We start from the raw sequence: 72,089 nt of genomic DNA, 5'->3' as shown, positions 1-72,089 counted from the left end.
TGACAAAGATTCACTTCCTTGAATCATTGTTTTGCTGCCTCTTATGCCAGATTTTTCTCTTCCATAATGCTGTATTAGGGTTTTAAGTCCAACATTCCCATAGTCTGCTTGTTTAGACATGGGTATCTTGAATAAATATAACCGGCATATTGTCCATCCAACACGTACATCGTACTCGCACTCAACATCAATTTTAGGCTCAAAGTCACACACTGGTATTTCCAGTGACATTTTTCCAATGTCCAACAGACCGATATACATGAAATTTTTTGTCATCATAGCTATCACCAGCCAGTATTTGCCGACGAAAACTTCGTCTGAAGACATAATATGTTGTGATTCAACCATTTTGGTTTCCTGTGTGGCCCTTATTGGAAACACGCATTTTTAAAACTTCCACGATGAAAGTAAGGCTAAAACTCCATAAAATGCTTGTTCCAGGGCCAAAGATCAAATCAAATTTAGTTTAACAGCCATTCATGTCGAACCGAAGTATCCAAATATATGTATGTCGCACTAAGCGATGCGAGACAGCTGCGGCAGCGCGAATTACGTCGCGAAATGCACTTTTAAAGTTAACTTTTAAAGTTTAATAAAAATTGCATACTGCGCAAAGCACATTTTTTTTTATATCCGCGGCGTTGACGTAATTTGCCGAACGCGTATCACTGCTTTAAAAGTACGTAAATTAGTACAAATTACGTGCACTCGCGTGTACTGGCATCATTTTCTGACCCAATGTTTTATTCACGTTAGACCGCTAGGAGAGGGTAGATGAGATTTTAAATATATATTCGTTTTTTTTATTATCTTCTTTCTGACAACCCCACCAGCGATTTCTCGTTTTGTTAGCACAACCCACAACATAAGTGATTTTCCTAACCAACCTTCCACTATCAGAATCAAAATAGTTCGAAACACATCCTCCTACAGAAGTTTTTTTGAAGTGCCGTCCCCGGGGGAGATATATGTTTTACTGGAACAGCCCTAACAAGAAACCAATATCTAATATCCCCGTAATGCCTAATTGTCTGAAAAATATTCACTCCCAGGTTGAATATGTCCTATATATTTGTGGACATATGAGCATGTACCGGTATGTGCTTATAATGAATTCAATTCTTCTTTCAGTTTTTCAACAAAATGTAATGCATAGCATTTGTTTAAAAATGAGATGTTTCTTAGTTGTTATAAATAGATTAATGCATATCATAATTCACACACTCAGTTATCGAATCAAGCCGGTAGTCGCTAAGATTGCATTTTATATATTGCACTACAAGACTGGCAATATAGAAATGTATCTATTATACCATCCCATTCTCTTTCTCTCTCTCTCTCTGGTGAATTCAAAGCACCCTAACATTGCCACCCTAGTATGTGTAGAGCAATAACAAATAGTACTAGACAACTATAATTTTTATTTACTTCTGTTTGAAAGCTGTATATGGATAGAATATTTTCACTGTATTTAGCTCTGTGAAGCCATTTTCTTGATATGAAACTTAAACACGTGAAATGGTTTTCTTTTCAAATTTATTGATATGTTTATTTTAATTGTATTAGCAATTCAGTCGGAAGCTAGTTTATAGGGTGTTGAAAAAAGTGCTGCTTCTCTTCAGTTCCTTATTGTTGACTGAGCTTATTTTCTTTTGAAATGCGTGCTTTTAAACGTTGCCTAAAAGTAGCTGAAGTAAATGAAATGTTTCCTCATATTGAAAATGTAACCAATTCAAATGGAATAAAGTTAAGATTTCGTTAGAAAACTTAAAAACTCCTCTCTATATATGTTAATTCCTCGGGTCTTTTCAGTAGCCATTGATTTTAGCATTCGTAGGATTTCATCTTTATAAGATTGGTCTCCTACCTGCCCAACATGTGTTTCTGAAAGGCGTTCAGGTTTTCCAAATTAATATTCTCCACTTGATCAAAAGTAAAAAGACAGTTTTCATTTCCACAAGAACATAATTCTGCTTCGTTGGCATTTCTTCTTCTTCTTCATGGTCCAAAGTTGACATTGCCGGGATGGGAGTGGGAGACAAGCGCCACACTTCTCCAGAAATGCCCCATACGGCTTGCGTCTCTGACCGCCTCTATCAACTAACGTCCAGCTCCTGGCCTTTGCGAGTGGCTTAGCGGACCATGTTTCCACTAACAGGAGCAGGGGTGAAGGCAGGCATCTTGCGCCTTAAAACCAGTTGTTTCGGGTAGATGGGACTCGTAAACCTTGGATGGTAGCTCATCTAGGAGAAGGACAACTCCAATTCCAAACCTATGCTGTCTTGCGGCTATACCCATTCACGGGAAAGGCTAAAGGAGTAAACCCCGACAGAAAATCCGGAGATGGAGTCCCTAAGGTGGTCTAACATTGACTTCAATGTCATTCTGGCAACTCCTGTGACGCCGTTGGTGCCAAGCTGTAGTAGCATTCATCGTTCCCTTGGATCCACCAGCTGCGTGGAGACGGGGGATCTACTGCCTGGGCAACAATTGATTCTCCATACCACCCTGGCCAGACTTCGTACCTCCACTGGAGAGGATACTCCAGCGTCGTCGTACAGCATCGGCACAACACGGGAAGTAGCAGTTTACCGGTTCTAAGTCAAAGCTCGATTGGCGTAGAGCTTGGTGCCAGGGGTTACATCTGGCGGTGGGAGAGATCACCATGTCTCACTGGACGGCTACCGCCCGCCTCAAGCTAGTCAGCCCTCAGTCAGTAAGGTGATGCCCGCCATGGCCTGCCTGCTTCACTGGGTGTGTGGATCTTAGAGAACCATCTCGACAAGTGGGCCACAAACTTCTCACCAGGAAAGACTCAAAGAAGAAATAAGAAATCTCCAGCTCTTCGTTTTTGCAAGCTGGAACATCAGGACCATGTGTCCTGGATTGACCACTGACCTACAGCAGATCGACTTCAATGCTAGAGTGGAAGCTGACCATGAGGCCTTGTCCACCTGTCTCGGCTCTCACGGAAGGGGATTATTTTGGCTTCGCTTCATAATACTGTAAGTTCCTTTCACATTTTCATTTATAACTTTCATTTTATAACTTTCATAATTAAATTATTTGTTAAGTTTTACAAAACTTGGTAGTTTTGCTTCTTTCTGTTACTTAGTTTGTGACCACAGAGTCCTAAAAACAGGTAGAATATTATAGTTTCGCTATTAATATTTAGCCCCAGAAGACACTAAAAATACACTTTTAATAAAGGTTACCTGTAGGAAAGGCCAGTTGACCGCCTATACAAGTAAAATGACCAAAGCATCGCTTATAGTAACTATGAAGTGTACACTATAACTAAACTATGCATATAAAACTTAGATGTACGTATCCGACTAATGCGACAAATATACAGCAATATAACTGAGTTTACTATAGGCTAATACACACAAACATTCACACTATTGATACTTACGAAGCTGACCCTACAACATCACTTGTAAGACAATGGTATCTGTAAGAAAGGCCAGATTATTGCCTATACAAGTAAAATCAGTAAAGTGTCACATATATTACTACGAAGCGGGCGCTAAAACTAGTTCAATATAGAAACTTTCCCGTATGTATCTGATCGTAGCATAAATTATACAGGAATATTATACGAGTTTTGTATATCACACACCGAGACTGCACATTTATAGGTTTCTGCATTTGTATGTCGGAATATGTCCTTGGTAGTGTAGCATATCCATCTGATAAAACGAGTTCATATTTTCCCATACGAATGCAGTAACCTTTTTATTATATGCTCATTTTCTTATTCTACCTAATGCTTAATTACATTAACAAAAATACACTATAAGAAACAAATTAACTGAATTTATGCTGTATTCCAAACTAAATACACAAGCGCAGATTCATCTGTACACAGCAACAACATTATTAATGAGCACATTACTCAGCCCAGATAAATTTGAACTTAGTCGCGTGCCTGACATCGCTTTCGAAAGAAAATGGCGTTTTGGTCTACTTAAAATTTAAATTTAGAGTCATATTGTGAATGAATGCGCACGCAACAACTTTTCCATTTGATCTGGAATGAATGGATTTTGGTAATTTTTTGTTTCCAGTAAATTTCGTGATTATGGACTGAATTTATCTGTGTCAGTTATATATGAATTACATCTGATTTCAGCAGCAAGGGAGCAGCGTGTTGACATCTGCAAGTATGTTTCTGTTCTGTCATTGAATGTTTAGAATCACAATGTAGAAAAAATATGAAGTCTTTTAATTGTAATTATCAAAAGGACGCTATGGAATATAATGTTCATTTCATTTTGAGTACAATAAGGACGATGCAATTGCATTTGGAATGTAGTCGAAATTACATTACAATTTCGAAATGTCTAATAAAGCTTTAGAACCCATGACATGTCTCATGTAATTAGGATTTGCAGAACCAAGAAAGTACGTTTTGAGGAAATTCAGGATATAACACTGTAAGTATATTTTTTGCCATTCTTATTACCAGCTACAGAAAACACGTTTATGCCTTGTCATTTGCCTGTTGTTTGTAAGGACCCAGCAATTGTATGACCTGTCTAGAGTCTATCACTAGCCTAAATCCGAAACATTGTATCAAAAAGTTAACGCGAATATTGCAAAGCAGCTGGTATGTGGCAGTCCACGAAACAACTGCTTTGTTTCATTCAAATATAAATTTAATCAACCAAAACGTAAAGCGTCTACTACATGAGTGTACGTGATTTGTTTACAAAGTAGTTCCTAATACACTATTGAGCACACGTGTCGTGCACGTGAATACAATATGAAGGTGTGCAATATCGTAACATATTGCATGATTCTGACAATGTAAACTTAACGGAGACAAAAATGAACATATAATAAATTTAATTACAGCTATAACCATGTAATGGACGCACTAGCGACATGTGCAGGTATGTACCAAGGACGCTTACGCGCATGAGGTTAGCAACGTGATGACAGTAACAAGCAAGAACATTCTCGTGGAAAAAAGAAGATAAGAAAGTTGGAAATGTATACATCGAGAATACTTCCCGTCGAAGAAACGTAGAGAATACTCCTCCACCTTGCTTTAAGGTAAAAAAAAAGCAACTTCCAAAATACTTTTATTTGGATTTCGATGCTTCTCTGTAGAGAGCGTGCTGCTCAGCATGGGCTAAAGTAGTAACCGAAGCATTTACGGGATTTGACAACAATCTCTGTATCAAGGGAGATAACCCCATTCGAACTCTAAGTATGTGGGCGGATGGCTTTTATCTTTGGTGCAAACTACGCGGGATGGATTTGCAAGGTGGAAGTTCTTCTAAGGTATTTAGAAGTAAAGCATCTGAAGAAGAAAATGGTTTATCCATATTATATCTTTCTTTGTAGGCTTGGAGATGTATAATAGGATATATAACGTGCCTACATCCATTTGAAAATGGCAACTAATGTAGGCATAACCATAGTGGTTTGTTTTCCATATTAATGACTATAAGGTCACTCTGAATCTTATCATTGTATCTTCCAAAAGCTACTGTCAATTATCCTTGGACATAACACATCACTCCACTACTCAGTAAATAATCTTCTAGTGTTGCTGTGCCATAAAGATACCAATGCAAACAATGCTAGAGACTAAACATTCATTTTTATTTTACTGGGGGGTGGGGGTGATAATGGAATTTTGAGATAAAAATGTCTGTCTCCCAAAGAGATTAGATACAAAATATGTTTTGCTCTGATTTGTAGAAAATAAGAATTATATTCATTATATTTTCTGGGAAAATATCTTGGGGTAAAAGCAAAAAATATACATGGTGGAAAGAATATCTCAGCCCCACATCCAATTAAATAATGGGTCTCTTATATCTCCAGCAGTCAGAAGTATTTTCAATTTCATCACTCTGTACAGGAGGCAATATCTCCGGAATTTTTATACACATTGTGGCAAAAAATAAATAACATAAGTCTCATTGACTTTTGGATTTAAACAGGAATGAAACATATCAGCATCACCTGTTTTTTTTTCTCTTCTCATTTGAATATTAATGAATTCTTTTTGGTTGTGGTCTCAGCTTGTATTGCTTTCAACTAAGGGAGATGATTGTCTGTGGCTTATGTTGTAGAAATAGTATATAACTGAGCAATTGTTAAAGCTACGCTATAAATCCAAATCAATCACACAATTAGTTCATGGCCAAATAAGTTAATAAAACTGACAGCTACATTATGAAAGATTCTTATTTTAAAATCTGTTAAATTACCTCTATGGTTAATCTATTATCATATTTCATGAAATATCTTAATATCGCTTGCAATAAATATTCATACAATAGTGTTATTTTTGCTAATAAAAAATTAAGAGCATATACACAAAACTGCTCTCAGTTCAGACAAGAAATAGGACGAACAATATTGATATTGATGTTCATAACCTTTCCTTTGCTCCAGACCAAACCACAAAGAAATATATTCATTTCATCCTCGAATTTTGGTTCAGTATCTCATTGTAGAGATGGAAGTGGTCACCACTGATAGAGTGGAGAAATTCTGAAGGACATATACTAATATCTGTACTTCTAAATACTTTCAAAGTCTGATTTAAAGAATATCTAAGGTATAAACAATTTATTGATATTTGGAGTTGTTGCTGTTGATGGTACTTTTTAATTTAAAATTGTAAACTCGTATACAGAAAATAGTCCGATATGACTCAATGCTGAAAAGAGATGATAAGACAAAGCAAGACACTGCTCTTTAAATCCAATACAAAATTGAAAGCAAAATCCGTATGTAGTAAAAGCCATATAGTAGAAAAAATATACACTTGTGACAAATGGCAGGTAAAATGTATGATAGGAGATATCTTTCCGAATCTGCTAAAAATACGTTATAGATATTTTATTGAAATGGCCTATGCTTTTTTAATTTGTCCAGTTCAATACTCTTTTAAACAAAGATGATGGATCGTGACAGATGCAATAATTAAAGGCATTCACGGTGGTCGGATAAAATTATGGACAAAATGTATCTCATTTAGTTTCATAATAAATTTGTTTTTATAATATATTTTTATTTTCCTTTATTTAGCTAATTTACGCATTCCTTTATTTTGTATTGATGTTTTTTTTGAGCGAATTGAGAGGAAGTTGTGTTCTATAAATATAATTAGATGTTGCTGACTCCAGGTTTGCATTCAAGGGCATCGTCTACAATTTCTTTTAACACTTTGGCCATAAACTTTTGACACCTATACTGCGTTCAAATGTGAAATATTCATCCACTCACTTACTATAAAGCTATCTTAATTATATTTTCCCTACATGTTGAAATCAGTATCTGACCACTAATTATTTTACATCCAGCAAATAAATGTATTCATTTTTTTAATTATTAATTTCACAAACTTCAATCTATATACTACGTATATGCTATAATTCACAAAATATTTACTTTAACTTTTATATCTTGTATTCAATTTCTTAGTAACAAATTGGCATATGGACTCAAGGGGAGACGGACAAGTCGGAGACAGACAACTTGGAGAATGGACAGTTTTGGAGAGGGGCTAAATCAAATACAAAAACACGATTAAATGAACTGATTTTTTTTGTAAACGTATATGACTTCAGTTACACGACAACATGTGTGTGTATGTGTGTGAGTGTTTAACTGTTACCAGTATTGTTACATTTTAAAATACTTTTCCTAATTCATAAACTATTCCTGAATAATAGTAATTGCCATGTAATGGCAACATAACCCACGTAATTAGGTGACGTCTTAACGTCTTCGCAACAAGACATAATCTTTTGATATTAAACAGCATTCTTTCATCAGGCACAAGTGAAATGCAGCAACACAGTAAAAACAGACTGTTATATACCAATATATTCGCACGCCTTCTTCACAATTACTAAACAAGACCATTCTTTTATGCACACACAATAGCTATTTTCTTAATTTAAAACTTATTCCTTAAGCATCGGCCGTCACTGGGTTTTATTACCACTTCACACGTGCTCAGTGAAACATTTTACTTTTATATATCCGAAATAGCTACCTGTCTTCGAGTTGTGAGTAGTTGATATGCAAATAAACTTCTTGATGGTTCTTTATTGTTCGTTACGTTGGTTTCTCAAAGAGACAATGCTTCAATTTTGTGATATTAAATCTTTATATCAAGGACAAAATATTCGACACGATGTCTCTTGATTTCCTTGAATCATAAAAGGGAAAAGAATGTTAGTTTTTGAAGGCTATCTTTACAATATAGACAAAATAACAGAAAGTTAAAGAAATATGGCGATGTAGTAGTAATCGTTGCTGTAAAGGCCGCTGCCACACTGTCAAAGGCGCCTTCTGATCACATGTATGCTGCATATTCGGAAGAGACTGACATATTCGCACATCAATCAAACGAGAGCGAAAGAATCGGAAGATTATTCTCAGGTTATAGTTCCGTCAGTACTTGGAAATTTGTCTCAGCTCGCACAGGCGACTTTAAGAAAAACTGAGGCTATTAAATGCAATCTCAGGAGATACGATCAGCTTCCTTCCATCTTTAACAATAACTTTCCCCCCGAACATCGTAATATTTTGACAGGTTAAATTGGCCGACGTGAAGAGGAAAATTTCATTCTATTCGCTGCACATAAGGATATTAATTTCTTAGCTGGAAGTCAAATTTGGTTTCCTGACGGTATATTCAGAGTAAGTCCTACCTCATATACCCAGCTTTACACACACACACACACACACACACACACACACACACACTGCGTCATGTAATCAACATACCATGCGTGCATGCTCTGTTGCTTAACAAATTAGAAGTTACCTAAACAACGCTGCTACTGAAAGTAAAGGAACTCTAATCAAGATTAAATCCTGAAGTAATTGTTAAGTACTTTGAAAAAGCAGCAATGACTGCTTTTAAGAATGCTCTCAACGTACAGATACATGGCTGCTATTTCCATTTTGGTAAATGCGTTTGGCGAATGGTCCAAGAGATTGGGTTTGCCGGCAACTACAACAGCAACGTGGATTTTGCAATGCATATTCGTATGCTCCCATCATTGGCTTATTTGCCGAACGAAGAGAAGGTAGTTATATAAGAGGAACTGATCGAGCTCCAATCATTTCCAGAAGGTGGCTTTTTGTTTAGTTACTTCGAAGACCTTCACTGGACACATGTGGCATCGAAAATAAGATGCTGTGCAATATTTCCAGAGGAGATACTGGATTGCTTTAAAGCGGTCAAAAATTTCACACCCCGCACGAATAATGTCATCGAAGGTTGTCACAACCTATGTGCAAGGTCCGTGCAAATAGCTAATCATTGGATGATTTAAAGGTAGTTGTGGGAAAATGGATCTTTTTGGAGTATTTCATGAAAGATAACAGTGAAAAAGCTAAGAATGATGGACAACATGCATGCATGCATAAAGCGCTAGTAGTATAGTGGGATACCCTTGAGACAATGTGACTTTATTGTTAAACTAGGGGTGTTGTACCCTAAGGACAATGGGAATTTAACATGGGAAATTTTGACATGGGTGGGACTATAGAGGAACAATGGATTGGGACTGTCTAGGGACAATGGGAATTTAACATGGGAAATTTTAACATGGATGGGACTATACAGGGACAAACAAGTATTGGGACTGTCTAGGGACAAGAGGAATGGAACAGGGAAGGCGACGTCACCGTACTGACGATGAGCAACAACGTAGCAAGGAGCTGACCTCAATCGGAGCAAACAGCGGGGGAAAAAACCTATAACGCTTGGCGGGAACGTAACTGGCGGGACAAAGGCAGACAACAGACAAGAGGCAAACACTGATACAACATACTAAACAAAAAATATTTTTGAGGGATGCATGAAAGTCATTTCTGTTCGAGGCATATGAATGGCCCTGAAAAGGGCCTTTGGGTTTATGTTAACATTATTCCATTAACATTGAGGGCATGGTATAGGTCTTCTTCTTTTCCTCAAACTTTGTCTGACTTCTGGTCCGTAAATCAAAACTCTCCTTAAACAGCCTTGTCACTCCACATAAATTCTTCTTCTCCAAACGATTGTATCCGTCATCCTGACAATGGTCCATGATGATCTGACATACATAGGTAAGTCCGTACGGAACAGCATTGACGATACGAGAGTAGAGGATTCTACGTTGGTCCACATGTTTGTGACGAGAACAGGTGAAGGAATGCAGCGAACTGCGGTTATTTATAGGGGAAGGGAGGATCGAAACAGATTGAGGTGGTTGACCAATCCAAACACGCATTACACAATTCAGTCACCACACGGAGTCATTCGTCCAATCCGAAGAGAGTAGTCTGTGACGTCACATTCCCTATTTAGAGGCGCTAGCATCTGTGAGCAGTCAGTCCATGCGACACCGTTTTCAATCATGACGGAAACTCAGAAGACGATGAATTGGGGTGTACCGGTCATGGAGACGAGAAGCGATGAAATAGCAGCGACTACCCAAGTTAACACGGACCTACTTCCAGAAGAGGCTAATTTTAATTGGGATTTTGTGGATTTTCTTACATCGTAAGAGTTTGTTCCGGTATCAGTACCTTTGCCAGTACCTTCTCCTTCTTTACCACTCGCTGATCATTTCAAACAGAGACAGAAAGAAGAATTTGAGAAATTTATACATCAGCAAAAAGAAGCAGAGCAATCTTTTCTTCTTCAACAACAGCGAGAAGAAGAGGTAAGAAGGACACGACAGGAAGAAGAAGCAGCGAAGGAACAAGGTGGTGAAAGTCAAACGGTCACGGCACTCTTAAACATTTTAGCAGAGTTAAGGAGTCTGAAACAAATGTATCAGACTTCTTTATTACGACCGAAGAGAATAGGACCTTCCCGAGCTAAACAACCCAACCTGTGACTAAGCCTGCCGTACCACCCCCAGTGATTTATACCCAATCATCATCGACAAGAGGCAAAGCAGAAGTAGGTCTTGGCCGTGGCAAAGGCTTAAGGCAGTTAAAGTTGATTTAAACAAGCAAATACCCAAATGCCCTTTTCAGGGCCACCAATTTCTCTCGAAAAGTGATAGTATTTCAATTGCCAACATCAATGAAAACTCAGAAACCATTTTTACCCCTATTGTATGTGTGAATGTATGAGTGCATGAGTGTATGTTCTTATTATAGAACCAAGACACACTTACGTTTTATGCCAGGTCTATTCTGATCCAATGAGAGTGAAATGAATAGTGGAAGGCAAGCCACACACCCTTTATATATATATATATATATATATATATATATATATATATATATATATATATATATATATATATATATATACACACACACACACACACACACGCTGGTCTCTCATGGATATAAAGTGACCCATGGTATTTAACATGTAGTCATTTGACTTTCTGCAGTCAAGATGAAACGATCGCATTAATTCGTGAAGAAAGGAGAAGAAAGTAAGAGGCAGAAACGTGATGTATCGCCTCGTACAGTAGCTGAAGTCTTGACACAAATTCAGTGATTTTGAAGATGACATGAGTGAACCAGAATCCAGACCCAGAGAGTCTTCACATAACAATAGTTCACCAGTAAACCCTGAAAAGTACTATCACATTCGAGAGACGGAAAAGCGCTCCTCTAGAAAATTTAGAACCACAGCTTACACCTACACGGTGAAGTTTAAAGATTTCAAGTCCGACGTAGCAGAAGGGTTCATCACCGAGATGTGGGATTCTTTGTGAACCACACTGAAACACCAATGTCAAGCCCAAGAAGACGATCGCTTGAGACTTTCCATTCATCACGACAGCCTGAAGTCCCCTGTTTGGATCGAGTTTAGCAGCCATGCATAATTGACACCTTCCAAAGTCATCGACAAGATCCAACACATGCAACAATCAAATGACCAGTTTCACATCACCGATGGAAAAGACACACTGTCCATGACGCGCGTCTCTCTCTCCCCCAAGGGACTAGACGCAAAAAGGTCTTATTGGTAGACGATCTTCTCATCACCAAAACAAGCTTCGTTCGAATTAACAACCCTCAAGACCAGATGTGTTTATCCAGGGCTATCGTGGTGAAACTAACCTATGCCGACAAGAACGGCATTGTAGAATGGAAAAGAGCCTTGCAGAATATTCGAAAATCGAACCGAGCCAAACAACGAAGTGAAGCAGAACTCCTATTACAACAAGCCAAAGACACACACTGTGGCATTCCTGAAATGCGAAAATTGCAAGATGTCCTAGCTCCACGCTACACCTTCAATGTTCATCCTCAAGAAGTGCGCGGGCCTCTGTTGTTTCGAGGCAAAGATTTTAAAGAAATGGCACAACGACCCTGTTTACCCAAGACGGAGTATTTGACAGAACCTTCCCGTTACTTCCAGATGATTCATGACAAAAACCAAATACATGAAACACGTGGACGTCGTTGGTGAGGATTTGATCTTAGTTAATTACGAAGACGATCTGGACTTTGTACAAGCCGACGAATTTGGAAATGTCATCATTGCGGCTTACGTGACAGCCCATGCTCGCTTAAAATTGTACGAAGCTTTAGAACTGTTAGGGAATCGCGTCCTGTACTTTGACACGGACAGTTGTATTTACATCGATCGCCCGGGCCAGCAACACCCTGACATCGAAGAAGACCATTTAGGAGAGTGGACAGACGAGCAACCCGACGACAAGATTCTACGTTTTGCTAGTGGCGGTCCTAAAAATTATGGCTACGAATACCGGGACCCACAAGGAGAAGTGCACACAGAGTGTAAAGTGAAAGGATTAACTCTGAATTATCGCACCAGTCGAGTGGTAAACTTTGGAATATTGAAAGAAGCCTTGCAGTCTGGAGAGTATGAAAACTTTAAAGTGACCACCTACCAACCGAACAAGATTGTACTTTTACCCACTCACCAAATCGTCAGTCGACGCTTGGAAAAAGTCTAACAAATCGTGTACCAGAAGTGAGTGAGAATTCCCAACCACTTCACTTTACCGTATGGACATGTGTAAAAATTGGTTGTAAGAGGATAGCCACCAACAAGAAGGATGACTTAGCCACAGCAAGAATCGAGTGAGAAACCCAATGAGAACTCCGTACCATTTTCCGGTCTTCTTGCCTGACTATTGTGATTGTGCCCGTCGATTGGAAACGTTTCAAAAATGGCCCACGGAGAGGGAAGGATTACCTACTTCGAATGTTTTAGCTAGAGTGGGATTTGTCTACTTGGGACCATCGACCGGATTGGGAAACGAAGTATAGTGTTTCAGTTGCGGCCTGAAGTTACGAATGGATCTATGTATCTATAAAGATTCAGCTATTCTGGAACATACTCGATGGACTCCACACTGTCCTTACCTTTCTATGGCCTTTCCACCCATTACACTACGGTACAATTATGACGGTACCTTAGAGAAGGTAGTACCGTTGTCCATGAAGAAAAAAAGGAAGACTTCCAAAACTAGACATAAAAAAGAACGATGTACAAGCTCGAAACTTCATTGCGACTAGTATAAAATGGGGCAATGTGCAAGACCGATAGTTCATTGTGACTACCAAGGCCAATCAAACAAGATGAATTATTTCAGAGAAGCACAAAACAAGTTCAAACAGGCACAATTCAAGTTAGGGGACTCTGAAGAGGAGTGCGATGCTGTGCCTTGCGATGTAAGCTATGCAGTAACGCATCATGGGAACGTTGTTCTCACTACTACTACTAACACTACACCTATCATGGAAAATGATGCTGTGCGTGTCAAACCTGACGGATGCGAAAGCTATGCCACTCGTGCTCGTGGACTCTCTACTGGTTGTCATTGTGGATGTCAACCTTCACGGCTACCACCCTACGGATGTCATCGAGCCCTGAGCAAAGTCCTGTCAATGTCACCCAACCCTCATCGAAACGAAAGGGGATAAAGTCAAATGCTTTAGTTGCGGTGTGTCACTTCACCAGTGGGAACAACAAGATTCAGCTTACCTGGAACATGCTCGATGGTCTCCGAATTGTCACTACCTACCTTTAGTGGGACCGAGTCATTGAAGTGACCTACCATGTCGCTTAAGAAACCAGATTTTTCGTGTTTATTTTTTAAAATCAATAAACGTGTCCTGAAAAAGTATATAAACTCTTGTTTTGTCTGTCTTCGTGCCACAAGTGACATTACTGACACTATGGCTACCTCTACTGTCTCTGCTCCCTCTGCCTCCACTTTCAAAGTCATCGATGAACACTTAGATCGTGCAAGTTAGCGTCATCCCTTTAACATGCTTATTGCTGGACCTATCGGTTCAGGCAAATCCGAATTTTGTATAACGTTTGATCGAACATAAACATCATTTGATCGATCGTCCACCTCAACGAATCGTATGGTGTTACAAAGAGTGGCAATCGGCGTACAGCCTCTTGCGAGAAAGTCAAGGCGATTCCATCGTGTCTGTGGAAGACATTCCTAACGAAGACGACGGAATCGTGTCTGACCCCTGTCTAACTCATCTGGTCATTTTCGACATGTTAGGAGAAGACGAAGAAGAAATTAAACTTTGGTTTACGCGCAAAGGGCATTATCGTAATGCCAGTGTCATTTACATCACTCAAAATTTGTTTCAACAAAGTAAAGCCCATCACACCATCAGTCTCAATGCTCATTACGTGGTCTTGTTTAAAAGCCCTCGAGATAAATCGCACGTGGATATCTTAGCCAAACAGTTAGGATCGCCTTGGCTAATTCATGCGTAGGATGATGCCACTCAAACTCCATACGCCTATTTACTCGTCGATTTGAAACCAACTCCCCCGATTATTTGCGATTTCGTACCCATTTGTTTCGCCACTGGTGTCCTGTACATGTTTCCGTCCTCGACTTAACCCAACAAATCTATAAAAACCTAGGACACTTTTCGTCTGTCTCACAGCGTCAACATGACGTCCTTTCAGTCTCATCTTCCCATCAAACTGATTAGTGCCTTGTATGGCAGCAGTTGCGAAAAAAATCCACAAATACGTGCTCGTGTCTTAGTAGCCAGTCTCAAGGAAATATTACGATGGTTCACGGTGACAGCACGTGAATTACTGCAAGGCATCATTAATATTCCTCATCAAACCAAACACTTTTTTGATAGAAACAATGTAGCTTTGATCCAACTGGCCGATCCCCGCATCGATACTCAAACTAAAAACAAATCATTATGAAACCTGGAGGGAGCGGTACTCTAGGAGGTGTCATCATTCGCTCCCTCTTAAAGTGGGATCCTAATGCTCCCAAAGTTCTCCCCAAGAAAACTGCCAGTCCCAAAAAAGCCAAACGAAACCCCAAGAAGAAAAACAGCAACGGTGTCAAGACCAGGTCACAACCCCAGAAAAAGAAAAGCCCCCAGAAAAAGAAACAGAGAAGCCCACAGAAAACAGCTTCTACTCGCAAGAGATGCACTTCAGCCGGACGCAACTTTACATTCGCAAACCACGACCTGCGACGACGATAACCGCGTCTCCGGTAGCCTCAGGTTCATCCACTTCTCCGTTGATGACACCATGGAAGCCCGTGTCTCCAAGAACTTCTCCTCCGGTGGTGACACCCTCCTCCTCTTTAGCTGCAGTGTCGGCTGGTCACAAAGTACCTGCTCCCAAATCAAAGTCCAAGACAGATCGATTTAGTCCGTTGCGAACCCCTTCACCACGCGTGATGCCTGTCATCAAGTTGATACGACGTAAAGACAATCAGTGGCGATGCGTTCCAGTATAAAAAAGGCCTGAGACAAAATATGGTTATCAGTGGGTTTTTTTTGTGCTCCTGACCTCCCAAAGATGTCACCTTAAAAAAGTACACACTGTCACTATCATCATTCTCCTGTCCAAAGAGGAAAGAGACAAGGACAGTCTCGTCATCCGACAAAACGCTTAGCCAAGCATCGACGTTACCCCAAGAAAAGACATCGTAGTCCAAAGAAAAAGAGGATTCACCAAAGGGGAGGATTCTTTGGCAATTTTGGAAAACACATTCTCACTTTTTTGACGAAGCGATAGTCAAAACAAAAGATAAAAGGGCGTGTGCTAAGTAATTGACGCCAGTGTATTTTTGGTGTGTGTCCCGGAACCAACAAGCAAAGATGTCACCCCAACCCCCAGAAAACATCCCTCTTCTAAACCCAAAGGAAAGAAAAGGAAAGGACTGCCTCCTCGTTTAGTCAAACATGGGGACATGTTGCCTGTCCTGTCAAAGCTTTTCCACCCTTGCGAAACAAACTCATTCAAACAGCCTCCAATGATGTCATCGATACCGTGTGCGAATGTTGTTTGAACGTGTTGAAAGGTACGATCCCTTTGTCGAAACACCAGAAACAATGCTTAGGCAAACATCGTTACTTTCTTCACCAAATGGTTCAAAAGAAAATCCCCATTCGTCAAAAGAAGAAGATGGTGGTCCAACGTGGCGGAATTTTGGTACTAGTGTTATGACCTTTGCTGAAAGGAGTATTGTCAACCATGTTGGGAGGACTCGTGGGAGCAAAATAAAAGGGACCTCTGGAGTCCCAAGATCTCAAAAGTGACCCTTGACATCGAATGGAAGGACGAAAACTAGCTTTAGTGTCTTACAAACGATGGATGGAATACCATCGTTGGCAAGAACAACGAACCCCGCATTTTCCTCCCAATCCTAATTTGACCGAGATGTCCCAGTTGCAACACGAATTGCAGTCGTTGATGGATCGCCACGATTTGTCCGAAACAGAAAAATCGCAAAAGTACGGTCAACTCTTGCAACGACTGTAACTCCTTCACCAGAAAGCTTTACACGAAACAGCTCTACCCACACTGAAATATTTTAAGACCTTGATGAAAAGTCCATCCCCCACACTACCACCACCACCACCAACAATACCATCCCCAGGGGTCATGAGAGACGCTACCCCGCGAAAGCCTGAGGAAGAAGAGATACGAGAAGTTTTTAAAACACCGTCAGCAGCTCCCATTTCTAGTACGATTGCAGCATCCTTTGTGACCCCTTCCCCCACACCCCAACGAAAAGAAATGAAAGCTTGGGTTAAAAAGATGATGTCCACTCCTCCTTCGAGATAAGTGAAAAAGAAAGAAGGGAAACCAGAAGTGAAAAAAAAGAATACCAAAGCCATTCCATTACCACCTCTACCACTAGTTTCGACTTCTATTCCCGTGGCCAATAGGACACGTAAATCTGTTTCCAAGCCATCCTTTCGCCCCATCCAAGGTAGCATCAGCGAAGAGTGGGTAACGTATTAACAAACAAAAAATTGGAGAAGGTGTTAGCCAGCATTTACTACGATCCATCCCATCCTGCAGGTTACGGAGGAGTTCAGAAATTGTATCGTGCTACAAAAACTCGACTGAAAAGTCTCCGTTTACCTCAAGTGCAACGATGGTTACATGAAGAAGCTACCTACACTTTACACAAACCCATTCGATGCAAGTTTTCCAGAAGTCGCACCCAAGTGGAAGGCATCGATCATCAATGGCAAGCCAATTAGCCGATGTCTCTCATTTGGCCACCTACAATCGTGGCTACAAATATTTGTTATGTGCCATCGACGTCTTTTCAAAATTTGACTGGGACGTGCCATTGACTTCCAAATCGATCAGCGAGTTAGTGCAAGCCCTGCAACTGGTGTTGAAACAAAGTGGTCGTCACCCTCTTCGATGGCAAACGGACAAAGGTACCGAATTTCTGAACCAAGCTTTCCAAAAAGAATTAAAGAAACCTGACATTCATTTTTTTTACCAGCAAGAATCCTGAAACCAAGGCCAGCATATTGGAACGTTTTCAAAGCACTTTGAAAAAACGCATGTGGAAATATTTTACGCATCAACACACTCTCAAGTACATCGACATCTTACTGGTGCAAGCGTACAACAAATCTTACCATCGAAGCATTGGACGTGCCCCGCAAGATGTGACTCCCGACAACGAAATTCTGGTTTCTGATCAGCTGTTTGGTACGTCCCCGACGGTGGCTATCCCCAAGAAAGGTGAAGTGTTGGTCGTAGGAAATTGGGTGCGCATTGGCAAAACCAAACCCTATTTTGACAAAGGTTACTTACCTAATTGGACAACCGAATTGTTTCGTGTCAATGGACGAGTGCATGGCCGTCACCCTGCGGTCTATAAATTGGAGGACATGAACGGAGAAGTGTTAAAAGGAACGTTTTACTTACCCGAGTTACAACGTGTCACCAAAAACGAAGACGACGTGTACGACATCAAAAACATTCTCGAACGCTGAACCCATAAAGTGGGCAAACGACGTGTCAAAGAAGTCAAAGTACGTTGGAAAGGATATCCACCCAGTTTTGATTCTTGGATCGACGTATCGCAAGTCATCGACTATAAAAAGAAGTGAACATCATACCCTTTCACACAGCTTCAGCTACTGCTACCACTGCAGCGACCACTCCTTCACCCAGTTCTTCTCTGCAAGATTTACAGAAACAACCCTTGTGGATGTGGTGTGGAGAACGTGCCTAAAACACAAATCGCCTTTTTTCTGCCAAATCTTTGTGGTATATTGTGTCATCGGTGCAGCCATTGCCAATTTGAGTTTTCAACAAGGAGACAAACAATTGTGGACCATCTTATTGAGCAGTTGTATCGGTTACCTTCATCCCAATCCATACCTGAAATTCTCAAACGGGAACAACGGGAATCTTGTGTCCAGTGCCATTCACCACTCCAACAACAACAACCCCATTTTGGGAGGAGACACTCCTCTGACTTCCAGAAGTCCCTCGGACAACCACAGAATTCTGGAATTATGAGCCACCATAACCAATTTTACTTAACTTTACCCAGTGACAGCTCCATGGAGGTGTTTCCCAACAACACTTTGTGCTGTTACACAGTCAAATTACCTCAGGCTGTCCAATTAGATCACGAAGTCTATTGGGAAATGGCTTTAGTGGAAATCATTCACCCTACCCAAATCAAATTTTTTTAGGGTCGACGTTCATGACGAGCAAATGCAAAAGTACTTGAATAATTTAAAATATGAGAATTAAACATATAATGAACAAACTCATAACTGGACCTACCACTTGATCATTCCCCCAGGCTATTATTTTAGTGGTCAACATGTGGTGAGTACCATTGCATCCAGGTTTAATGTAGTGTTTCTTAAAGCTTTGTAGAGTGTCAGAAAAAGTGTCACCTTTGAGTACCACAAAGTAGCTCGTCGCTTCCTGTTGAAATTTGAGGGGAGTCAATGTTTTCCTGAATTGTTTGACATCTTGAGCGGGGACATGGAGATGAGAAAGAAAGCAGACGAAAAAGGCGAATTAGCAGTCATTTCCGACAACGATTCTTTTACCAAGTTATTTCGTTCCCCAGTAGAAACGAACCAAGGACTGAATTTGATCTTTGTGTACTCCGATGTGGTGCAGTACAATGTGGTGGGACACACCTCCGTACCGTTACTGTCTGTCATTCCTTTCAAAGTAGATTCTGCCACGGTCACTGTCAAGGAAGGTGGAAACACCTATCACGTTCACCGCGAATTTGTACATCCTCATTATTTGCCCGTCAGTAAGTCGTATTTTGACACTGTCAACATTGCTATAAAAGGAGATCTTGGACAAAATATTTCATTCTCCAAAGGAAAAGTCACGGTGAAACTCCATTTTCGAAAACGGTACTCTAACGATTCGTAAGTTATGTATCCAGTATACCGAGGTGTTGCTCGACAGCGAGGACACAGTTTAGGAGATATGCTAAAATCAGCTTTTCGTTCAGTTGCTCCTGTGTTGAAACCGATGGTGACACGAGGATTGTACGCCCTGAAAGATGCCGCACTGACGCAAGGCAAAGAATTTCTCCAAAATGGCATCATTGACAAACAAAACCCTAAAGAGGCTTTCATAAGATCAGGCAAAAATGTCTTGTTGCAAATAGGCAAAGACATTTTGGGTCGACGAGAAACTCTAAATGCCCTGAACGATACTGAGTCAGACATTCCCGCTTCCCTGACTCCACAGCAAGGACATGGTAGAAAAGACGACGAAGAAAACACCCCTTCACAATACTTCATAAACCTAAAGGTAGAAAGACAAAGAAAAGAAGAACTGCTCGAGACTTTGTCGTTTTTGATTATTAAATTATTGAGAAACAGAAAAATGATGCACCGAGAGTCTTGCGCCTGTTCCAAGTCGGAACTGGATCTGTTTGCCATGCCACCCACAATGATGACGATGCAAGAATCCCAGTGGGTCGAATTTCATCCCGTCTCCGCTTTGACGGATTCAGCTCCCAGTAGATAAATGGTTTTGCAACCATTATGGTTATCTTATGTCTCTAGCTAGGAAACGTAGTGTACATCAATGGCCCAATGACTTCCAACAGTGGAAATCACAATTTAATTCATAACGTTGTCAACACTGTCCAAAATAGATGGCTATTGAAAACACATGTTTGTTAGTTGATTGAATTGTTAATTTTAATCATTTTGCTAATTGTTAGTTGTTATTTGAATACCAAATGTTGTGTATTGAGAGAATAAAATGCGTTTGTCTTTTGTTTCGCCATGGGTACCATGAACCATGCTCTTTGAATTTTCTCTATCCCTGACATCAAACTAATTTAGCATTCCGATACTCCACCGTGTAGGGATGTTTTCCTTCGCGTCCGCGCTTTTACCATAAAAGCGGGAAGTCTCCAGTCTGGCCATCCATTGTCGACTCATCTTCCTACGAAGATGTGCTCAAGATTAGCCAAGCTGAACGAAGCTTACATGAATTTGCATCGTGTCAGGCAAAGCCTGATACCGAAGCCTGAAGAAATAGAGAATGTGAGAATGTTAAAGGTCACTGAGGACCTGATAGAAGAGCTCTTCAGAGAGGAAATTAACAGAGAGACAGAAGAATGGACGGAGAAGTACAGACTTCATAAACAGCAGAGAGATCAGAGAGAGAGAGAGAGAGAGAGAGAGCAGCACCAACTGCAACAGCAGCAGCAACAGCAGCAGGAACCTGACAGAGGCTTTGTCGACTGCCGTGCCGACACCAAAGAGTTCTCCTTCTCTTTCCGTAGAAGCAGACCCTATCCTGTGGAAAGCTTGTCGCCAGACGAGGACGCAGTCTTAGATCATAAAAGATTGAGATATCTTCTCGTACACAAAAACAAACAGCCCTTTTCAGGGCTACCCAATACTCTAGAAAAGAAATACACATTCCATTGTCTATGCTATGTTAGAAAAAATTAGAAGTGCGTCTATAAGCACATGATTTCTTTATCTTGGTTAGAAAGTGCTTGTATAAGCCCTTTGTTTCCGTCGCTTGTCAAAAATGATGAATGAGTGATTGTGAGTATAAAAAAGTGAGTGAGTGCTTCTTTTAGGTCCGCGCGTTTTTTTTTTGTGATAATATGGGTAATGTAAGTTTGGGTATCAGGGGATGTTTTTCTTCATGTCCGTGCTTCAAGTTTTGATACGAAAACGCTCGTCAGTTTGGCTACCCATGTTGATTTGTCAAGAACGAGAAATGAGTAGCAGAATCGCTAAGCTAATGGAACTCCAGATGCACCTGAAATACGTCAGACGTCTCCTGAATGAGCTGGCAGCTGAGCCCATTGTAGAATAAGGTAGGATTAAAGAGGAGGAGGAGCAGAGAAGGAAGAAAGAAGAGGAGGAAAAGAAAAGACCTATCCTGTCTCACCCTATGATGAGACCAAAGTGTGAGGTGAAACCTGATGCAAGGACGCGTCCACAGGTAGCACGACAGCCACAGCCACAACAACAGCGTCAACAAGAACCACAACCAGTACAAAGGCTAGTGGTTCACGAGAGAGATAACTGGGAGGAGGAGCTAGAGAGAGAACGGGAACAAAGACAGGGACAGCATCCTAGACTACGGGATAGAAGAAGAAGACGACAGAGAGAAGTTTTCATTATCCCAGAAACTGAAGATTGGGGTGCTGAGGGTACTCATCAGGCCTCTGCACTCCCAGCCACAAGGATAAATTGGGAAGGGGATTGGAGCAGACGATGCGTGTGCGGTGCCAGACCTGGGAGATGCCAGCATTAGCCAGGTGCCTCTGAAGTTAAGAAAAACAGCCCTTTTCAGGGTTAACCAAAACTCTAGAAAAGAGACTATTCAAGTTGCCAATTTGTATGACTGTGAATATAAACACCTACTCCTTTCCTGGTGAGATTGTATGTGTTTATGTGTGATTGTGTTTGTAAGCGCTCACGTACGTTAGTGTGAATGGTAGATTATTGGGGTTTGTAAGTGCTCACGTATGTTTGTGTGGGTGGTAGATTATTGGGGTTTGTAAGCGCTCACGTACGTTTGTGTGGATAGTAGATTATTGGAGTTTGTAAGCGCTTACGTACGTTTGTGTGGATAGTAGAGTGTGAGGTTTTTTAACCTTTCCTTTAGTGTTGATGGTAGATTTTGTGTTTGACTTTGCTTCTTCACGTGTGTGGATAGTAGATTATGGTTGATTTTGCTTCTTCGCGTTTGTGGATAGTATAATTGTGGTTAGTTTATGCTTCTTCGCGTGTGTGGATAGTAGATTTTGGTTATGTTTTTGATTCTCCGCGTGTGTGGATAGTAAATTTTGGGTTTGATTTAGCTTCTTCGCGTGTTTGAATAGTAGATTATGGTTAGTTTTTAGCTTCTTCTCATATGTGGATAGTAGATTGTGATTATGATTTGGCTTCTTCGCGTGTGTGGATAGTATAATTTTGGGTTTGATTTGGCTTCTTCGCGTGTGTGGATAGTAGATTGTGGTTATGTCTTTGCTTCTCCGCGTGTGTGGATAGTATAGTGTGGGTTTGTTATGCTTCTCGGCGTGTGTTGAAAGTAAATTATTGGGGTTTGTAAGCGCTGACGTACGCTTGTGTGGATAGTAGAGTGTGTGGTTGTTTAACTTTCCTTCTGTGTGGATGGTACAATTGGGTTTTGTTTTTGCTTCTCTGCGTGTGTGGATAGTATAGTTTGGGTTTGATTTTGCTTCATCGCGTGTGTGGATAGTATATTATTTTGGGTTTGTAAGCACTCACGTACGTTTTTGTGGATAGTAGAGTGTGTGGTTGTTTAACTTTCCTTCTGTGTGGCTGGTATAATTGAGTTTATTTTTACTTCTCTGCGCGTGGGAATAGTATAATTAAGGTTAGTTTATGCTTCTTCACGTGTGTGGATAGTATATTTTGGGTTTGTTATGCTTCTCGGCGTGTGTGGATAGTATATTATTGGGGTTTGTAAGCACTCACATACGTTTATGTGGATTGTAGAGTGTGTGGTTGTTTAATTTCCTTCTGTGTGGATGGTATAATTGGGTTTTGTTTTTGCTTCTCTGCGTGTGTGGATAGTATAGTTTGGGTTTGATTTTGCTTCTTCGCGCGTGTGGATAGTATATTTTGTGGTTAGTTTCTTTACGAAATGGAGAAAGTAGAAGAAGCAGAAGTCAAAGTTCCGTTTCAGGGCCACTCATTGGCCTCAAAAGAAAAATGAATTTCATGCCTCCCTCAAAAATATTTTTTGTTTAGTATGTTGTATCAGTGTTTGCCTCTTGTCTGTTGTCTGTCTCTGTCCCGCCAGTTACGTTCCCGCCAAGCGTTCTAGGTTGTTTTGTTCCCCCCGCTGTTTGCTCCGATTGAGATCAGCCCCATGCTACGTTGTTGCTCATCGTCAGTACGGTGACGTCGCCTTCCCTGTTCCATTCCTCTTGTCCCTAGACAGTCCCAATACTTGTTTGTTCCTGTATAGTCCCATCCATGTTAAAATTCCCCATGTTAAATTCCCATTGTCCCTAGGGTACAACACCCCTAGTTTAACAATAAAGTCCCATTGTCCCAAGGGTATCCCATTATACTACTAGCGCTCTACAAAAACACCCCAAGCATAATCAAGCAGGACCAGACAATGAACAAGAAAAAGGAGGAAAAACCTGATGCTGTCCAAAATATCAATATCCAAGGATTTCTCTCCTAAATGAACTATTTAGCTTGGACGAATGGAAATCAGCACTTAGAAATAAGAAATCCACCTCCCCAGGAGAAAATAATCTAGGATATGGAATATATAAGAAAATACCACCCAACATGGAAGAAATCATATTAGATATGATTAATCAAGCATGGCAGACGTGATAAATTCCCCACAAATGGAAACTGGCTATAGTTATCCCGATCCCTAAAGCTGGCAAGGACCCCACAGAAATATCCTCTTACAGACCGATCTCCCTTACCGAAACCATATGCAAGGTGATGGAGACAATGATAAGCAACAGACTCAAACATCACCTTAAAAGTAACAATCTTCTCTCACAAAACCAAAAGTGGCTTCCGCAATAAAAGATGCACCCTAGATCAACTAATAAGGCTCGAGTCCCGTATCAAACTAGCTTCTAATGCTAAATGAAAATGCGAGACACCTCATAGCTATATTTTTATACCTTGAGAAAGCCTTCGACTTAGGACTGATGGTCTCATTGCCAAATTGAACCATTATGGAATCAATGGCAATATGCATAAATTGATTAATACCTTTTTAAAAGACAGACACATCAGAACCAGGATAGGGCCACAATATTCAGAAGAATATGTGCTAGACAATGTCACCCCACAAGGAAGTGTCCCGAGTCCGAACCTATCATGATAAACGATCTAGAACGCTCTGTTGACCTGAGCAAAATAGACATATGGCAATTTGCTGAAGACAGCGGCTTACGGAAAGCGGGCAACAAACACAGCCAACAACAAATGGGCCGACAAATGGGGGTTCAAATTATCAAAAGGAAAAACGACGGGAATACTATTCTCCCCCATAAAGGATCCAATATAGAGCACCAACCTTATATATCCAAGGCCAACCAATCAAATTTGAAAGAGTGGCAACATTTTTAGGCATGTACTACTACCAACATCTCACATGGAACAATCACATCACTGAATTAATACGGAAATGTAGCGGAGACTTTAACCTTCTGAAAATCAAAGGTTTACAATGGGGTGCACACCAAGATATATTGGTAACACTTTACATGGCCTTATTCACATCCAAACTGGATTATGGATGCCAGATCTATGCATCTGCCAAACCATCAATTCTCAAACACCTTGACATAATCCAAGCAAAAGCTCTTTGTATATATACAGGCACACTCAGAAATACCTCTAAAGAAGAACTACATATCCTAACAGGCGAAATATCTTTAACACTAAGGAGAGAAGAATTGACACTAAGATATTCAGCCAGAATTTCTTTACAAAATCCGAGCCATCCAACAAGGAACATCATTAACAAATGCAACATCCCATTTAGCCGGAGACTCGTCGTTTCCCAACTGGGAAAATGATCCACACATTATGTAAAGAATTACAACTCGACTGCCTTCGTGCAAAAATAATACAATATCCAGAGCCTACTCCATGGTCAAGGAAAAAACCAATTATCAACACCCTAGCAACAACCTTCGGATCCAAAGAAGAACATCCCTTAGAAATACGATGAAAGATCTTTACTATATTAGACAATTCTTACAAAGGTTTTGTCAAAATATACACAGACGGGTCTAAATCAAACAACCCAGACAGAACTGCTGCAGCACTCACTATCCCGGAAACGAATAACGAAATAGGAAGCCGACTCCAGGAAAAATGTTCAATATACACAGCAGAATTCTGGACCATATTTGAAGCAGTAAAGACAGCATATCAACAGAGAATTCAGAAAATACTAATAATAAGCGACGCACTTAGCGTGCTTAAAACACTGGAAACGGGCAACTCAAAGTGGCGTGAAAACCGCCTTAAAGAAACCTACTTGCTATTTAACAACATGGAAAAACAAGACCAAATTGTAGAATTCACGTGGGTTCCTTCGCATATAAACATCCCTGGTAACAAGAAGGCCGACCAAACAGCAAAGACCGCATTGAGCGAACTAGAACCAGCCCACATCGATTACAGCGTCCCAGAATTATCCAGCATGTTAACCCAAAAAATTGTCTCTAAATGGCAAACACAATGGGATTCATGCCTTAAAGGACATACGCTATACTCGATTCAAAAACAGTGAGTGGCAATACCAAAGCACCAAAAACCAATATCAAACTGCATCAACGGATCATTAAGCGAACCAATACGGGAAAAAACCTTACTTGCAAGCAGTATGGGGAAATATGTCCCGGCTAATTGTGGATTTGGAGCAAAATGCACCAATTGCATTGATGATGAAGACCTCCGGCATGTTTTCAATATATGCCCGAAATCTGACGAACAGAGGAAACAAATTATCACTACATTAAAGAAAATTGGTTCGTCATATACCTACCCCGAACTTCTATACCAAACCAATCCCAGCCCCAATCAAACAAATTATGCCATGTTAATCTTCCTTAAGGAAATTGACAAAATTAAAAACATATAAGCCAACCAATCCAAACAATATAATCGACCTGACACTTAGGGTGATTACATAAGCAATGTAGTTTAGTCACAGTTTTAGAAGTAGGGCTTAATCGATACATCGATACAACATTAGATTGTACATTACCAGACATCCCTCTTAGTGCGGCTGGGTGGGAAATTGGGGGCGGGAATAGCATACGGTTTACAGCCCCAGCAGGGGCAAGCACCGCCAGTGCGCTGGCTGAAGCTTCACTTGCACATACCACCCACTTCGGCGCCTTCAGCTGTCCAGATGTATAATCTATTAAGCAATGCAATAGGTGATCGGTAATTAAGTAACCACCATTCATACTAACATCTATCTGCTCTATCATTACTTAAGGCATGATGAATCGTCTTAAAATATACTAATTATGACTGACCAACAAAAATAAAATTTATAAGGTGGCTTAAATCCCAGCCATCAGGGTCCGCTGCACAATGCGGCAACAAATTGACTCATAAACTAATTAGAAATTAGAGTAACAACCCAAAATTAGATCTATAAGGTGGTTAAAACCCCAAAGCAATCAAGACCAGCCACAAAAGGTGGCACCAAATTATATAATTAGGAAATACGTCCTTAAAATATTGAGTTATAAGGTGACTAATTCATCTGGCGCCCCGCACAAGGCGGAACTATTTATTTTTAGAATAGAAACACCAAATATTACTCGATTAATTAACTTTCCCCTTCTTCTACAAACAGCACAAATGATCTTCCAAATTATAAATACAGCAAACGACTCAATTTACTATTCGGAACTTGAGACACAAACATCAATACCGGATATGGGGCGCATCCCTTCCGCTGAGTCCGACCCTCCTTTGTCACCTCCAGACATGTACCGTCTAGGAGTAGTAAATGGGGGCACCCTAGCGAAAATGGGAATTAGCATTACAAGACCCCTTGGACAACTCTAGCGACAATGGAAAATTAACATGGAGAAAAATCGTGGGACCACCTGGCGACAAGGGAAATTAACATGGAGAAAAATCGTGGGTCACTCTAGCGACAAGGGGAATTTAACATGGAACTATAGTGTGGGTCTGTCTAGCGACAAGGGGAAATTAACATGAGAATAGAGTTTGGGTCTGTCTAGGGACAAGGGGAATTGAACATATGGAAATTGAACATGGTGGGTCTGTATAGCGTCAAGGGGAATTGAACATGGTGGGATTGTCTAGGGACAATGATGGTAGAGGGTCAAACACAACAGAGACAGAAACATACATACACTAGTACAAGGGTGAGATTTATATATAAAGCATTACCAAGACCTGAAATCTTGCTGGGGTGTTCAAAAATTTGCATAATTGTAATGATGCTATAAATAGCTATAATCAAGGAAATGCTCAACGACAAAATGGATGTGACTAAAAGTAACGCTAAAATGACGAAATTGTCCCAGAATTTAAAGGAAAATAAACATATCCCTGAAAATGAAGTTACAATGGTTTAGACCAAAATGGATAAAATTAGTAACTACTTACAATATCAACTTCTGTGACGATCGTGAATAAATACCTATGTATCTATAATCAGCTGAAATTCCTATGAAATCCCACTATCTATTTATAGCTCCAACTTGTGGGTTTTTCCTTTGGAAAATCCCACTATCTTTTTATAGCCTCAGCTTGAGTGACGTTCCTGTTTATGAATTCTAGTATATATGTATAGCTACAAAATGTGGAAATCCCCAAGTCGATATTTATAGTCTCAAAATTTCCAGCGTCAGTGACGTCACTGTACTGAACACTAGGGGATAAATGTCAACAGTGTTGCAAGTGGCTGACCTGAATACACGCTACTGCAGGTAGGTAGGTAGAGTGTATCTGATAGGGATAAAGTGAGTTTTTATAGGGACAAACAGAGACCAATACACACACACACACACACACACACACACACACACACACAACGTACGCGCGCAGACATACGCACACACACACACACACACACACACACACACACAGAGGGAAGAGGAAAAAACAAACCCCAAATATACTATCAATACAGAAGGGAGATAACACAAACCCCAAATAAACTATCAACACAAACGTACGCGAACGCATACAAACCCCAAATATACTATTCACACAACGTCGCTAACGCATACAAACCCCAAATATGCTATCCACACTCGGGAGGAAGAAGAAAAAACAACCAAATATACGATCTACACAACGTACGCGAACACACACACACACACACACACACACACACACACACACACGCACACACAGAGGGAAGAGGAAAAAACAAACCCCAAATATACTATCAACACAGAAGGGAGATAATACAAACCCCAAATAAACTATCCACACAAACGTACGCGAACGCATACAAATCCCAAATATACTATCAACACAGAAGGGAGATAATACAAACCCCAAATAAACTATCCACACAAACGTACGCGAACGCATACAAACCCCAAATATGCTATCCACACTCGGGAGGAAGAAGAAAAAAACAACCAAATATACGATCTACACAACGTACGCGAACAAACACACACACACACATACACACACACACAGAGGGAAGAGTCAAAAACAAACCCCAAATATACTATCAACACAGAAGGGAGATAATACAAACCCCAAATAAACTATCCAAACAAACGTACGCGAACGCATACAAACCCCAAATATACTATTCACACAACGTCGCTAACGCATACAAACCCCAAATATGCTATCCACACTCGGGAGGAAGAAGAAAAAAAAAACAACCAAATATACGATCTACACAACGTATGCGAACAAACACACACACACACATACACACACACAGAGGGAAGAGGCAAAAGCAAACCCCAAATATACTATCAACACAGAAGGGAGATAATACAAACCCCAAATAAACTATCCACACAAACGTACGCGAACGCATACAAACCCCAAATATACTATCAACACAGAGTGAAGAAGAAAAAGTTTTTTGAAAGCACCTAAGCCCTCACCTGCAATGACCAACTCTGCCAAACACCTACACCCCACCCACCCCCACTCCCAACACTACAAAACCCATTTAACCCGTTATTTTATGGCATCAGTGTGTGATTTAGGAAACATCAAGACACAAAATGATGGATGAATAGACTGACTATTGTTTACCGACTTGCATGCCTAAAGAGCGTGCGTGAAGGAAAACATCCTTCCATTTCAATTCTAACTAAAACATGATACAGAGGGATAGAGAGAGGTGAAAGAGCACAATTTCATAAAGTGTGAGTAAAAACAAAACACGCCATCCTTATTATACAATGTCAAGACCAAGAGACACTTACGTTTTCTTTCTGGTCTATTCTCTTTTAGAAGGTAGTATGAAATTTCACATCAGGGCCAAGGCATCGGCTTACATTGTCAATTTTTCCATTTCCATGTCTTTACTGGCACAAGTTCTTCATCATCTTCAATTTCTTCTTCTTCTGAATCCCTCTTCTCTGTTTCGTCTTGTTTTTGTTTCTTCTCTTTTCTCGTAGGGCACTCTGAATTCCAGTGTCCTTTCTCCTGACAACGATATTAGGTATCTTGACTTTTGTCTCTCTTTCTTAGACGAAGCAGGTATTCTGGAGACAAATACCCATTTACCTTTGCAGATATAGCAAACTTCATTAGCACTTACACACTTTCGTATGACTCTCATCAAATCAACGATCAAAAGAGTAAGTTTTGTTGCCACTTTTGCATGTGAATTATGCCTTCGTATGACTTTTAGCAAATATTTGACCAGCAGGTCGATCTGTGCTGACTCTTCCATCTTCTTGATCGTTTGAGAGCGGAATGAATACTCTGACGCTAAGACACTCTCCTTATATACAGGGACCTGCTGCGTATGAAACCTAGTCAAATGTAATTTTGCAATAAGATGAAACGATTTCATTGAGGAAGTAAAAAGCAATGATGTACCGTATCGCCTCACACAAAACCTGAAGTGTTAGTTCAAATCCGTGTCAGCGATTTCGAAGACGACATAACTGAGCTTTAATCAATGCTCTCCAATTATGCCACAAAACCACGAGTCCTGATTCACGCCAAAAGAAATTTCGTTCGGTCCATAAAAAATAGTATCATATCTGAGAAACGCAAAAAGGAACTTCCAGAAAACTGAGAAAGACGGCTTACACCTACAACGTAAATGTATGAGTTCAAGTAGTGCGTAAAACTTAGTCAAATTAAATTTTTATAGTCAAGACGAAACGATCTCTTTTCGAACAAGAAAGCAGACACCAAGCGACAATGGCGATCCGTGTCACACAACACTTTTCAAAATGTATATTATCAGAGGTTTGTTCTAGCGATCTGCACGGTTAAATTAAATGTTGATGTATTTTGCAATAAGACGGACACAATTTCCATGGGATCGCCCATGGTACGAATGTTCGTGCATTAGTTTAATTTTTAAAAATATTTTTTTTATATAAATCGCCTATAGGATAGACCCAGTAAAGCATGGCCATTCTCGTCACTGTCTGAATAGCTACTCAAGTCAATTCGAAGCGAACGCGGTAAGAAAATAAGTATAGCCAATGAAATGGCTTACAACGGGTGATGCATTGTTTTGTTCTAGGACTGTGTGGCATAATAATCCCTATGTTCTTGCGTTGTTACCATTACAGTGCAGACAGACTGAAATGTGAACTTACAAGCCCTCTTTGTGTGTGTTGTACCATTTCCTCTTACCACATCAAAATACTGAGCGTCACAGTATTGGTTCGCGTTTTCAAACTGACCATTTTTTTTTATATCTCACTTAAACATTTCGACATAAACACTCACACTCACATCGGTAGAGTCAGAACAGACGTGTTACAGTATTGAGGGGCATGTTATCTTTTCGTTTTCAAACTAATAAATTTGGGGCTTGTATGAAGTAAAGAACCGAAAGTACAGTGAAACTCAAAGATGATGACCCAGTCTGTCTGTCTATTGATGCGTGTATTTACTTAAGAAGAAATATGACCTCTAAAACACAAAGAGATACGGCAAGCATGATTAGATCAAACACAACGATGTTTTCCTTCATGCCCGTGTAATTTAGAGTTTCAATCGTCTTTGAAGAAAAACTTGGTCTCCTTTTGTAGGGCTTGAAATAATAAAAGAAACTGAAAAATCTTAAGCACTTTGCTATAGATAATTTCATCAACAGACTAAACAACATAAATACCGTTACAACAATAGAAAGCCATAAATCTTCTATCAAAAAGAAATGCATGAAAAAAATTAAAGATTAACGATAACTAACCAATGAAACCGAATTTAACAAAGGCAATGACATGTGAAGAAATGCCTCTCACTTTGGAAAGGTAGACGAATGTACTCTGTCATGCACCATCAACTTGAAAAAAATTATAAACAGAGAGAAACCTGAATTCAAAATTCAGTTGTTTCTTTTTCTTCAAAATTGTTTCGTTTCTTTTTTCTTTTTTTTTGGAACAAATCTAAGCACTAATATAGAGTGGAAAAGGGAAAATGCACATACAAGCTTTGATATTTCTGAAAAAATGAGGCGATCGCTTCAAGTTCCCCAAAAAAATTTCAGGGCTACCCCATACTCTCGAAAAGAAATAACATTCCATTGCCTATGATATGTTAGTCAGTTAGAAGAAAAAATACAGAAGTGAGTCTATCAGCACATGATTTCTTTATCTTGGTTAGAAAGTGTGACTCTAAGTTTTTCGTTTCCGTCGCTTATCAAAATTTTAAAAATAGTAATGTTCTGTAAAAAGTGAGTGAGTGTTTCTTTTAGGTCTGTGCGTTTTTTTTTTTTGTTTTTTTTTTTTGTTGGTGATAATATGGATAATGTAAGTTCGGGTACAACGAAATTTAAAGAATTAGGCCCAGAACTCGGTGTGGAGGGAAGAAATATACGCAACAGCAGCGGGAGCAAGAAATGCAGACCTAGCCAGTTAGCACTGAGGGATTCTGCGTTTGACAATGCCTTTGATGTCGTACACGTCGTCTTTTTTGGTGACACGACTTGATTTGAAATAAGTACGGGCTAGCGTTCTGGTGAGTACTTAACATCCATGGCTGTCTTGCTGAGCACCTTTTTCCTCCTTTACCACGCTCGGACAGAAAAATGAGTGTGTGGTGAGACAATTCCCACTCATGTTTAAAGCCTTTCAGTCAGGTTGTTAAGGACTAGTTAGTCCTACACCTGATTGGCTAAATTTAAAAGTAGTCTGTGAGTACATAAAAGCCTGGGGGGATGAGGCTCTCTTTCCTTCCCCAGGAGTAATTAAAAATCACGCGGTGCGTTATAAACCAGTGATATATGCTCCATTAGAGCGAAAATCACTTTAATTCAAGTAAGCAAGCAAGCAAGTTCGGGTACCGTCTCTAGCACTCTTGATGACACCAACTGTCTGGGTTATTTTCTTTCTTGCAAGCCCCTATGTTCCACTTCTGTTTGTGATAATAACTTGTGATACTTCACATTTTCTAAAGTGGAAATCTTTACAAGCCGTACAAAATACAAAACTTATATGACTTTGGCTTTTGACACTTGCACAGACTCTTCACTTTATAAGTGTCACGAGAAAATTGTATATCCCATTTTTACCATTTTCAAAAACACGCACACACTTGCAGCTTGACCAGAAATATGTACATCTTGTTTTGTGGATAAGTCACAGACAAGTCCAAGCATATATAGGTGGTTATGAATGTTAGGAATATCCCCTCATTTTTTCAGAAATATCAAAGCTTGTATGTGCATTTTCCCTTTTCCACTCTATATTAGTGCTTAGATTTGTTCCAAAAAAAAAGAAAAAAGAAACGAAACAATTTTGAAGAAAAAGAAACAACTGAATTTTGAATTCAGGTTTCTCTCTGTTTATAATTTTTTTCAAGTTGATGGTGCATGACAGAGTACATTCGCCTACCTTTCCAAAGTGAGAGGCATTTCTTCACATGTCATTGCCTTTGTTAAATTCGGTTTCATTGGTTAGTTATCGTTAATCTTTAATTTTTTTCATGCATTTCTTTTTGATTGAAAATTTATGGCTTTCTATTGTTGTAACGGTATTTATGTTGTTTAGTCTGTTGATGAAATTATCTATAGCAAAGTGCTTAAGATTTTTCAGTTTCTTTTATTATTTCAAGCCCTACAAAAGGAGACCAAGTTTTTCTTCAAAGACGATTGAAACTCTAAATTACACGGGCATGAAGGAAAACATCGTTGTGTTTGATCTAATCATGCTTGCCGTATCTCTTTGTGTTTTAGAGGTCATATTTCTTCTTAAGTAAATACACGCATCAATAGACAGACAGACTGGGTCATCATCTTTGAGTTTCACGGTACTTTCGGTTCTTTACTTCATACAAGCCCCAAATTTATTAGTTTGAAAACGAAAAGATAACATGCCCCTCAATACTGTAACACGTCTGTTCTGACTCTACCGATGTGAGTGTGAGTGTTTATGTCGAAATGTTTAAGTGAGATATAAAAAAAAATGGTCAGTTTGAAAACGCGAACCAATACTGTGACGCTCAGTATTTTGATGTGGTAAGAGGAAATGGTACAACACACACAAAGAGGGCTTGTAAGTTCACATTTCAGTCTGTCTGCACTGTAATGGTAACAACGCAAGAACATAGGGATTATTATGCCACACAGTCCTAGAACAAAACAATGCATCACCCGTTGTAAGCCATTTCATTGGCTATACTTATTTTCTTACCGCGTTCGCTTCGAATTGACTTGAGTAGCTATTCAGACAGTGACGAGAATGGCCATGCTTTACTGGGTCTATCCTATAGGCGATTTATATAAAAAAAATATTTTTAAAAATTAAACTAATGCACGAACATTCGTACCATGGGCGATCCCATGGAAATTGTGTCCGTCTTATTGCAAAATACATCAACATTTAATTTAACCGTGCAGATCGCTAGAACAAACCTCTGATAATATACATTTTGAAAAGTGTTGTGTGACACGGATCGCCATTGTCGCTTGGTGTCTGCTTTCTTGTTCGAAAAGAGATCGTTTCGTCTTGACTATAAAAATTTAATTTGACTAAGTTTTACGCACTACTTGAACTCATACATTTACGTTGTAGGTGTAAGCCGTCTTTCTCAGTTTTCTGGAAGTTCCTTTTTGCGTTTCTCAGATATGATACTATTTTTTATGGACCGAACGAAATTTCTTTTGGCGTGAATCAGGACTCGTGGTTTTGTGGCATAATTGGAGAGCATTGATTAAAGCTCAGTTATGTCGTCTTCGAAATCGCTGACACGGATTTGAACTAACACTTCAGGTTTTGTGTGAGGCGATACGGTACATCATTGCTTTTTACTTCCTCAATGAAATCGTTTCATCTTATTGCAAAATTACATTTGACTAGGTTTCATACGCAGCAGGTCCCTGTATATAAGGAGAGTGTCTTAGCGTCAGAGTATTCATTCCGCTCTCAAACGATCAAGAAGATGGAAGAGTCAGCACAGATCGACCTGCTGGTCAAATATTTGCTAAAAGTCATACGAAGACATAATTCACATGCGAAAGTGGCAACAAAACTTACTCTTTTGATCGTTGATTTGATGAGAGTCATACGAAAGTGTGTAAGTGCTAATGAAGTTTGCTATATCTGCAAAGGTAAATGGGTATTTGTCTCCAGAATACCTGCTTCGTCTAAGAAAGAGAGACAAAAGTCAAGATACCTAATATCGTTGTCAGGAGAAAGGACACTGGAATTCAGAGTGCCCTACGAGAAAAGAGAAGAAACAAAAAACAAGACGAAACAGAGAAGAGGGATTCAGAAGAAGAAGAAATTGAAGATGATGAAGAACTTGTGCCAGTAAAGACATGGAAATGGAAAAATTGACAATGTAAGCCGATGCCTTGGCCCTGATGTGAAATTTCATACTACCTTCTAAAAGAGAATAGACCAGAAAGAAAACGTAAGTGTCTCTTGGTCTTGACATTGTACAATAAGGATGGCGTGTTTTGTTTTTACTCACACTTTATGAAATTGTGCTCTTTCACCTCTCTCTATCCCTCTGTATCATGTTTTAGTTAGAATTGAAATGGAAGGATGTTTTCCTTCACGCACGCTCTTTAGGCATGCAAGTCGGTAAACAATAGTCAGTCTATTCATCCATCATTTTGTGTCTTGATGTTTCCTAAATCACACACTGATGCCATAAAATAACGGGTTAAATGGGTTTTGTAGTGTTGGGAGTGGGGGTGGGGTGTAGGTGTTTGGCAGAGTTGGTCATTGCAGGTGAGGGCTTAGGTGCTTTCAAAAAGCTTTTTCTTCTTCACTCTGTGTTGATAGTATATTTGGGGTTTGTATGCGTTCGCGTACGTTTGTGTGGATAGTTTATTTGGGGTTTGTATTATCTCCCTTCTGTGTTGATAGTATATTTGGGGTTTGTTTTTGCCTCTTCCCTCTGTGTGTGTGTATGTGTGTGTGTGTGTTTGTTCGCATACGTTGTGTAGATCGTATATTTGGTTGTTTTTTTTTTTTCTTCTTCCTCCCGAGTGTGGATAGCATATTTGGGGTTTGTATGCGTTAGCGACGTTGTGTGAATAGTATATTTGGGGTTTGTATGCGTTCGCGTACGTTTGTTTGGATAGTTTATTTGGGGTTTGTATTATCTCCCTTCTGTGTTGATAGTATATTTGGGGTTTGTTTTTGACTCTTCCCTCTGTGTGTGTGTGTATGTGTGTGTGTGTGTTTGTTCGCGTACGTTGTGTAGATCGTATATTTGGTTGTTTTTTTCTTCTTCCTCCCGAGTGTGGATAGCATATTTGGGGTTTGTATGCGTTCGCGTACGTTTGTGTGGATAGTTTATTTGGGGTTTGTATTATCTCCCTTCTGTGTTGATAGTATATTTGGGGTTTGTATGCGTTCGCGTACGTTTGTGTGGATAGTTTATTTGGGGTTTGTATTATCTCCCTTCTGTGTTGATAGTATATTTGTGGTTTGTATGCGTTCGCGTACGTTTGTGTGGATAGTTTATTTGGGGTTTGTATTATCTCCCTTCTGTGTTGATAGTATATTTGGGGTTTGTTTTTTCCTCTTCCCTCTGTGTGTGCGTGTGTGTGTGTGTGTGTGTGTGTGTGTGTGTGTGTGTGTGTGTGTGTGTGTTCGCATACGTTGTGTAGATCGTATATTTGGTTGTTTTTTCTTCTTCCTCCCGAGTGTGGATAGCATATTTGGGGTTTGTATGCGTTAGCGACGTTGTGTGAATAGTATATTTGGGGTTTGTATGCGTTCGCGTTCGTTTGTGTTGATAGTTTATTTGGGGTTTGTGTTATCTCCCTTCTGTATTGATAGTATATTTGGGGTTTGTTTTTTCCTCTTCCCTCTGTGTGTGTGTGTGTGTGTGTGCGTATGTCTGCGCGCGTACGTTGTGTGTGTGTGTGTGTGTGTGTGTGTGTGTATTGGTCTCTGTTTGTCCCTATAAAAACTCACTTTATCCCTATCAGATACACTCTACCTACCTACCTGCAGTAGCGTGTATTCAGGTCAGCCACTTGCAACACTGTTGACATTTATCCCCTAGTGTTCAGTACAGTGACGTCACTGACGCTGGAAATTTTGAGACTATAAATATCGACTTGGGGATTTCCACATTTTGTAGCTATACATATATACTAGAATTCATAAACAGGAACGTCACTCAAGCTGAGGCTATAAAAAGATAGTGGGATTTTCCAAAGGAAAAACCCACAAGTTGGAGCTATAAATAGATAGTGGGATTTCATAGGAATTTCAGCTGATTATAGATACATAGGTATTTATTCACGATCGTCACAGAAGTTGATATTGTAAGTAGTTACTAATTTTATCCATTTTGGTCTAAACCATTGTAACTTCATTTTCAGGGATATGTTTATTTTCCTTTAAATTCTGGGACAATTTCGTCATTTTAGCGTTACTTTTAGTCACATCCATTTTGTCGTTGAGCATTTCCTTGATTATAGCTATTTATAGCATCATTACAATTATGCAAATTTTTGAACACCCCAGCAAGATTTCAGGTCTTGGTAATGCTTTATATATAAATCTCACCCTTGTACTAGTGTATGTATGTTTCTGTCTCTGTTGTGTTTGACCCTCTACCATCATTGTCCCTAGACAATCCCACCATGTTCAATTCCCCTTGACGCTATACAGACCCACCATGTTCAATTTCCATATGTTCAATTCCCCTTGTCCCTAGACAGACCCAAACTCTATTCTCATGTTAATTTCCCCTTGTCGCTAGACAGACCCACACTATAGTTCCATGTTAAATTCCCCTTGTCGCTAGAGTGACCCACGATTTTTCTCCATGTTAATTTCCCTTGTCGCCAGGTGGTCCCACGATTTTTCTCCATGTTAATTTTCCATTGTCGCTAGAGTTGCCCAAGGGGTCTTGTAATGCTAATTCCCATTTTCGCTAGGGTGCCCCCATTTACTACTTCTAGGTGAGTGCGTGTGGACCATTCCCACTCACCACTAGTCCAGTGAGCAATTAATGTCTCGAAATCGGACTAATCAAATAGCACTTCCTAAGTGCATTAATACGTTCGGAGAAGTGGCACAATTCCTTCCCTCTCGAAAACATCAATCATTCACAAATGGGAAATTAAACAGTCGTGCATGCCCGCAAGGGCGAACACGACTATAATTAAATGACTGACCAATCGTTCGCGCGTCATGCACGTTTGACTGAGCTAGACAGCACAACAGTGATGGAAACCAATATTGCGACACAAAACGTGCAAGACGTGGCTCCAAGATGGCTACCGGCTATCGCAGCAATACCTGCTTCAGCACTAAGGGCCATTAATGCTCTTGGTTAAAACCAAGCTTCAAATTGGAGTTTAAGAGCAGGAACAAGATGAACAACATTATTACTAGTCTGGGACTCTAACATTGAGGGTGCAGACCTTACTATCGGAGACGAAGACTACTGTATAGGGGGTTTCACGGTTGCAACGGAGTTACTGATCGTAGCACCTAAATTACCTCCCTTAGCTTCAATGCGCATGCCCAGAAAAAAATTTCCAGTTCCGGATAGTTCACCGTTCTGCATTTGGTTAGCGAAACAGTCAACAAAGGAAGGTATCTTAGCTGTACTACAGATCATTATGTTTAAACCAATGAATCAATTATATATGCCAAACATCTTTTGTTCATACCAGGAGAATAATTATAGACATTAAATCAGATAATTAGATTCAGTGTCCATACTTAGATTATATCAGATAATTAAATAATATTTACTTTCCGTACTTAAATGATATCAAATAATTAAATTAAATACACTGTCCATACCTGATAATATAAATTCATTATCCATAATTTCAGATACATTTGTAGGAACATTTCACTCTGCTCTCCGATTTTAAACATTTATTGCACATTTTTGGTTATATAACTTTAACAAAATCTCAACAATTTGCATTTTTCATATGTTGATATATCCTTTTTTCAGTTATTTTCGCAAGGCTAATAGTTCGCTTATAGCACGTGTTAAGAAAGTTATAACATAAGTTCGATAAGAAAATTATAACACGAATTCGATACGTCTTCTGATTTGTAATGCTGAATATTTTAAACCAGAAAAGTCTTTTTTTTTTAAATGGAGCACAGTATTTTAATGTATTCAGAGGCACTTAACAAAGCAATAATTACATTAGCTATCATAACGATTAATGAGTGTAATTAATGCAGACGGAATGTGTATTCATATTTGGGTGTAAATATCGTACAATATTCAGATTAAATAATATGCCCAATTACTTTTTTTGTTGTTTCTTTTTCTTTTTGACTTTTGAAACATCAAATATTGGACGGTACATGCAATAACTTTCAGCATGATTTTCTTTGCTTACGCTGACACGTAATAACTCTCAAATTTTCTGGGGTCTTTAGACAACGTTTCTGATTTCCACCAGCAAATTCATCTAGAACAGCCTTCATAAAATTAGTTTAATTCTGTTTAACTTTCCTTGCATCAAATATGTAAGTTTTAAAGAACCAATTATTTCACAGATTCCGTCATATTACTTTGGTTCGTCTTTTAAATCAATATTGATCCACGTGACCGGATGTAAAATTGCAAACAGTATGATTTTAAAGAGAGACTGCTTGTAAGAACATACTGTACAAGTCAATAATAAATGGATACTCACAAACATTCATATTTGTTGTCTTTATCTATCAGTCACTCTTTCTAACTTAGCATCATTTTATACTCGTTTTTAACCAGAAGTATGTCTATGTAATATACGTATGCGAACACACATTCATTCGATGATATACATACCCATGCACCAGATGAAAGAAGACAGACATACAGACAGACAGGTGAGAGCCACAAATGTCCTATACATGCATAGTGTGTCTAACATCGATATTTCTCCAAATTGTCTACTCTAAAATTTCCAACTGTTCAAGGAAATAAAATTAAAATAATCATCAAAGAGACTCGTACGTGCGCCTGTCTGTTCAAGCGTGGGTGACATGTGTGCATTTTGAAAAATATAATGAACATTAACAGAAAAGCAAGTCTAATTCAATAATAAAAAAGCCATAAGAAGTTAGAATTTTTTTCTCGTTGTCGTTCAACCTCCATTAAGTGCTATGATTGAATCTGTACAAAATAAACATATTTTCATTATTCTTCAAGTGAGATTAATTGCAATAACTTTTTACGCAGCGATATGCTTTCGCACAGTCAAATAATACAAACTAGAGCATAAGGTAGTAATGGAAAGATAATGAAGTTCTGAAATGGACAGATAATAGTTATTTAAAAGCTGGGTGCAGCGCAAGTTAGTGAGAAGAAAAAATATAAAAGATGTAAAAAAAATTGATCAAATATTGATAGAATTTCTTTCTAAGATGGTGAGATATCGATCCTGCTTGCATAATGTGAGCGGTCTGTCACATTTTATTGATCTACATCTGCCATCTTAGGGCCACGAGTGGCCGAGTGGTCTAAAGCGCTCTCCGTTACGGATCACAGCCATCTCACCTCTGTCTGCGTAGGTTCGAGTCTCTGATTCGGCCAATGTGGATATGTGAGAAAGCTTGCCAGTTGCTTCTCGAGGGTCGGTGGTTCTTTCCGGGGATTTTCCGGGTTCTTCCTCCACCATTAATACTGGCCGCCATGTATAGCCTATCTTGTGCTGAAAAATGGCGTTAAGCCCTACAACAACAACAACAATACTGTCTGCGTAGGTTCGAGTCTCCGATTCGGCCAATGTGGGTATGTGAGAAAGCTTGCCAGTTGCTTCTCGAGGGTCGGTGGTTCTTTCCGGGGTTTTCCCGGGTTCTTCCTCCACCATTAATACTGGCCGCCATGTATAGCCTATCCTGTGCTGAAAAATGGCGTTAAACCCTACAACAACAACAATCTGCCATCTTAATTCGATTGAACTATCCGGAAGTGAGTTGCACCGATATGCCCTCTGGTGTTTTCCAGGGGAGATACTAACCGTGAAACACCCTATAGCCAAAGGGAAGAAAAGCAGCTGGAAAAGTAACCAGAGAAGGAAACATGCCCACAACGAGGCGGCTAGTCACTCCGTTACTCCGGCTACTAGCTTAGGCAGCATACAAGGTATGTAATGGGCATAATTAGTGAAGCGGTGGCTTGTCCGAAAGTTGAAATTTTACATACATGTTTATTGTAAGGTTTGGGATTATGCGTGGTATTTCCATGTTACTATATTTAGCACCATTGTAAAGCAGAGAGAATGACCTACATTTTGATATCTTTACTGTGTAACTCGGTTTTGTTTTTGCCTAAAATTTTACACTTTGAAAACTTCAGAATTAAAATTTTTCAGGTAAATCTCAATTTTGAAATTAAAATTCGATATCATTTTAAAGCTTGTTCATTATACTTTATTTTCTATATGAACATCTGAATTTTCCGTGACGTCACGCGAGATCACCGCGCTTTTTAAGTATGCTGAGAATAAGCCATATGCAATGGTTAGCCTAACACTTTTGTCAAACGACTCGATGTAAATCCCTTGTGATCAGAAAAGAAAGCTTTCCTTGTCACTCCCTGAATCAGAAGACAACAGTGATGTTCAACTCGAAAGTGATACTTTAAATTCAGACGCCAAGGAGTATGGGTAGCTGTGTACTACGATGACCAATATTACATTGGACAAGTATTGAAAGTACACCAACCTGATCTGGCACTCGTACAGTTTTTATGCCAGATTAAAACCAAAACCGATCTTTTCAAATGGCCATCCAGTGATGACATAGCTGACGTTAAGTCGCGTTTTGTGTTTGACTGGAACTTTATTGTCCAACTAGTTTCAAGCGATGGCCGAACTTGGGAAGTTGAAAATATTGGCCACATTGACCAGCAATACAGCAGAATAAAAAGCTCAAGTTAAAACTTTGCTTTATCATAATTATATCATTATATTAGAATGTATGCATTAAGGCTGTAAATATGCTCCATTTTGGTGAAAAAACTATCAAAATCACTAATTGATGAAGTTGTACATTTTTGAAAATTGTTGTTTTTGCCATTTTTGACTATTTTTATTTTTTGCTTCCTAAATGATTCCTATTACTTGATAGTAGGTGCAGAGCAATACTGGCTTTATAAATAGCTTTTGTTTCAAATATGAAACTATATTTCTGACATGAAGCTTGTTTTCATCTATTCACAACAACATATCTGGTGAACAAAACATCGCTTAGTGCACACAGGAAAACATGCTGATGTGTGGGAAATGGCCTCTTATCATTTTGACCTGTCATGTGGCACACTTATTTGTTTTGTTTGATTGATGTGAATAGGGATGCACTGCATCTTATTTCTGTGAGAGTCAGCAAGAAAAGAAATGCAATTTTGAAATTTAAAACATTTAAAACTTGTCTTATAGCCCATGAGAGATGAAAATACAATGCGCCATGTAATTTGATACCCTGTGATGTCATACTTGCTGATGTCAGCATGCTTGTGTTTCTTCTGTGTAGCATGCCTGCCATAGAAAGATAACATGAATATACAAAGGCAGAAAACAATTATTTTAATAACAAGAATAAGCCACTAATAAGTACAATACAACACAGCAACATGTAATGCAGATTCAATTTAGCTATAGACATTGGTATCACATAAAATGCTATTGCACTATTATCCATGCACAAGCATAGCCAATTCTTTCTTACAATTATGCTCCAATATCAATGACTAAAATACATCTTTTTCTAAAAAAATTAAATCTGGTTATATGACATGGTGCTAATTATACGAAAGAACTGTGAATCAGTCAAGAAATGGGTGAAGAAATAATAGAGTATTTACGGGTTTTGTGGTTAATAATGAAAATTAAAATTTTAGTAAAAATATCTTTTGAGAGCTTATCCTATATGTAATTTAAAAAAAATATAGACAAATTTCTACCGATGCAATTTTAGCATTCTTACAGGCTTGACTCAGGAGTACTCAATAATGAAAGTAGTACCCGATTCATTTGGTGCAGAATCAATAACGTGTTTCATGCACATGTATGAAAAAGAAAGTGCCATGGGTCATATGGTGTTCTCCACACATTAGCTTGCACCAAGGTTAGATGTGCATGGAGAATTATTGTTGTTGTTGTTGTAGGGTTTAATGCCATTTTTCAGCACACGATAGGCTATACATGGCGGCCAGTATTAATGGTGGAGGAAGAACACGGGAAAACACTGGAAAGAACCACCGACCCTCGAGAAGCTACTGGCAAGCTTTCTCACATACCCACATTGGCTGAATCCGAGACTCGAACCTACGCAGACAGAGGTGAGATGGCAGTGATCCTTAATGGAGAGCGCTTTAGACCACTCGGGGGCCCCCATGGAGAATTATAGGTCTCATCATCAGCAACCAGAAATTTTAAGTTATTGAATTTTGAATATGATGGCGTTTCCATGTGTTTACTATTGGAGTTGAATTTGTACCGTGTGTCCTATAGCAAGGTTGCAAAGTCATGGAAAAGCGCAATTTCTGGCTTTTCCAGTAAGGCCATCCTTTGTAATTTTACTGTTTTAGAGTGCACCTAATAAAAGGGATTTTTTGTGTATGATTGTAGTGCTTGCATTTCTTGAAAAACAAGGAACCTGTCTAGCTTTGCAGTAAATGACATTGTTATATAGCTTCAATTTTAACTTTTTTACTCATCCAAAGTTGATGGTAACTGCATTTTCATTGGGGATCGCAAATATCCTAAGTCCCTCAAAAACTTTGAAAGGTCATGTTTAAAAGTATTTGACCGATTTACATGATTTTTTCAACATTTTATTTTCATATTAAGGTCTTAAGGATGGTAACAACAGCTTAGTGTATTAATTGTAGTTGCTGATATCCTAAAAGTGCTTGGAATACCTACATAAAATCATAATTAAATCATACAATAATAATACCTATATTCTCTTTATGGGGGTCTCACCAGTTATTATGTACCTTTGAAAGAGTGACGTATATAAGGTGAAGTTGTTTGCATTTAAAACATGCACGCTGGAGAGAATGGTGGCATACCTGTATGTTACATTAATGTAATGTGGATGATATTTCTTTGGACATTGTACTTTTGGAAATTGTACATGGTTTAAACACACTGCGAACTAAAATGACTGCTCCCTTGCGCTAAAAAATCAGCCTGAATTAGTCTAAAGTACACTATCCATAGCAGCTATTAAAATAGGGAAAATGAATTTTGCCAGACTAGACAATACCAGCTACTGAAAGTGCAATGAAATGAATTACCAGAGATATAAAATGTTAAAAAAAGTTATCGGCTCATTTTTATACAGTTTATCTCTGAAGTTCAGGAAGTGAAAATGACCAAGTGGAGCTAGCACTTTTTTGAAAGGTACACATCTGGAGTAAGGCCAAGCTGTATACTCTATAACCCACATTACATTCATCAATCATATACCAAAATAAAGGTAATTAAAGGTTCTTTGAAGTATATCTAAGATATACAAGGTCTTTTTTAAATAACCAGTATAACCAGTGAGGAAAGCTGGGGAAATTCTTTTTCTTTAAAATCCTAACCCAATCACTCAGCTCTAACACATGTTGCACAATTCTCTGTTTTTGTTTAAGAAAGGAGAGTACAACAGTAATAAGGGAAATAACTCATACAACCTTATTGTGAACTGGACTATACATGTATGTATGCATTACGTTACAACTCCCTTCTTAAAATAGATTTTCTCCATTAACTTGCTAGCTGGCACATAATGTTAATATACAATTCCTTTGTTATACTTTGCACACTTTCTTTCAGGAGTCCTAAATTTACTACAAATAAAATCTGACTAGAATTCTCAGCTTTATGCATGCAGAATCAAAAATGAGACAAATGAAATTATTCTTTAATATAGGAACAGTGACAGCTTTCCTAGGTATCGCTAGGAAATGATTTACTAAAATGAATTATTTAAAGTTCTGTCTGTCTTAAATCAATTTTTTATCTACTCTTATTTTAACTCTGTGTCACTGTCCTAGGAATTAAGATATATTCATATTTAGGTGACATAGTCTTTCAAATACACATGTTTCTTAACACTTCTCCCTCTAGATGTCTGATAGTTGTCTGGAGATCCGCCACTATTATTCATCAGTCGTTATCTGCTCATCTTTGGTCTAGTCTTGCTCTGAGATGAAATCTTTGCACCACTATTGATGTTTTTGAAATCTTGTGGTACATGAACATCTGTTTCTGTTTTACATGTTTCAGACGGCACGAGTCTATCTGGTGTTTGAGATTCTGCGGGTGTTGGGTGTAGATCCTGAATATCAGGGTCTATGAAATTTTCATTTGTAGCTCGTATATGCTTTCTGTTTCTGAGATACACACTACCATATTCTGTCCGAATCTTGTAAAAGCGAAGGTCAACTTTCCCCTCTACATATGCCTTGCGCCATATACCATGTTGGACACTGAGTTTAACCCTAACAACATCTCCAGTGTGTAATGGTTGTAACTCCTTTGCACTCCAATAACTTAGATCAGGTACTTTCCTGTGACTGTGACTTTGGCATTAGGAGTCTTTTTGACACTGGTTTGTACACCTATTGAACATGCGCTGTTCGGTGACGAATGCAATCCTTCCGTTGGTGTATTCCGGAAAACCAGTAGCTTGAGGTAGGGATCTAATCTAGAATGTACTGCTTTACTCATTAATCTCCTCACTGTTTTCACCGTATTGTCCACTCTTCCATTTGACTGAGGGCATCCTGGTGAGCTAGTTTTGTGTTTGAACTCGTAAGTACGTGCAAATTCTGAAAAATCTTTTCCTGAGAATGGTGGTCCATTGTCTGATACAAGTTCATCCGGTATTCCATATCTGGCCATGTGAACTTTCACTTTTATGATGACTTATTTGGCAGTCTTATTATAAAGTCTATCAACTTCAACAAAATTTGAATAATAATCGACTGTGACCTGATATGCTTTGTTGTCAAAATCACCTATCTTCTCCCATGGTCTTGTAGGCACTACTTCTGCTGCTGAGAAGAATATGTATTGCATGTTTCACACTTCGCAATAGTTTTCTATTTTGCGATTCATGTTTGGCCAATATATAGCTTCTCTGGCTCTTCGCAGACAGCTTTGTATTCCTATATGACTTGAGTACCGCCTTTCCACTATCGAACCTTTCAGTGTGGCCAGGATAACTACACGGTCACTTTTGAAAATCAGGCCATTCTGAAATGTCAGTTCCTCTCGGAAAGAAAAGTAATACTGTAGTTCGTGTGGAAGTACCTTTTTTCTTCTGGCCATCCTCCCTGAATGACTTTTTTCAACTGTCTTAACTGAAAATCTGTTTCAGTTTCTCTCTGAATTTCAATGATGCGTTCCATAGAAACTGGTACATACTCAACCATGCTCACACTTTCTATTGCTTTCTCTGTGAATGAGCAGGTATCAACCTCAAACACTCTATCGATATCCCATACTTTCTTTGTACAGGGCAAATATGCACGACTCAATGTATCAGCCATGTACCTTGCTTGTAGACTACCATGAAGTCAAATTTCTGCAGTTTTAATAGCATTCTTTGCAGCCGCTTTGGTGCACTAACTGAAGTTTTCTTGCAGATTATTTCAAGTGGTTTGTGGTCACTTTCTATGACTACTCGTCTCCCGTAAACGAAGTTCTCAAACCTGTCCATTCCAAAAACTATTGCTAGTAGCTCTTTCTCGATTTGTGCATAATTTACCTCCGTCGCTGTGAGTGCACGTGAGGCATAGGCAACTGGGTGCCCCTCTTGCAGCAAACAAGCCCCTAGCCCCGTTTCCAATTCATCACATGGTCAAAGTACCTTAGCACTGGTGCTGATGTCAATATCTCTCTAATTTCAGGAAGACATTTGTCATCAATTTGATCACAATAAAACTCTATATCCTTCTTGATCAACTGTCTCATGGCTCTGTCAATTCCGATATCCTTGGAGCAAACTTCTGCACATAGTTCACCATACCTAACAGTTGCTGGACTGCCTGTTTATCTGTCAGTGTAGGCATTTCTCTTATTGCCTCTACATTAGCACTGTCGACTTTCAACCCTTCTGCAAATATCACATGTCCCATGAATGTGACTTCCTTCTGCCTCAATTTCATCTTATCTTTGTTCAATTTAACATCCTCTTTGCGACATCTCTCAAAAAGTTCTTGAAGTTTCTGTCGTGATCCTTTGTGGCCTTAGTATCATCTTCACCACTTCCCCAGACTAGAATATTATCATGAATTGCTTTCACACCTTGAATCCCTTCCAAAGTTTCATCAATTCTATTCTGAAATTCATCTGGCGCTGGTGCTATACCAAATGGCATTCTCCTCCGTCTGTACTGTCCCCATGCCATTCCAAATGTGGTGAGTTTGCTAGATTCCTCATCTAACTTAACATGCCAAAACCCATCTTTTTGCATCCACAACAGTGAAAATTCTCGCCCTGCTCAGGTCTGACAGAACATCTATTGTTGGAATTGGGTAATGGTTTCTTTTCAAGACTTTATTTAAAGGTTGTGGGTCAATGCACATCCATATTTTCTTGTTGTTCGTCATAACCACCACCATGCTAGAAATCCAATCTGTTGGTTCTTTCTCTTTAGTCAATATTCCAAATTTCACCAGTCGTTGAATTTCTGCCCTCAACCTCGGCTTAACAGCTAATGGAATTTTCCTCGCTGGCAGTTTTACTGGTTTGGCTTGTTCTGTCAGTTCAAGGTGGAGTTCTCCTTCCAAGAGACTTTCTCCGCTGAATATGTCTTCATATTCCTGTACGAGGTTTTGTGTTGTCTCTACTGCCATGATATGTTGTTTATTTACAGTAATAACTTTCATTTTCTGCACTGCTTGGACTCCAAGATGGGGTCTTGCCTTCCCTTGTACAATTAAAAACTCTAACATGTAAACTTTCTTATTCTTTGGATTTTAATGTGTAATTTTCTTTTACCCAAGGCTCTTGCTTCACTGTTGTTATACATAACAAGTGTCACATTGTTCTTTTCCAGGTGTATATTGTCTTATAATTTCAGAGATTATGTTAACTGTTGAGCCACAGTCTAGCTAGAAATTTATCTCACTCTCACCTGAAGTCAGTTTGGCAAACAATTTCTTTGGGTATGTTTCTATCTCATTCACTTCTTCAACCGTCAACACAAATTGATCACTATCTCTATCAAGATTTGAATCATCATCTATAACTTTTACCCCTTCTTTCTGCTTGTATTTCTTTTTGTGTGCTTTCTACTTTGGAGTTTTAAGCTTACACTTTACTGCAAAATGGTTCTTTAACCCACAATTTGCACACATTTTCCCCACGGCCGAGTAAGCCTCTTTCTTTGCTTTTTTGACTTTTCACAGGGGCCCCAAGTGGCCGAGTGGTCTAAAGCGCTCTTCGTTACGGATCACTGCCATCTCACCTCTGTCTGCGGCGGTTCAAGTCTAGGATTCAGCCAATGTGGGTATGTGAGAAAGCTTGCCAGTAGCTTCTCGTGGGTCGGTGGTTCCTTCCGGTGTTTTCCCGGGTTCTTCCTCCACCATTAATACTGGCCGCCATGTATAGCCTATCCTGTGCTGAAAAATGGCGTTAAACCCCACAGCAACAACGACTTTTCACTCTTCTTTTGAGCTAATGCTGACACTTCTTCCTGATTCATAGTTTTCATCTGTTCTTAAGTTTTTTCGTTTGCTCGACAAATATCTATGCAAGTTCTTAATATTAACTTCTTGTCTTGCAACAGTTTTCTCCTGGTGCTGTTGTCTCTTATTCCAATTACCATTCTGTCTCGCAACAGACTCTCCTCCAAATCTCCATAATTACACATTTGCACTAGTGACCTTAGCGCAGCGACGTAGGCATCAATGCTCTCGCCTGCTTCCTGTTGTCGACAAATGATATTGTACTGTTCATAGGTTTCGTTTGTTTCTCCTATACAGTACTTTTAAAATTTTTCAAGCACTTTGTCAGGTTTATCTTTGTCTCCATCATTCTCAAATGTGAAGGTATCGAACAGTCCTATGGCGTCTGGCCCTAAACACGTAAGAAGAGTGGCTATTCTCAGTTTTGGGACTTTTTTGGCCAACCCCGTAGCTGCTTGAGTACTTCATAGTTCACCCAGGCTCTTTTCAATTTTTTCCAGTTCGCAGACAAATTTCCCCGAAGCTCCAGTTTCGGCGGAAAAGGTATTGATGATGTAGGCGCAGTTGCCATTCTTCTGACACCACGTAACGTCTTTCTGTGACAAATTCAGTACATAAGACTGGGCTGTACTCAACACCCATAATCATTCAGCTCTAGCACATGTTGCACCATTCTATGTTTTTTAAGAAAGGAGAGTACAACAGTAATAAGGGAAATAACTCGTACAACCTTACTGTGAACTGGACTAATACATGTACGTATCAATTACGTTACATGCTTGTTGTGCTTGTACACGACTCTGTACATGATCTGCCTGTCGAGCAATTATACTAAGAAATCACATTATTATTAGTAAAAGAAGTACGAACATGTTATATATGCGAGAAAAAAATTGAAGCGGAACAAAAGTACCGTGTGGTTGTAATTGTTGTTTAAGGTGGCAGGGTCGAGTTTCGTAAATTGGCCCCTGGTAAATTTCTCAACTTAAGGCTATGGTGTGACTTTTTCAGCTATCATTGTTTACTATTTGAAGATATGGATATATGTGTGAACTAGGTGTTTCGGGCTTGTGTTGTTCTTGAAATTGGTGTCAGGCATGTACACCTTCCATAACTACTCTGCAGTATGTTGATAGTGAAATACCAATAGTCAGCTAGGAAGAAGAGCTAGCCTCCCATAACAGTAAACACATGGATTTGGGTCAGGTAGAATATCTCAAAAACGGCTTGGATGACAACATTTTCAGTTGCATCAGCCTCTTTAGTACACACTGTTTTGCAGAATTGTCATCTAGGAAAAGGGTTTGTGTTTGCACTGTGAGAATCACATGTTGTCAAAAATGACCTTCGGACATGAAAATTGCCGGTAGAAATTCGGGATTGGGGTGCATAAACTTCTTCGGCTATGAACTGCCATTGACTTCTCTGGTCAAGTGGATAATATTCTTATGCTTTGTTTTAATATAGGTATCAAACAATATAGACCTTTTTGACATCACTTGTGTATTTGATTTTTTATATTTTTTATACTAGGTCGCTGATTGCGGCATTAAATTTGTACATAAAAACTGGCCCTGCCCACTTAATTAGTCGCCGCGAGAGCGACCATTAGCCTTTGTGTGGCGGGAATGAAGACTACGACAAGTTACGCCAATCGGAATTCTTGCTGGAGCCATGTCAATAGTAACCTGTGTGACTGGTGGAGTTTGTAATATAATTTCGATACGATTACATTTACGAATAGGTGTTTATTTAGAACTTCTGGAATTTGATTATAAGCCAGTTAACGCTGAATGTGCCAACGCATTTGGTATGTGGCAGTCCACGAAACATCTGCTTTAGTTCATTCAGAAACAAATTTAATCAACCAAAATGTAAAAGCGTCTACTACGAGAGTGTACATGATTTATTTACAAAGTAATTCCTAATACACTATTGGACACACGTGCGTTCAGTATGAAGTTGCACGTGAGTTTGATATCGTAAAACATTGCACGATTCTGACAATGTAAAGTTAACAGAGAAAAAATGAGCATATAATAATTTCAATTGTTATATGCTCATTTATTTTCAGTGAACTTTACATTGTCAGAATCGTAAAGTATTTTACGGTACTAAACTCGCGTTCAATTCATATTGAACTCACGTGAAGAAAGGAACTACTTTCTATTGAAACAAACAATGGACGCAGACGCCAGCACTTTTGAGTTATTTTATTTGTCTTTGGATGAACTAAGGCAGATGTTTCGTGGACCGCCACACACGAGCTGATTTGCCTCATTCCACGTTAACTTTTTTGATACAATGTTTCGGAAATAGGCTAGCTGTAGACGCCAGACAGGGTCCTTACAAATAACATGCAAACGACAAGGTATAAACTGTCTTCTTTAGCTGGTAATAAGAATGGCAAAAAATATACTTATACATTTGAAAGTAGAAATGCCAACGTTTACAATGTGGATGAATTTATAGACTTTAAAAAAACAACTGTCAACGAAGTAGCCGACTGAACTTGATATCAGAAATGTTCAGCGATTGCTGTATGATAACTAGTTTGTAAACAAATAATGTACACCCACGTAGTAGGCGCTTTACGTTTTAGTTGATTAAATTTGTTTCTGAATGAACTAAAGCAGATGTTTCGTGGACTGCCTCATAACAGTTGCTTTGCCACATTTAGCTTTATCTTTTTCGATACAATGTTTCGGGTTTACGTGGGCGATAGACGGCAGAGTTTATAAAATTGCTGGGTTCCTACAAATGACATGTGAGTGACAAGACATAAACTCTCTTCTTTAGCTGGCAATAAGAATGGCAAATAATATACTTACTGCATTCCATCCTGAATTTCCGCAAAATGTATTTTCTTAGTTCTGCAAATCCAAATTACATGAGCCATGTCATGGGTTCTTATGCTTGATTACACATTTCGAAATTGTATTGTAATTTCTACTATATTCCAAGTGCAATTACATCCTCCTTACTGCACTCAAAATGAAATATACATTATATTCCATGGCGTCTTTTTGATAATTGCAATTGAAAGACTTCATATTTTTCCCACATTATGTTTTCAAACATTCAATGACAGAACAGAAACACACATGCAAATATCTGCTCCGTCACCGCTGAAATCCGATGTACTTCGTGTAAAATTGGTATAGATAAAACCAGTCCATAATCACAAAATTTCAAAAATACCAAAATCTATTCATTCCAGATCAAATGGAAAAGTTCTAACAATGTGCATTCATTCACAATATGACTACAAATTTCAATTTTAAGTAGACCATAACGCCATTTTCTTTCAAAAGTTATGTTTAGCGCGCGACTAAATTCAAATTTATCTGGGCGGAGATATGTGCGCAATAATAATGTTGTTGTGTAATGATGAATCTGCGCTTGTGTATTTAGTTTGGAATAAGGCATACATTCATTTACTTTGTTTCATGTAGTGTATTTTTGTTTATATAATTAAGCCTTGTGTATAATAAGAAAATGAGCATATATTATCAAGGTTACTGCATTTGTATGAAAAATATGAACTCGCTTTGTCGGATGGATATACTGCACTCTCAAGGTCGTACAATATTTCCATCTGAAAAGCTCGTTCATATTGTTCCCATACAAATGTAGTAACCTATAATTAGCAACGATAAGGTAAGTTAACGACGAATTAGTCTAGTTTTCATTTATGCCACCCGTGAGATAAGTGTTTAGTCAGGAATTCCCCGATGTTCCCAGTTTGCAAGTGACTGCACTGGAATGTAATTTGTTATTGGAATGATAGAATGCACCTTACATTCATTATTGCAATGATTGAATGATTTTGTTTTTATTTGTCACTGTATAGCTTCATTTGCTTTATCTGCACAAACAATGGTGCTACAGAAATATATGGTGAGCTACAACACGTTGAAAACGTGAAGACGTTTTGAGCGCGATAATAATAAAAAGAAAACAAGGAAAGAATAATTTACTGGTAAGTGTAGATTATGATCTATGCATCACCCTGATTCCATTTACAAGCAAACTCAACACTACTTGCCTACCTCTAGGCATTTTTCATCAAACTAGGAAGGTCAATAATGCTCTGAGTGATACCTTCTTCAGGTTGTTTAATGTACACATGTGCAGGTCTCAGTACAAAGTAATTTACGTGTATTGGAATTTCATTGAGGTTTTCATTGCAACAGCGCTTTCAGGTGTTTCAAAAGGTTCAAGACTCGATGAGGAAACACCTTGCTGATATCGTCAAAGGCAGCTTGTATTTGAACTCCTCGATAGAATCAACTTTTTTCTGAATATTATGGTCTTTAATTTTTTTTAGGAATAAACAATATTTTTAATTTTATAAAGCCGTTGGTTTTCGTTCTTTCTTGCTACTTATTTCAACACCATAGATTCTTAAAAGTTGCAGTTGATGATAGAATTAACTTTAAAAAGATAATTTTGCTTAAGTGTTACTTCTCGTTATCATCCAATCAAGGATCATCTGTACGCGTGTGTCACCAATTTTATGATCACACATTACTAAATGTGCTCTAAACTTATGATACATAGTACTGAGATTAATATGTCCACCCTTTATTGTTTGTTATGAAATGAACGAGGAAAATATTAATGGGTCATTTATATATTTATGTATAGTTTAGAAAATATGATTTAAATGCAAGAACGTACTTAAAATGTAACAACAAAATATTAAGTTTCAAGACATTCCCAGAATGAAATAAAGATGACACTAAATTAATGAGGATCGTCCGAGTTTAGCATTTTGTTATGGGATCCAGTAATCAAATATGAAAGACAATGTTTCAAAACGTAGGTAATAAATATGAAAGTGATGATAATAAGTATTGTAGAAATGGTACACGTTCTCCATTTCAAACATTTAGTTGCTCGGCTATTAGTCAAAATATAAAACACTCCATTCGACATAGTCAAGTCCACACCAATTCGTACTCTACTATCCCAACCCCCTTCATACTAAATTCATACTCTACCATTCGTGGCAACATTTATCATAACTGAAAGTATGTTTTATTTTCTGCTAAAAATCGTTTAGAAGTAGGAAAATGTATTCATTTTGCTTGTTATCCACAAATGAAATCAAATTATTGCATAGAAATTGTAAATCTACATTGAGAACCACTGTAATACTGCTCTACTCCATAGGGTTCTTTCTTTTATGGGCAATGTTTTACCTCTAGTCAGTCGTTGATTTTTAATTGTGTTGTGATTTTAGCTTTAATGGGGTTGTTGTACTCTATAGAGTTCTACTTTTGCAATATTTTACCTCTAGTCAGTCATTGACTTTTAAAGGTACTTAACTTGAATTTAAAGCTGTTCGGTTAAGCATAGTCTGAGTTAGACTACAGTTTGTAGTAGCTGTGTCCTTGGAACTTATTCGATAAGACTGTAAGGTAAAATATAGCATGAGCCATTGCAAGTGTTTAATATATATTTGTAATCCAAGTTATTTTTGTGAATCAGTAGAAGATTACAAATTTATAAAACATTTTACGGCAACGTTCATAAAAATAGTAAGGATCAGAGCAAAATGTTCTACGTTGATAACTACTCTTTTTTACGACTTCCTGGAGAAATATAAAAATACAGAGACATTGGTTTGCTTGACATAGAATTAACTGGAGGCACAGTGTTGTTAGTGCTAAGCTAATGTGGGGTTCTTATCACTGATATAAAGTTGGGAAAAAATACTTGGTTATGTATGGTGGAAGGAATCTAGTGCCAGACATGGACACAAACTTTACTTATGTTCAAATCTCCAAAGAGTATATTAGCGCTTTGAATGTAATTGAAATAAACCATTTGACGACCTTTGGCAATATTAAAATTATTGAGACATGACTTGGAGGCAGTGGACATACTTAAAAATGAGCTAGATTTGATATTTTAGAAAGATATATATTACAATAAAAGTTTAATAAATATCCAAATATACACGATATAAAACGGAAATATAATAGATCATTATTTAATTACTGATGGATTTTGCATTTATAAAGACATGAAGGAGTTTGGAAAGTCAGTGACTTGTTCTTCACATTTTTTTATCAATGTTGCAAATAGAACTATATGGGATATATTTCAACAGCTCTGTTAAATTCTATTCAAGACGTAACTATGGAATATTCCCAAATTTTAGAACAGAATTTCACTACCTTTTGAAGCATTACTTCTCTGGAAATAAGGTAACAAAGTGATGATGAATATGTATTTACAGACCATTATGAACAAAATAGCAAATTGCAAAATGATTTGGACTGAACGAAGAGGATTATGATCAGATCCAAAGCGGGGAGGGGGGAGGGCAAATAACGACAGCGTTCCAAATCTTTTACTAATTTACGAAAAGAACATTCTAAATAAATTCATTTGTACGTTAGCCAAGGGCGATGAAGAAATGCTATTCATTGGCATTCGTCCGTCTGCGAGAGACGAAGAGTAAGTTGTTGTTTCTCCTTCTTTCTAGCTCTCTTTACAACTTGCTTTATGTTTCTGTCTTTCTCGGCTTTTTGAACGCCCTATCTGACAGCTAGGCGCCACGTGGAACGGTCGTTAGCACAGCTCTCCCAGCCGTTGACATTGATGTTGGCCCTCTTCATGTCCTTCTTGCAAACATCTTTGTAGCGCAGACGTGGTCATCCAGGCGGTCGTGCGCCTTCTGCTAACTCCCCCGTATAACAGGTCCTTGGGAATGCGACCTGGGTCCATTCTCTTGACATGGCCGAGCCATCGAAAGCGCCTATTGCTGAGAATGGAGAAAATACTGTCCATGTTGGCGCGTTCCAGAACCTCTATCTTGGGTACGTTGTCCTCCCACTGGATGTGCAGAATGCTCAGCAGGCATCTCAGGTGGAAGCTGTTGAGTTTCCTCTTGTGTCTTGCATAGGTGGTCCATTTTTCGCTGCTGTAGAGGATTGAGTTGAGCACGCAGGCCCGGTAGACACACATTTTGGTCTTTTCAATGAAGATGGGGCTGTTCTAGACCCTCTGGTTACGTCTGCCCATCACTGCTGATGACTTGGCAATCCTGCCGTTCACCTCAGAATCAGTGGAGAGTGAGCTGGAGATGGTGGCCCCGAGGTATGTGAAGTTCTCAACAACTTCCAAGTTGTACCCATCGATGGTGACGGATGTAGGGGAGTCTGCGTCCTGCGCCATGATGTTCGTTTTCTTCAAACTGATGGTCAGTCCAAACTCCTTACAGGTGTGGGAGAAACGGCATACTAGCTGTACTGCTGAAGTCCATCTTTCGTGTGTGTTGTCAAGGCTGCATCGTCGGCGAAAAGCAGTTCACGGATGAGGACCTCTGTGACTTTAGTCTTTGCACGGAGACGGGCGATGTTGAACAGCTTGCCGTCAGCCCTGGTATGGATGTACACTACATCGCTGAAGTCCTTGAAGGCGTGCTGGAGAAGAAGATGGTGAAGAGAGTTGGCGTAAGGACACAGCCTTGTTTGACTCCGCTGATGACTGGAAGGCCTCCGATGCTGCGCCATTGAAGCACATTGTGCTGTGCATGTTCTCGTGGAACGACGTCATGACACCTAGCAGTCGAAGGGAGGCGGGGCAGCCGATCTTCTGCAGGAGTCTGAAGAGTCAACTCCGATTGACCAGGTCAAATGCCTTCGTCAGGTCTATGAAGGTGATGTAGGGGGCATCTACTGCTCGCGACACTTCTCCAACTTCCGTAGTGAGAAGATCGTGTCTACTGTTGACCTGCCGGTTCGAAAGCCACACTGGGGCTCTGGGTAGACACGGGAGGCTATGATCTGCAAGGGCACCAAAGCAACATGAGCGAAAGCCTTTCCGACGATGCTGAGGAGGGAGATGCCCTGTAGTTGTTGCAGTCGCTATGGTCTCCTTTGCTCTTGAATAAAGTGACGATGTTGGCGTCACCCATGTCCTGGAGGATGTGTACATGTTCTCATCAGAGGCAGATAAGTATGTGTATGGGGCTGAAGCAGTGCTGATTTTCAGCACTTGAGGACTTCAGGCGGAATGTCGTCACTTCCAAGAGCCTTCCCACAGGCAAAGCAATCGATGGTTTTTCCGAGCTCTTCCAGGGTGGGCGGTGTGTGTAGTTCCTCCATGACTGGCAGGTCTGAGATGGCGTCCATGGCTTTGTCGGTGATGGTATTTTGGGTTGTATACAGTTGAAGATAGTGCTTGACCCATCGCTGCATTTGTTTCCCATGGTCTGTGATGACTTCGCCCGTCTTGGACTGGGGGGGGGGCGTGGAGGGGGCTGTCGTCTTCTTGATAACCTCATACATTTCTCTCGCATCCCCGGTGTCGGCAGCTGTTTGTATATTGGTGCAAAGGTTCAACCAGTAGGTGTTGAAACAGCGGCGGGCGGTCTGCTGGGCGTTCCTGGCAGTCCTGAGGGCTTGTGGTGTACTGGGACTAGGTGCAGCCTTGTATGCCAGGAGTGCTTTCCTCTTTGCCTCAGTCACGGGCTCCATCTCCTCCCAGTTGGCCTCATACCAGTCGACATTTTTGCGCTCCTTCTTCCCGTAAGCAGTGATGGCTGAATTATGCACAGAGTCACGGAGGTGGGACCAATTGGAGTCGATGGTGTCATCAGGTGTCACTTAGGTGAGAGATTCCTGTAGTTTGCTGATGAACCGCTGTGTTTTCTCTGGGTTGCTTGCACAGCAGGTGTTGATGCGTAGGAGACCCTTCTTCTTGGCGTGGTGCAGCTTCTTGGGTATTATTCGCACCCTGCTGGCCACGAGGGAATGGTCCGTGTTACACTCGATACTGTGGTAGCTGCGAGGGAGGAGGACACTGGCCAGTTCCGCACGCCTGGTGATGACGAGGTCTAGCTGGTGCCAGTGGCGTGAACATGGGTGTCTCCATGACACCTGGTGGATCTCCTTGCATTTGAAGAAAGTGTTGGTCACACATAGGCTGTGGGAGCAGCACATCTCCAGCAGTCGCTGACCATTCTCATTGATCTTGACGCTTCCGTGAGAGCCGACACAGGTTTACCAGGCCTCATGGTCAGCTCCCACTCTAGTATTGAAGTCACCCAGTAAGTAGAGGCCTTCAGTGTTGGGGATAATGGATGTTGCTTGATCCAGAGCCTCATAGAAGTTGTCTTTCTCCTCTTGGGTGGAGCAGAGGGTTGGGGCGTACACGCTGTAGATGTTGACCAGGCCTGATGTGTTCAGCAGGAGGGCAAGGATTCTTTCAGTACCTGATGACGGAGGTTAAATGAAGGCAAATAGCGTATTCTTTACCGCAAAGCCTACACCATGCTGCCTAGGTTCATCCGAGGACTTCCCTTGCCAAAAGGTATAGTTGGTTTCTCTGTTGGTACCGATGTCAGCCAGTCGGGTCTCTGGTGGCAGGCAATGTCGATGTTCAGTCAGGAGAGTTATCTGTTAATGACGACAGTCTTCCGTGCATCGTCGATCTGCTGTAGGTCAGTGGTCAATACAGGACACATGATCCTGATGTTCCAGCTTGCAAAACGAAGAGCTGGAGTCTTCTTATTTGTTCTTTGAGTCTTTCCTGGTGAGAAATTTGTGGCCCACTTGTCGAGATGGTTCTCTAAGCTCCATGCACCCAGTGAACCAGGCAGGCCATGGCGGGCAGCACCTTACTTACTGGGGGCTGCCCAGCTTGAGGCGGGCGGTAGCTGTCAAGTGAGATATGGTGATCTCTCCTACCGTCAGAAGTAACCCCAGGCACCAAGCTCTACGCCAATCGAGCTTTGACTTAGAACCAGTAAACTGCTACTTCCCGTGTTGTGCCGATGGCGTAAGACGCGGCTGGAGTGTCCTCTCCAGGAGAGCTACGAAGCCTGAGCAGATTGGTATGGAGAATCAGTTGTTGCCCCTACAACAGATCCCCCTCTCCACGCAGCTGGTGGATCCAAGGGAACAACGAATGCTGATACAGCTTGGTAGCAACTGCGTCGCAAGAGTTGCCGGAATGACGTTGAAGTCACTGTTAGACCGCCTTAGGGACTCCGTCTCCAGATTTTCTGTCGGGGTTTACTCTCTTAGCCTTTCCCGTGAGTGGGTATAGCCGCAAGGCCGAAGCGACTGGTTTTAAGGCGCAAGTGGCCCGCCTTCACCCCTTCTCCTGTTAGGGGAAACATGGTCCGCTAAGCTACTCGCGAAGGCCAGAAGCTGGATTTTAGTTGACAGAGGCGATCAGAGACGTATGCCGTATGGGGCATTTCTGGAGAAGTGGGGCACTTGTCTCCAACTCCCACCCCGGCAATGTCAACCTTGAACCATGAAAAAGAAGAAATGTCAACAGAGCAGAATTATATTCTAGTGGAAATGAAACCTATCTTTTTACATTTGACGAAGTGGAGAATATTAATTTGGAAAACCTGAACGCCTTTCAGAAACACATGTTGGGCAGTTAGGAGACCAATCTTATAAAGATGAAATCCTATGAATGCTAAAATCAATGGCTACTGAAAAGACCCGAGGAATTAACATATATAGAGAGGAGTTTTTAAGTTTTCTAGCGAAATCTTAACTTTATTCCATTTGAAGTGGTTACATTTTCAATTTGAGGAAACATTTCATTTACTTCAGCTACTTTCAGGCAACGTTTGAAAGCAAAAGAAAATAAACTCAGTCAACAGTAAGGAACTGAAGAGAAGCAGCACTTTTTTCAATACCCTATAAACTAGCTTCCGACTGTATTGCTAATAGAATTAAAAGAAGAAAACCTTTTCACCTATTTAAGTTTCATATCAAGAAAAGGGCTTCACAGAGATAAATACAGTGAAAATATTCTATTCATTTACAGCCTTCAAACAGGCGTAAATAAAATATCTAGTTATCTAGTACTTGTTTGTGATTGCTCCACACATACTATGGTGGCAATGTTAGGATGCTTTGGATTCACCACAGAGAGAGCATAGGATGGTATAATACATACATTTCTATATTGCCAGTCTTGTAGTGCAATATATAAAATGCAATCTTAGCAACTACTGGCATGATTCGATAACTGAATGTGTGAATTATGATATGCATTAATCTGTTTCTCACAACTAAGAAACATCTCATTTTGAAACAAAAGCTATGCATTACATTTTGTTGAACAACTGAAAGAAGAATTCATTATAAGCACATACTTGTACATGCTCATATGTCCACAAATATATAGAGGATATCCAACCTTGGAATGAATATTTTTCAGACAATTAGGAATTACGCGGATATTAGATATTGGTTTCTTGTTAATTTAATGTTTATATTTGGGATCATTTCATTCATTTTCAGCACTACAAATGGCTGCTATCGTGCCCTATCAGGAAGGAATGTGTTTAGGAAGAGCGTTCGACGTGAGGAATAATAGCTCTGGAATGGACATATTTTCGGAAGGATCTACGTCCAATACAAAAAGTATTGACTCCACATGCACATCCATCACACATAAGGTCATACAGTCTTCAGATGATGTTAACAACTTTTTTAACATATCAGGAGGTCTATCATTACGGATAAAGGCCGGATTTATGAAAGTGGAGGGGATGGGAGATTACCTGACGGGTGAAAAATCCGACGACAACTGTGTAGAGATACTTTCCAAAGCTCACGTGGAAACGGTAATTCCTTTCTTTAAATTGTTCTGACAAACTTAGTGGCATTTGGACATTTACGGGTGTGTGGAGATGGGACGTTGTCAATAAAAGGCCATATGGTGAGTTGAGAGTGAAGAATTAGTTTCTTTTTGTAGTACAATGACTATCATAATATTCTTCTGCATCGCAACTCACACATGTTTGGATTTATTTTATTTAGTTTGTAAAACCAGCTTGATTACGCAGTTATCTTCCTTATTATAAATGAAAAATAAAAAAATACTTTTGTCGTTTTCGGCCATACTCAACACTTTCTTTAAGCTTCATTACATTCCAACTAGCTGCTCTTATTTCACGGTTGTATAGTATTTATTGTATTGATATAAAAACAAATCACCATACAATTTCAGGTAACCGAAACCATGGCAAGCTCGCAGCCAATCCAAAATTGGAGACGAAACAACTTTGGCACACATTATGTTCGATCAATCACCTACGGAGGAGAATTGCTTGTCCGAATTTTCATCACTGATTCTAACTCTGAACACCTGAAAGAGATACGTGAAAAACTGCAAGCAAACCTTAAACTTGGCGGTATTTTAAGTCTAGATGCTAAACAATCTTTCAAGAAAATGGAGGAAGAACTCAAGAATAGTTCTCAAATAAATATCTGCTATTATTGCACCGGTATCGTAGAATCATTGCCGAGAGATATAGATGGCATGTTCAAGGCTTTGGAAGACTTCCCGGTTAAAATGAAGCAGATAAACAATGGGAAGGGTGTACCACTCCGATGCGAGTTGGTTCCTTTGAGTCAACTTGAGACAGATCTTTGTGCGCCTCCCCGGCTGACGGTTTCATCACACCGACTGAAGCAACTGGAAGACCAGTATGATGATATCAGAATAGCAAGAAACATAATGGAAATCTTTCTTACACGCAACGATGTGACTTTGACTGATGAACAAATGGAGAAAGCGAAGAATATTGAGACGCGGGTAGATGAAATGCATGAGATATTCCTTGATGTAATTTCAGAGTTAGATGTAACTTCTGGTAAAGAATGTGATAATAAGATAAAAACTGCTTCTGACTCGTACAGGAAACACAAACCACAAGGAGGCTTCCGCTTTGAAGTGAGACGATTCATCTCACAGGCTGAGCCAACAAAAAAGGTGAGTATCTTTTGATTGGTGTAGAAAAATGTTAAGAAAGCAACCACGTTTTTCTTTCATGTCCACCATATCATTGTTGATTAAACTGTTTATATACTGAAACAAAGAGACTAGTTGTGTGTATAATGAATCTACAGATTATAAATTTAAGAGAACAAAATATAGTTAGTTTTAAAAGGTACTTATACATACATATAGTTTGTTCCCATTTTTCAGCAAACTCTAGAGGAATTGCCGCAGGGGCCGTCTCTTAATATCGTTCTGCTGGGAAAAACTGGTCATGGCAAAAGTGCAACTGGTAATAGTATCTTTGGCGAATACAAATTTAAAGCGGTTACATCATCGAATTCTGTAACGCACAAGTGCAAATTAGAACGTGGAATGGTTGGAGGTAGAGAGATTAATTTGGTAGATACGCCCGGGACAATGGACACCAAAAATATAAAACCATCTATGGATGAATTTGGCACTGCTATTGCTTACTGTCCAAATGGATACCATGCTTTTTTGCTGACACTCCGAATTGACGTAAGGATGACCGAGGAAGAGTGGATGGCAATACACTTACTAAAGAAAATGTTTGGCAAACATATCCTTGACTACTCCGTAATTGTCTTCACACATGGGGACCATTTCTTCAACGACAGGAACATAAAGGAAAAAACATTACTAGAATATATACAAAATCAAAAAGATGATCTTACGAAGTTAGTTAATGATTGCAATAACCGCTGTTGTATTATCAACAACTGGGAACAAGATTCTGTCATTCTCAGAAAGCAGGTCATTGAAATAATTACTTTAATAGACAAAGTAAGAGATCATAATGATTGCAAGATGTACACAAATGATCTGTTTGAATTTGCGCAAGCTGAACTACAGAAAGAACAGGAAAAGCATGCGGTGAGAGCGCGTTGGATTCAAACGACACAACAGAAAGAACATAATGAGCTGAAAAGAGATGAAGCAAGTAAACCACAAGAAGAAATAAACAAAGCTGAAAATGAACTTCAGGAAAAGTTCAAACGTTTTGAAGAATACCTTCAAAAAGAAAAAGATGAATTGGAAGAAAAAGTTGGCCATAAAGTGGCAAAGAAAGCATTGGAAAGTGGCAGAGGTTGTTTTCCACCCGATGCTTTGATCAGACTTCAAGATGGCAGATTAATTCATTTGGCTGATCTACGTGTCGGTGACAAGATTTTATGTTTCGTGTCCCATGGGAAGATGGAATATAGTGAAGTTTACTTCTTCGCTCACTTAGATCCAAAGAAATCAAGTCAATATATTACTATTTCCACATCGGATCATAAACTAAAGCTGACTCCAGATCATCATGTGTATATTGTTGATGTCGGTGGCTATCTTAATACAGTTCCAGCTAGAATGATGAAGGCAGGGGAAAAAATTTTGGTTCTTGATGAAGACACGCTCTCTCTCAAAGAAGAGATTGTCACCAACTTGTCGGCATCTATAGAAGTAGGAATTTACGCACCAATCACAGTGTCAGGAACCATCATCGTGGACAACGTTCTAGCGTCATGTTACGTCGACATTGTTCCTCCAAAGTTTTCACATCCCCTGTTATGGCCATTGAGACGACTGTACCGAATGACGCCATCTTTATCAGCCAAGATTAATTCTCTCGGGAAAGGAGGAATCCCGTCATGGATTACATTCATTATGAATATGTTTCTTAGATGGAGAAAATAACTTCGAGTTGTCAAAAATCTGAATCATTCAACAACAGCTAGTATCATTATCCTTTTTAAAGGAAAGTTTCCCATGTTTACAGGGATTAAATATAACGAAAAAGAGGATACTCTTTAAATCATTTTCTATATCTCAATATTATTAAATCATTTATGCTAAGGATTGCCTGTTATAAAATGAAACCAAGTTTTCCCTCAGTGGGCACACTAGCATAAATAATGGTTCATTCATAGTGGTCTCATTTGTGATGCCTTAAACACCTGGTTTTGGTTCCGCTCAGGTGATTTCCATTTTTACATGGGCTCGAAAGCATTGCTCTGATTTTACACACTGGTAATCCATGGAAGCGTGTATAGCCAGGAGGGTGAGTGTGTTCATAGAACTTTCTGTTTTATTTTATTTTGATATGTGAATGATAAGATGTATTAGTGACTGAGAGTGTACAATTAAGCCTTACTTCTGATCTGCATATTATAGTAGATTGACAGCTTTGTGAGACTATTTTCTTAAATTTCAAAGTTAAAAGGGCCTTTTTGGTTATTTAAAATGTCGTACGTTTTTTATAAAAAAAAAGAAGAAAATAGTTATATCTACATTACAAAGAGTGGTTTTTATATTTCACAGACAGGTTCAGCTGGCGTACGTTGTGCTATTTGAGGCACACAGAAGCAATCATTTACATGAGTTATCAGCTTCAAGTAACAAGCACTGTTCCTAATAGTGATCAAAATTAATTTCAAAACAAATACTGTAATTGTATGTTAGCTTTTTCTGTATTGTGTATAAAGAGCAAACAACTATGACAGTCTGTATTCTCTACTTTCAGTACAAATTCAAAGTACCATGGATTTACTTCTAACTCAAAATGGCTTAGATGTATATATTGCCAAAAATCATAAACATCTTGGTATCTATATTTATCAACATCTCAGATGGAATGCACATATCACTTATGTGCAACGGTAGTCAAAAGAATAACTGTTAAAATTGCTTTCGAAATTTCTACCTCCCCAATCACTTGAACTTTATTTTTCGGGTTATATACTACCACTGATAGATTACGACTGTACCATATGGGGAAACGCATCCAATTATAATCTGTCCAGAATTGATAAACTCCAGAAAAGGGCAGCCCGAATAATACTGAAACTTCCTGTTATGACTCCCTCCAATGTTCTGTTTTCGCGTCTGCAGTGGCTACCTATACAAAAAAAAGTATTCTTTATTTTAAAGGACCCATGACATACAAGTCTTTAAACAGTCTTTCTCCAGATTATATCTCTAACCTATCTGAACTAAGATCATCAAATGTTGAGCGTAATCTCCGATCGACGACTAACAACGATCTCCAGATTCCGTGGTCGAAAACCAATCATTACAATAGCACATTTATTGTATCAGCACCTACTGTATGGAATTCCTTACGAATGAGGATAAGTAATTCAAATTCCCTTGCTTCTTTTAAGATATCATAAAGAAATTCTTTCTTTACCAGCTGGAATGGCTTATTAAAGCTTCTGAATAGAAACCTTTATTAATATATCCATAAATAATATGTCCAAATCTTATTCAAAATATATAATAAGTACGACTCATGCTGAAATGTATGTACCTCTGTCTAGAATATTGTTCAGATGTGTATATGTTTCCCTGTATAGTCACACATAGTCATTCAAGTTAAATATGTATGAATGAGTGTGGGTTTTGGGTTGTATTTTGAATATTATTATTATTAACATAGCCAATTATAAAAACTGAGGACGACAGCGCTACATGTTGCGAGTAAAATAAGCGCATTGGTTGAACTCGAGAATTGAGCATTTTACACGGGGTTCAAAATTTAGAGAAAATTGTATTCCCATTGTTGTATTCACTGTTAATAGTTGAACTACATATATCTTGATATGGTGGGGTAAAAACAAACATACAATTATATTGATTTTGATATCTGAATGATTGAGGATCATTTGACTGAACTTCTGATGTACATTTCATGATTTCAAGTTATGCGAAAACGAAAAAAAAAAAAAAAAAAAAACAACAACAACAACCACAACGACAATGGAGAAAAAGGTAAAAAGAAAAGAAGAGCTCATAACTTATATATTTTTTTTAATATTTTAAATTTCATGAGTATGCTTTCAGAAAATAGTGAACGAATTCTCTGTATTTCAAGGACCAGCGAAGTGAGTCACCTATTGTGACGTTGTTATGGACTGAACTTGGTACACGCTGGTTAATGTTCGAGTGAATATCATGCTGTCATGTGAAGAGAAATTTAGACTTGCAAACATGCGCGCGCGCGCGCGCGCACACACACACACACACACACACACACATGTACGTGTGTGTACCTTAAAACTTGCTGATATTGAAACGATTTTTTTCCCCAGAAATAATTTAAACGATATCAAGATCTAATCTGAAATATCACAATATGTTAAACTATAGGTAATTTAACAGACCATTAAAAAAATAAGTTTCCTTTATAGTGGAGCCATTAATTTGTGTAATTTATCAGGCTATTAACAAATTGTTTTATGTCACCGAGCGATCCGTTTTTTAAGGGGTCGTGGTAGAGAGCAGTGAAATTGAAATTGGCTTTATACATAAAATGGTCCGCCCTCGATTGTCTCTTGTCCATCACACTCAGATGTCCAGCAAGGGTCAGATGTATAGATCTTTGTCCAATAGTTAAAACAGTATCTCCAGATTGTAAATATAATCACAATGTTACGTTTAGGGTCTTACAAAACACAACAAGAAAAGAGTGAAGGCAACAATCTTTGCAAAATTTAACAAATAATTTATTTCCCTAGAAAAGCAAGGTAAACATGAGAAAAAGAACTTACGGTTTTAAGTATCAAATCCAAAAATAATCCAAGAATAATCCAAGAATTAAAAAATAGAAGTCCTAGTAATAAAATGTTCTAATGAAACTGATTTCGAATCCCAGTGGAATCCAAAATGGAAGGAGATGACGTATGTTGTGGTCCGTGTTGTAATGTTGTGTCAACAGGTCTTTGATGAATCACATAAAATAATATTCCAGTGTTTGATTTCTTTATAAATTTCGATAACTGTCCTTGTCCGAGAGTTAATTTAGAGCACAAGTATTTCCAGGGAAAATCAATCTCTTTGAATCCAAATAATTTGAAGAAAAATTAAAAATTAAACTCAAACTGGTCAGAACAAAACACCTTTAAGTGTCAACGATTTAAACCCCGACTGCCCAAATGTTTCTATAGAAAAACAGTTATACAATAATTTAAGACGCAAAACATATTCCTGTATAAGGGTCACATGATGATGTTCTAGAACAACGTAGAAGCTTTTTACATGCCTAACATCACGTATTTCCATGATAGCCTTGACTAAAACCGATGAATTTTTTACTATGGGAAAGATTAAAAATAAAGTTGTTTACTGATTCTTAATTAAGGTCATAAACTAGGTCAGCATTAGATACAAAATTTCTATTATTAGTATTTACGAAAAACTGAAGCGAATCTCTAGAAAATAAATTTCTGGAAAATGTCAAATCCAGTAAATAAAATTACATTAAAATAACATCTAATGGAATAAAACAAATTATACCTAGCAAACAAACAATTAAATTAAATCAATATAAATTTGAATCAAACATATATAACAACAAAGATAGAAGGAAATAGCATTACGAGAGAAAGGCGTTAAAGTTTTAGCTCCCATATTGCAGTTCCAAAGGAATTAACTCTCAGTATGTTCAAACTATTTAAAATATTTATAATTATGTTGAAAAATTGTTTTCCAACTCGTTTTTAGTTCTTTCCATTCCGTTCACTCATTTTTTCATTTTATTTTCCTTTCTACCGATTAATTATCATTTATTTATCTCACTTTGGTTCTTCTGTTGCGAATTTATGGACTACACCTTACATAAGGAAAATATCATTATTTATTATTATTATTATTATTATTATTAATCGATTAAATGTTTAATAATGATGATTGTTATTGATGCAAATGAAGAACTTATTTAACTTAAAAGAAATACTTTAATGCCGTTTAAATCAATAAATAAGTGGACGAAGGGATTCGAAACGTCATAACGATTATGGAATACATGTCAATTGCTGCCTTTATCTATGGAAATTTTAAGGTGCATTATGTTGCCTTGTCTCCAAACAGACATTTGGAGGTTTAATTTAAGAATACAGCAACATAAACCACATGGAAGCTCAAACTAACACATCTTCGCTCTGCTTCACTGCTGAAGACAGTTTGTCTTCTCCAGCTGTCAGTATACAATACGCCCAGTATATGATGACCCCTTTTAATAAGTGGTTTTTGTCATGGATTATTATTGATAGGAATATTGTGTAGAAAATGCAAAGCAGCCTCACCTATAAAGCTGTCCGCTTTTATGACTCTCATGAAAATCGTGTTGTTTGTTGTTGTTTCATAGCAACAGAGTACAGTCTTACTGTTTTTAGACATTTATAACGTGCAGTTGTGAGCAAGATAGATCGTTATCTGCAATTACATAATCTACGCCATGCTAGACGATAAACCCCCCTATACTTTTTGACAAATTTTTTTACGTTGATCCCCTGATATTGTCATGGATAAAATAATGTACATTGGCCCACATGGTCTGTTTATAGGTATATTCTACATGTTGTATACATTCCTTAACAATCCTTGTCCCGCATATTACAATGTGCAGTCTGATATGAAGTTTTCACCCTGCAGTTATTTTTCATGATCTCATTACCATGTTTCTTGTTTTTGCAATTAGAAACTCAATTGTGTTACTATATTCTGTATGCTGTATTTTTTAATGTTTCTGTAGGTTAAACTTTCATATCAATCAACTATTTTCAGATGAAGTAAAATTATCTTCATCTCAACTATGCATTAAAAAGGTCTTTTATCTTATGCAAGGAGGATGGCTGCTGATAAACTGTTTTTATTCGTGTTTTGGTTTCAATGCCATATCCTTTATTGAACTGGAACATTATTTCATTTGGGAAGATAAATGGTGTCCACAAGTAATGACCCTGGATCCCTTTAAATTTGACCTGTATGGGTGGCTGTCCTTTATAGATTATGGGTTCAATATGAAAAGCAAAATAATTTAAATGGATTCATTAAATACTGCCCATTATAAACAAGCACTCTGTATGTAAGACCTTTAATAAAATACCTTTTGTAATCGCTTAGTGAGTTTCCATGATGCTATGGTTCACTAGTAGTGAATTCATGTAAAAAACGAATGAGTGTCGCTGTCGTACCATAGTCCCTATTAAAATCTAGTGGTGTGTATTAGTAGTGTGACATCAATATTTCCAGTAGGAAACCGGTAAATTACACAAAGGAATAAATAAGAAGGATATACCGTTTATGTTGCCATGGTGGCAAAATATGATGCAGTTGTACTGGTGAAATGTGCCTGGAAACCATGGATTGACTGGTCTAAGGTGGCGTAGTGAAAATAGTTCGCTGTGTTAGGGGATAGTTGTGTAGTTTCTACGGCGTGAACTGCTGGCGGTACGGAAACTTAACGAAGAGAAACCATGCAGATGTGCAGTTGATATATATTTGGCAGGTTGTGAGATATGTGGTCTTGCACTGATTAGAGTAAAATTGATGTATAGAAAGGACACATCGGGATTTCTAATTTACAGCTGAAGCAGTATGGAAGTCTTTGGAAATTTGGGGTAAACTTATGACTTCTAGCAGGAATCGCGCCAGGGTTTCACACCGCTCTGTCAAGCAAATACCCCTGGCTTGTAAAAAGAACGTCATTTAATTATGAAACTTTGGAAAATTGCATAGGATGTATAAAGTGTGTGGTGTAAGTAGAACCCCTTTAAAATGATTTGCTGTGTAAATCATACTTTGTTACAAATTATATTCTTTCATGCTGGTTCTTGTTCATATTTGACTGTGGTGTGAATTTTTTTTCTATATTTCACTTTGTTACTTTTTTCCCTGCCCATGTAGGCTCCATGAGAGAAAAATTATTGTACAGAGTTATTATTCCCTTTATATCTCAAGTATTTATTATTATTATTATTATTATTATTATTATTATTATTATTATTCAGTATTTGCAGGAGTCTCCCTTATTTTTAGTCCCCCACGTCCCAGTTTCATAAAACATCTAACAGTGATACTGACAACAATGATAGAGGTAGTATTTAACTTTATGAGGACAGTCAGAGGGATAGCATATACTGAGGACAATGACAGAGGTAGTGCATACTGGGGACAGTGATAGAGGTAGCATATACTGAGGATAGTGACAGAGGTAGTGTTGTTGTTGTTGTTATAGGGTTTAACGCCATTTTTCAGCACAATATAGGCTATTCATGGCGGCCCGTATCAATGGTGGAGGAAGAACCCGGAAAACTCCGGAAAGAACCACCGACCCATGAGAAGCTACTGGCAAGCTTTCTCACGTACCCACATTTGCCGAGCCTGAGACTCGAATACACGCAGACAGAGGTGAGACGGCAGTGATCCGTAACTGTGAGCACTTTAGACAAACTCGGCGACTCGGGGCCCCACAGAAGTAGTGTATACCAAGGACAATCACAGATGCAACAGATACTGAAGACAGTGACGAATGTGGCATATTCTGAGGACAGTGATGGATGCAGCATATACTGAGGACAAAGGCAGGGATAGTGTATACTGAGGACTATGACAGATATAGCTTATACTAAGGACAACGATGGATGCAGCATATACTGAAGGCAATGACACATAGTGTATACTGAGTACAATGAGAGAGGAAGTGTATACTGAGGACTATGACGGAGATAGCATATACTGAGGACAATGACAGATGTAGCATTTAATAATAATTACATTATTAAGATTAAAAAGAACAGCCTAGACTTTAAGGGGACTAGGGATTGAAACGATTACAGCCAGGTAAGTGTTAATTAAGCAAAATTTGGATTTAACAAAACTTTGCCGTGTTCCTATAGGACCTTAATTATTTGAAATTGTTTGAATCAAGCATGATATTCTTTAACAAGTAAACCACTGTTGCGATACAGTTTTGGATGTTAACAAACTATTGTATGTTTAGACTATTTACTTTTTATTGCTGCAGTTCATGTATGTTGTATTAATGTGTTAAAATTATCATGTTATGTAAATAGTTCTAAATATTTTATGGATTTACTTACTTTATATGTTCTGGTATAATGGGCAAATGAATGAAGTTGTAAAATAAAAACTTGAAAATTAACTTACTGCTGCAGTATTTTATTTGCTTGTTGGATATCAGAAGTGTGCATTTCTTAATAATATCCAGATGAGGTATTCAGTCATCCATGTATAGAATATACAGAAGGACATGTTTACATATGCATACATTTATTCATCCCTACATATATCAATGAAAGTACCTACATATATAATTACGCACCTTCCTACCTACCTGCCAACATATAACATACTAATATATACAATGTTAAACTCTCTTAAAGTTGACTTTGTTGTGCCCCCACCATATCTGTGAATGGGACATGTAGTGTAGCTAGTACCTAACTTACTAAAAGACGTAGTGTTACTTATCTCTGTCCAAAGAGAAATGTAATGCAAGACATACTGCATTGACTTCACATGAATGTCCAAAAAAAAAAATCTGAGAGTAATTCATATTTGTCTGCCTTGGACTTGTGATTCGATATACAAAAACGAAAAATAAATTCAGTCATCCATGTATAGAACATACAGAAAGACATGTATAAGAAGCCAGAGGGCATTTGTAAGATCTTGTAAGATCTTGCTAACTTTACAATAATGACAATTGTAAGATATTGCTAACTTGACAATAATGACACTTGGAAGAAACTGGTAACTTGACAATAATGACACATCGAAGATATTGCTAACTTGACAACAATGACACCCAGAAGATAATGCTATCTTGACAATAATGACACTTAGAAGATAGTGCTAACTTGACAATAATGACACTTGGAAGAGTAGCCCTGGGTGGCTGAGTGGTCGAAAGTGCTCACTTCTACCGATCACTGCCATCTCAACAAATCTGTCTAGTCCATTCAAAAATGGAATAATTCAGGGAATAGGGGTCACTACTGGAAGATTTTATTCTGAAAATTAATGAAGAAAACAAACCTAAACAATAACTGTGCTAATTGGAGAGGATATCACAAAGGAAGGTGTCATATAATATTGCTAACTTGACAAGAATGACATATGGAAGAAACCATATTCTACCGAGTCAGTATAATGTTAAGTACTTAAAATCATGTAACCCATACGTAAAAAGACATAGATAATTCTGATGAAACAATATATCCACAATGTGATGGACTACTTATGTTCTGTGTTAAACGTTTTTTCTGGTGTGTAGCAAAGTGCAAAATTCACTTTCTTTGAAGCTCCTGGTTATTATTTCATTTATTTCTCTGTATGTGGTATCTGTTTGTGCTTGTGCAGCCACATGGGTTTGTAGTTTTGATTTGTTTCTCTGAGCTTTAAAATATTCACGAGCAGATCCACATGGCTGACAAAAGATGATTACTCGATTTGCACCAGATATCTCATTTCAGAAGGGTTCGTGCCTGACTTCAGATCATCATGTGTATATTGTTGATATCGGTGGCTATCTTAATACAATTCCCGCTAGAAAGATGAAGGTAGGGGACAAAATTTTGGTTTTTGATGACGACACGCTCTCTCTCAAAGAAGAGATTGTCACCAACTTGTCGGCACATATAGAAGTCGGTATCTACGCGCCAATCACAATGTCAGGAACCATCATCGTGGACAACGTCCTAGCGTCATGTTACGTCGACATTGTTCCTCCAAAGTTTTCACATCCCCTGTTATGGCCATTGAGACAACTGTACCGAATGACGCCATCTTTATCAGCCAAGATTAACTCTCTAGGGAAAGGAGGAATCCCGTCATGGATCACATTCATTATGAATAAGTTTCTCAGATGGAGAAAATAACTTCGAGTTGTCAAAAATCTGAATCATTCAACAGCAGCTAGTATCATTAGCCTTTTAAAGGAAAGTTTCCCATGTTTACAGGGATTAAATATTTCAACATTTGTAGCTTGCTGA

At 38.8% G+C, this 72,089-nt stretch overlaps 1 protein-coding gene across 1 annotated transcript; it reads left to right on the top strand.

The window, feature by feature from the left end:
• Positions 1-40,586: 40,586 nt before the first annotated feature.
• Positions 40,587-70,237, top strand: LOC149797493 (uncharacterized). The gene is made up of 4 exons (XM_089962307.1): positions 40,587-40,968; positions 59,805-60,130; positions 60,517-61,281; positions 61,498-70,237. Exons 1-4 carry the CDS (start codon positions 40,734-40,736, stop codon positions 62,989-62,991), a joined length of 2,820 nt encoding a protein of 939 aa, XP_089818433.1. The 5' UTR covers positions 40,587-40,733; the 3' UTR covers positions 62,992-70,237.
• The last annotated feature ends 1,852 nt before the right edge of the window (positions 70,238-72,089 follow it).

This window comes from Sinohyriopsis cumingii, chromosome 6 (genome assembly GCF_028554795.1).
Source record: "Sinohyriopsis cumingii isolate HCF-2022 chromosome 6, ASM2855479v2, whole genome shotgun sequence".
Lineage (NCBI taxonomy): Eukaryota > Metazoa > Mollusca > Bivalvia > Unionida > Unionidae > Sinohyriopsis > Sinohyriopsis cumingii.
The sequence above is the reverse complement of the archived record's forward strand: the minus strand, read 5'-3'. Positions and strand labels throughout refer to the sequence as shown.

Coding starts and splice junctions, on each gene's coding strand:
- LOC149797493 (XM_089962307.1), top strand. CDS start 40,734: ATGGCGTTAAACCCTACAACAACAACAATCTGCCATCTTAATTCGATT. Junction 40,969..59,804: donor TAGCTTAGGCAGCATACAAG/GTATGTAATGGG, acceptor ATTCATTTTCAG/CACTACAAATGGCTGCTATC. Junction 61,282..61,497: donor AGGCTGAGCCAACAAAAAAG/GTGAGTATCTTT, acceptor CCCATTTTTCAG/CAAACTCTAGAGGAATTGCC.